Source organism: Nycticebus coucang, chromosome 12 (assembly GCF_027406575.1).
Source record: "Nycticebus coucang isolate mNycCou1 chromosome 12, mNycCou1.pri, whole genome shotgun sequence".
Lineage (NCBI taxonomy): Eukaryota > Metazoa > Chordata > Mammalia > Primates > Lorisidae > Nycticebus > Nycticebus coucang.
The window spans coordinates 99,552,977-99,622,140 of NC_069791.1; the positions used below are offsets into that span (position 1 = coordinate 99,552,977).

The window sequence follows — 69,164 nt, forward strand, 5'->3', positions numbered from 1 at the left end:
ACATGAAAATCAAGAAATTAATATACCATATTCACAGAACAAAGGACAAAAATCACATTATCATCTCCTATGATCCAGAAAAGTTATTTGACAAAATTCAACACCCTTTCATGATAGGAAATCACTCAACCAAGTAAGAATAGAAGGAAACTTCCTCAACATAATAAAGGCCATAGGAGAAAATCCCACAGCTAAAATCATACTCAACAGTGAAAAAGTGATTTGCCTCTCATATCAGGAAAAGACAAGGATGCCCACTTTCATAGTCTGTATTTGACATGTTCTGGAAGTTCTAGCCAGAAAATTTAGGCAATAAAAATAAATAAAACTTATCCAAGTAAGAAAAAGAGAAGTAAAATTACCTCTGTTTGCAGATGACATGGTCTAAAGATTCCATTTAAAACACTATTAGAACTAAGCGACGCCTGTGGCTCAAAGGAGTAGGACGCCGGCCCCATATACCGGAGGTGGCGGGTTCAAACCCACCTCCGGCCCAAAACTGCAAAAACAAAAACAAAAACACTATTAGAACTTAAAAACAAATTCAACAGTTGCAGGACTCAGTATTAACACTCAAAGTCCATTGTATTTCTGTGTGTTAACACTGAACAATCTAAAAGGGAATTTAAGAAAACAATCTCATTTATAATAGCACCAAAAATAAAATAAAATACTTAAGAGCAAAGTTAACGAAGGAGGCAAAAGACTTGTACACTGAAAACTACAAACATTGCCTTCCAATGTTAAAAAGACAAAAGTGAATAAAAAGATCTTGTAGTGGAGAGTTGTGGTGGGTGCATGTAGTCCCACCTACTCAGAAGGCTGAGGCAAGAGGATCAATTGAGCCCAGGAGTTTGAGGCTGCTATGAGCTATGATGCCACAGCACTCCACTAAGGGCTCTGTCTCAATAAATAAATAAATAAATAAATCCTGTGTCCTTGAACTGAAAGACTTAATATTGATGAAATGTCTATACTACCCAAAGCAACCTACAGATTCAATGCAGTATCTCTCAATCTCCCAATGGCATTTTTCAGATAGAAAAAAATTCCTCAAATTCATATGGAATGTCAAAAGACCCCACGTAGACAAAATCATCATAAGAAAAGGCAGTGTCTGTAGCTCAGTGGGTAGGGCACTGGCCACATATACCCAGGCTGGCAGGTCTGAACCTAGCCTGGGACAGCTAAACAACAATGACAATTGCAACAACAAAAAAAATATATGTATACACACACACACACACACACACGGGCAGGTTGTGGCAGGTGCCTGTAATTGCAGCTACTTGGGAGGCTGAAGCAAGAGAATCGCTTAAGCCCAAGAGTTTGAGGTTGCTGTGAGCTGTGATGCTAGGGCACTCTGCCAAGGGTGACATAGTGAGACTCTGTCTCAAAAAAAAAAAATAGAAAAATTAGCCAGGTATAGTGGCTTATGCTTATAGTCCCAGCTAAGACAGGAGGATCATTTGAGCCCAAGAGTTTGAGATTGGAGGGAGCCTTGATGATACCACTGCACTCCAGGCTTGGTGACAGACTGAGAGACTATCTCAAAAAAGCAAAAAACACTATCTCATGTAACATAGCATGGGTGAAACTTGAAGACACTATGCTAAATGAAATAAGTTACTTAGGGAATGGTAAATATACAAAATCCCACTTACAGGAGGTATCTAAAGTAGTCAAACTCAAGAACAGAAAGTAGAATGATGGAGCTGGGCACAGTGGCTCACGCCTATAATCCTCGCACTCTGGGAGGCCAAGGCAGGTGGATCGCCTGAGCTCACAGGTTCAAGACCAGCCTGAGCAAGAGCAAGACCCTGTCTCTAAAAATAGCTGGGTGTTATGGTGGGGCACCTCTAGTCCCAGCTATGGCTAGAGCCCAAGAGTTTGAGGCTGCTGTGAGTGTGGCACCACAGCACTCTACCAAGGGTGATAAAGTGAAACTCTGTCTCAAAAAAAAAAAGAAAAGAAAAGAAAGTAGAATGGTGGTTTCCAAGGGCTGTGGGTACAGAGAAAACAGGGAGCTATTGTCAGTGAATAGTTTCAGAAGATGAAAAAATTCTAGAGATATGTTATACAACAATGTGCATACAGTTAACAATAATGTCCACTTAAAACTTCAGAGGGTAAATTGTGTGTTTTCTACAAAAACAAAAAAAGAGTGAGGCTGAACAGGAAGTGGGCCTAGCAGAGGGTCTGTGCCTCAGTTTCTCAATATGGGGACTTAAATGGGGTAGGAGGATGAGTTTGGGGATTCTTTCCTGCTTCTCCTATGGTTTGAACGTATTACTGAATCAATTGTGGACCTCTCCCTCCAAAACCTCCCATTTCTCAGTAAGAATCCATTTCTTCATTCCATGCCCTCAGGTCTGCTCAGGTTCTCCAGCCCTCGCCATGGCCCCAAACTGCAACAGGAAGAGACCCAGCTCCCTACTGAACAAGGTGTCCAGCCTTCCAGCCACTCCCTCTCCAAGGTTTGGCTCAAGTTCCCCAGGATGGCTGTATGTTCTGAGCATCCACTGTCACCCTCACTAGTCCCTTCAGCCCTCCCGCTCACCCTAACCCTGACCTAGAAGGACACTGCCCACTGGGCCGGCCCCTGCCAAGCCCTGCATGGCAGTTGATCTAGGGGAACAAAAGATCCTGGAGGCTCAGGAAGACAGGAGCTCTTTACAGCATTTACTATGTGCCAGACACTTTTCCAAGCTTTGCATGGTTAACCCAGTTAATCTTCTCAATCAACCTATGAGGTGGGTTTGGTAGATGAGAAAAGCAGGGTAGATGGAGCTTGAGCCCTCCTTGAAGGCCTCAAAGCTGGGGTGGGGGTTGGCATCAAAGCCCAATGCAGAAAGCTGGTCTGGAGTGTGACCCTAAAACATGGACAGAAGTAGTGGGGCCTGAAGCCACCCCCACATTAAGATTCTGGGTCTGGGTTACCACTGGGTCCTCTCCTCTATATCCCTTAGCTTTATCCACACCCTGCTACCCTGCTTAGCCCAGACCCTCACTCCCAAATCCTCAGTGCCAGTGCGTGCTAGACACTGTTCTGCCCATTGGAGAATATTATGGACTGAATGTTTGTGTCCCCTCCAAAACTCATAGGTCGAAGCTCTAACCCCCAATGTGACTGACTATGTTTGTCTTTATGGTTAATTAAGGTTAAATGAGTTCATAAGAGTGGAGCCCTGATCTAATGGGATTAGTGACCTTATAAGAAGTAATGACGGTTTGGGTGGCACCTGTGGCTCAAAGGAGTAGGGCGCCGGCCCCATAAACCATAAACCTGAGGTGGCAGGTTCAAACCCAGCCCCGGCCCAAAAACTGCAAAAAAAAGCAGTAATGACAGTTCAATTTTTTTTCTCTCTCTCCCCTCTTGCACACAAGGAAGAGGCCACGTAAGCCTCAGAAAGTTGGAGGACACCTAGTGATCCAAGAAAACCAGCCTCAGAATGAAGGTTGCTTCCCCTTGATCTTGGACGTCCCAGTCTCTGCATTCATGAGCAACAAGTTTCTGTTGTTTAAGACCCCGAATCTGTGGTACTTTATTACAGTAGCCTGAGTGGACTCATACAGAGACATAGGTACAGACGATGCCTCAGAGTGGAGACAAGCAGATGCAAATCCAGCCTCCTCCAGAACATCTCAAGTCACAACTGTGGTAAGGTTATAGAGGAGGTGACACAGCAGAGGGCTGAGAGACAGGAGGCATTGACTACTCAGAGGGGGACTTAAGAGAGTTCTGGGCAGTGGGCACTGTATGTGAGCCTGAGGGGACTAGAGGGCCCTGGACACAATGCAGGCCTCAGCCCTCCACTAACCTCAAGAGAAGAGCAGCCCCTATCCTCTGTCCCCAGCATCTCCTCTGTCCTAGCCATCCCAAGGAGTGCACTGTTTCCAAAAGCCAAGTCTGCCCTTGACTCTGGTCAAGCAAGTAGTTCCACTAGCTTTGAACCAGGGTCTCCCCACATCCAGCTCCTCCGGACCCGTAATCCTGGAGGGGACTGGCAAGGCTAGGGTCTCTGTGTGGAACCATCTGGCCAGGCCTGGGGCCTGGGGTCAGTGGCCAGCGCTCTGCACAGGGCCAACTGGACAAAACAACAAAATTCAGAAGCCCTAGCAACTAAACACTACCAGGAGCCAGGGTCAAGTTCCGAGATGAGCTGCTAAGGATTCTCCAGAACTTCCTGGCCTGACCACAGGCCCTCCCTGCCTGCCTTGTTCCTCCCACCCTCCTTAGGCCCAGCCTCTGGCTTTCAGTCCTCAACACCTTGGTCCAAGCCAGGTGTCCCTTCCCTGCCACCTTTAAAGCACTGCTCAAAGCACTTCTTTGTTTAAGGCTGGTCAAGTGAAGCCACAGCTCCGCCTTGGCCATGTTAATTACCCTGTCTGGGCCTCACCTCCTCTGGCCCTTTAAGCCCCTGGGCCCTCCCCCAATCCCAGTCAGCAGAGAGGGCTCCAGGCTGTGAGGGTGAGAGCAGGCTGGGGCTGTGGGGTGGGCAGGGAAGCTGCTGGGCATAGAGAGCATGAGGGAAGGGGATGAGGCTCCAGAGCTTCTACCCAAATAGTTCAGGGCAGGGCTGCCTACTTGGCCAGAGGTAGTCACCTGGGGCCTGCATAGAGAAACGTATAGAACCTGGGCCACAGGGATGAGTTCAGGGTCAACCAGTAGCTGAGGGCAGATAGAAGGGCTGTGGGGTTGAGGGGTTTGGGGGAATGGTGCTACTGGGCTAGGATGCTCTACTCTCCTCTCTGCCAGCTCCAGATCAGAGTCCAAGCCCTGGGCAGTGTTATTCTAACCCAGCCCAGCCCTGAAGACAGATGAGGGGGGTTTCCTGCCTCCAGGTCCTGCTCCTGCTGGTGCTGGGTGAGTGGGGGCTGGGGCTGGGGCTGCTGGCCACAGGGACCTGGGCTCTCAGGTCTCCCATCTCACTCCTCTCTGGGTCTGGTTTCCTTAGGGCACCTGGAGGTTTCTAACCTTGATTCCAAAGTTTCTAGTCCTAGCCGAGTGAGGTGGCTCATACCTGTAATCCTAGCACTCTAGGAGGCTGAGATGGGTGGATTGCCTGAGCTCAGGAGTTTGAGACCAGCCTGAGCAAAGCGAGACCCCCTCTCTACTAAAAATAGAAAAACTAGGGCGTTGTGCAGAACCTGTAGTCCCAGCTACTCAGGAGGCTGAGACAAGTGGATTGTTGAGACAAGAGGAACTCTAGAGTTTGAGGTTGCTGTGAGCTATGACACCCCGGCACTCTACCAAGGGCAACAAAGTGACACTCTTGTCACAAACACACAAATAAATAAATAAAGTTCCAGTCATTTCTGCCACTGACTTTGGCTTCTTCAAATCCTGATGTACTAGTCTGTGTAACGATCATGGGGTGTCCCTCCCTAGACACCCCTACACTGCTCTGGGGAGGGTTAAATCTGGTAACAGATTGCAGAAAGCTTGCCATAAGGTCAGAGCAACAAATATGTTGTATCCTCATTCCTACTTTCTGATCTCCTTCCCCAACCCCATTATTTGACACCAATCCATAATCCATGCTCGGCACCCGTGGCTCAGTGGTTAGGGCACCAGCCACATCATACACAGGGGCCTATTAAACAATGACAACTACAACAACAAAAAATAGCAGGGTGGTGCGGCGGGCGCCTGTAGTCTTAGCTACCTGGGAGGCTGAGGGAAGAGAATCGCTTAAGACCAAGAGTTTGAGGTTGCTGTGAGCTGTGATGCCAAGGCATTCTACCGAGGGCCACATAAATGAGAAAAAAAAAAAAATCCATAATCCAGTCCTTTCCCTGCTTCCTCCTCCAGGAGCTGCTGGGACCGCAGGTAAGGAAGCCTCAGAGCCTGCCCAAGGAGCCAGCCCTAGAGGACACTGTCCCTACCCTCCCTGTCCACACCCGCCTCCTACGCCCCCAATCCTCAGCCAACCCTCGCTGCCCCCTCATCCTCTCGCAGCCTGCGGACAGGCCCGCATGTCCAGTCGGATCGTAGGGGGCCGAGATGCCCAGGATGGAGAGTGGCCCTGGCAGGCCAGCATCCAGCACCGCGGGGAGCACGTGTGCGGGGGGTCGCTCATTGCCCCTGAGTGGGTGCTGACAGCGGCGCACTGCTTCCCCAGGTCAGCGCTTACAGAAGGCCCTGCGGGATGCGCGGGGAAAGCAAGGCCAGAGGAGGGGAGGGTGTCACCTGGCCGAGGCGTGGGGCTGTGCGGGCTCCAGCCAGCTGTTGGGGTTAGGGCCAGCTGGGGTCGCTTGGGTACAGTAAATAGTCCCAGATCCTATCCTGCAGGAAGGCACTGAGGTCCGAATACCGCGTGCGCCTGGGAGCGCTGCGTCTGGGCCCCACCTCGCCCCGAGCGCTCTCAGCGACAGTGCGGCGGGTACTGCTGCCCCCAGACTACTCTGAGGACCAGGCCCGTGGAGACCTGGCGCTGCTGCAGCTGAGCCATCCGGTGCCCTTGAGCTCCCGCGTAGAGCCTGTCTGCCTGCCTGCTCCTGGAGCCCGTCCAAGGCCCCGCACACAGTGCTGGGTCACTGGCTGGGGCAGCCTCCGCTCAGGAGGTAAGGCAGGGATGGAGGACCACTCCTCCATCCGACTAGAAATTCCATCCCCCTACTTCCCCAACCCCAGACCCAGAGAGACTTTTAGGCACTCAAGCTTCCTCCCAGGCAGACCAAGGAGTCGGATCCCACAAGTTGGACTGTCATCCTCAGTTTCTCCTATTGACCCCCTGCTTCATGCCTTGCTCTTTCCCGACTTTCTGAAGTTTCCCCTCTTTTCCCAGTGCCGCTCCCGGAGTGGCGACCCCTACAGGGAGTAAGGGTGCCGCTGCTGGACTCACGTACCTGTGACCGCCTCTACCACCTGGGTGCAGACGTGCCCCAGGCCGAGCGCATAGTGCTGCCAGGGAACTTGTGTGCTGGCTACATTGAGGGCCGCAAGGATGCCTGCCAGGTGTACCTCCCCGCCCCCATCCTCCTTATTCCACTCCATTGTGTCCAGCACCCTATTTCCCTAGAATCCAAGACCCAAAAGATACCAACTCAAGGCTCTGTGTCCTGGCCATCAAGCTAGACGTACCACCCCAGGAGTCTAGAGCCTGGAGAACTACTATGAAGTCACGTAGGGCTGGGACCTAATCTTCCTTTCTCTTGCAGGGTGACTCTGGGGGACCCCTGACCTGCCTGCAGTCTGGGCGCTGGGTCCTGGTGGGCGTTGTGAGCTGGGGCAAGGGTTGTGCCCTGCCCAGCCGACCAGGTGTCTACACCAATGTGGCCATGTACACTCCCTGGATTCAGGCTCATCTCAGCCACTAATGCTGGTCAGGGATGTTGACCTAGAGCCAGATGCTGGGGTCCCTCAGCCTCCTGGTCCATCTTGGGACCGCACATGACCCTTTCTTCTGATTTGAGGCTGAGATCCCCAATAAAGCTAAAGGACCATCACCCATCTGTCCATCCCTCTGCTTTCTCTTCTCATCGGGGCTCACCAAATCTGACTTTACCAACCTTCATCCAGGGATCTCCTGTGTGTCCTGGGGGATTACACACCCTCCTTACCCTCTTGGCTTGTATTTACCTTCCTTAGCCCTAGCCAGGCCTGGGCACAAGGTACCTAGAGATGGACAAGTCAGCTGGTGCACCATCCATCTGGCCTACAGGCCCCTCTTTTTCTGGAGGGAGTTCGATAGATGTAAGCATGAGAGGCATTTGATTCCAGGGAAATTCTCTATTGCTGGTTATGAAGATGGAGGGGTCATAAACTGTGAGCAACCTCTTAGATCTAAGAGCAGCCCCCAACTGACAGCCATCAGGGAAACTGAAACTTCAGACCTACAACCCTAAGGACCTGAATTCTGCCAGCACTCCTAAGGAACTTGGAAGTGAATTCTTCTTCCACCTCCAGATAAGAGGCCACCCAGCCAATCCTTTGATTTCAAACTGGTGAGACCCTAAACAGAGAAGCTACATGAGCCACTGGACTTATGATCTATAGAATTGTGATTTAATAAATGTGTGTTGTTTAAGCTGCTACATTTGTGGTAATGTTACACAGCAATAAAAATGAATATAGATTTTTGTCCCATTGTGATGGTGGTGTCCCAGTGGGAAGGGTGGACTAGTCACCATGGCTAGCCAAGAGGCTCAGGAGTCTGGGCACTTGGTGTCACACCCTCAGCCGAGGAGGAATCAGGTGCAGGCCCAGCCACAGCTTCTGTCCTCATTGTCTCTGACCACCATTCCCACCTAGGGTGAGCCTGGGGCCCCAGCCCTTCCCCACACAAGTGTATCTGGATGACAACCTAGCCCCTGTTCAGCTCCTTGCCCACCCTTGTGTTCCATTTCCAGGCTGGGGCCTCGCTGCCTTGTCCTTGTCTGCAGACCCAGGACAACCCATTGCTAACAGATAGAGGTCAATTTCTACGGCTGCAGAAGGAATAGGAAACCAAACAAAACTGCAAAATCCAAACCCTCCTCTTTGGAGCTGAAGGGGGCAGTAAGGGAAAACAGGAGAAGGCAAACATCAAAGGTGCAACCCCTTTCAGGCCCCAACACAGGCCTGAGCCTCACCCATTCTCCTCTTTTCTCCCAGGGGACCCAGGGAAATGGATTTGTACTAGATAGTCACGACTGGGCCAAGCCTGGTTGCACAGGGTGAGGGCTCAAGCCTACTCTCTCCCAGGTTGAGAGAAGTCCACTGTGCAGTAGAGCTTGGCCACCCCTTGGTGGGGTCACCAGGGACCAGGGTGCCTAGGACAGGACATGGCCATGGTAGGCCAGCCTACAAAAGGCTGTGGGTATCCTGCCCAGGAGAGTACCATGGGCCTTGGCCTCAGAAAGCTGCTACCCATGAAGTTTTATTTACATAACAAGACTACCTTCATGGTCTCCTACTGTGCTATTAGAATTAAACACACCATTAAAAATTCTATTTGTCAGTGGCCAGATGACATTAAGATGGATCTTTTAAATTTGACTCCTAAGTATGTATATATATTAGAGATTTTTTATTCTAAATAATTACCTTATTTGAACTTACAGGAAGTCCAAATTTTTTTTTTTTTTTTTTTGTAGAGACAGAGTTTCACTTTATGGCCCTAGGTAGAGTGCCATGGCATCACACAGCTCACAGCAACCTCCAACTCCTGGGCTTAAGCGATTCTCTTGCCTTAGCCTCCCCAGTAGCTGGGACTACAAGCGCCAGCCACAACACCCGGCTATTTTTTTGTTGCAGTTCGGCTGGGGCCGGGTTTGAACCCGCCACCCTCGGTATATGGGGCCAGCGCCTTACCAACTAAGCCACAGGTACCGCCCCAGGAAGTCCAAATTTTAAAATATGCTTAATAGTGTCATGACTAGCCTTAAAAATTTTTCTTTGTAACAGGAGAAATGGCCTTAAAAAAAGGGTAAAAATTTTGTTTTGTCTCTTTAAAACCTCCTGTACTCTTTAGGAATTAAAATCTGTACCCCTGCTTCAGTTCAGGAGTCAGGAGGAGCAGGGGAATGTCCTTTGTACCACAGGAGATGGGATGATCAGAACCATCAGCTGTGGTTAAACAATACTCTAAAGCTGAAAACCTTCCTTTTAAAGGCTCTGTATTTCTGCTTATGATTAGGATGATGGCATTTTAGATGGGCATCTGGATCCTCCTCATTTGCCAGCAAATTAATAAACTCCCCTTTCCTTCTTCTCAAACCACTTGTTTTTGTTCTTCTGATGCAGCCTTGAAAACAAGCTTTTGTAATATCTCAAGAAAATTAAAGAGCAAAACTCTGACCAAAATACAAAATAAAATTCTTTGTATGCTGACCCTCTAGGAACAACTGCTCCTGTGGAAATAATAGCAAAGGGCAGTCCATCCTACGGCCTAGTAGTTAATGACAGGTCTGGCCTCTTGTCCTGGTTCTTTGGCTCCTTGCTTGGAAGAATCAAAAGTGGGGCCTGTGTGATGAAGTGATCATAAACAGAAAGCAATTCCACACAAACAGCTTTTATTGCAGAAAAGAAGAAAGATATATAAAGTGAAAATACATTCCAGAGACAGGAACAGGTCAGTCTCCACAAGTGGAGAAAGACTAAGAACTCCCAGGTTGTTTTCTTTTACTGGCATGGCCCAGGGGAAGGGTTATGGGAGGTGTGGGTGGTACCAGATGATTAACAGGAGTTAAGCATTTTCCTGCAGACCCTTGCCTGATTGCTCCCTGGCTTCACTGTCCCCAGGAACTACCCCCCTGGCCTGTATCTTCCACTTGCAGATCTGATCCCTCCCTAACAGTTAAGATTCTGTCCTTCACTGTTGTGACATGGATTTGATTCCTGGTTAGAGAACTGGTCCCTTTTCGTTTGACATTTATGTGATTTTAACTTTTTTTTTTTGAGACAGAGTCTTACTATGTCGCCCTCAATAGAATGCCTTGCCATCACAGCTCATAGCAACCTCAAACTCTTGGGCTTAAACAAATTCTCTTGCCTCAGCCTCCCAAGTACCTGGGACTACAGGCACCTCCAACAATGCCTGGCTATTTTTTTTTGTTGCAGTTGCTGTTGTTGTTTAGCAGACCCAGGCTGTGTTCGAACCGCCAGCCCCAGTGTATGTGGCCAGCGCCCTAACCACTGAGCTATGGGTGCTGAGCTGACTTTTGACTTTTTGAGGTACTCACTTATTATTGATCCTTTTCTCTTCCTTAGACAGCTTTGATTTTCTGTTTTCTTCCATTTGTGGGGGTACATGTTTGGGGTTTGGGGCCTTTGTATGTATATGGTCATCTGAGACCCTAAAAATATAAAAAACATATATAACTGGCTCAGCACCTATAGCTTAGCAGCTAGGATATCAGCCACATACACCGGAGCTGGAAGGTTTGAACCCAGCCCTGGCCTGTCAAACAACAACAATTACAATTAAAAAATATCCGGGTGTTGTGGCAGGTGCCTGTAGTCCCACCTACTTGGGAAGCTAAGGCAAGAGAATCACTTAAGCTTGAGAGTTTGAGGTTGTTGTAAGCTGTGACGCCAGGGGACTTTGGGAGGCTGAGGTGGGAGGATCACTTAAGACTAGGAGTTCTAGACTAGCCTGGGCAAGAGTGAGACCTCATCTCTACAAAACAAAAAAAGAAAAGAAATATTAACCAGGCATAGCGGTACACACTTGTAGTCCCAGTTACTCAGGAGGCAAGGTATGAGGATCCCTGAACCCCAGGAGTTTGAGGTTGCAGTACCCCAGGTGACAGAGCGAAACCCTGTCTTTCTTTTTGAGACCAGAGTCTATGTCACCCTCAGTAGAGTGCTGTGGTGTCACAGCTCACAGCAACCCCCAACTCTTGGGCTTAAGTGATTCTCTTACCTCAGCCTCCTAAGCAGCTGGGACTATGGGCACCTGCCACAACACCCAGCTATTTTTTTTTTTATAGTTGTCATTGTTGTTTAGCAGGCACGAGCTGGGTTCAAACTTGCCAGCCCTGGTGTATATGGCCGGCGCCCTAACCACTAAGCTACAGGCACCAAGCCGAGACCCAATCTGGCTCTGACTTGTATTCCTAACACTCAGGAAGGTAGAGTTGGTAAGATCACTTGAGCTCAGGAATTCAAGACCAGCCTGAACAAGACTCTATCTCTACTAAAAATAAAAAAAATAGGCCAGGCGTGGTGGCTTGTGCCTGTAATCATAGCACTCTGGGAGGCTGAGGTGGGTGGATTGCCTGAGCTCACAGTTTCGAGACCAACCTGAGCCAGTGCAAGACCCCACCTCTAAAAAGAGCTGGGTGTTGTAGCGGGTGCCTGTAGTCCCAGCTACTCGGGAGGCTGAGGGAAGAGAATTGGTTGACCCAAGAGTTAGAGGTTGCTGTGAGCTGTGACACCACAGCACTCTACTGAGGGTGACAAAGTTAGACTCTGTCTTAAAAAAAGAAATTAACCAGGCATTGTGGCAGGCTGAGGCAAGAGGATTGCTTGAGCCCAGGAGTTTGAGGCTGTGAGCTATGATGCAATGGGACTCTAACCTGGGCAACAGAGTGATACTCTGTCTCAAAAAACAAAAACAAGGCACCTATAATCCCAGCTACTCATGAGGCTGAGGCAAGAGAATCGCTTAAATCCAAGAATTTGAGGTTGCTGTGAGCTGTGACACCAGGGCACTCTACTAAGGGCAATATAGTGAGACTCTGTCTCGAAAAAGAAAAAAAAGAAAGAATAAATGCCTTTGTAATGAGGCATAACACAGGAAATGGTCTGAAAAAGGGTAAAAAATGTTTTCTGCCTTTTTAAAACCCCACAGTCCTCTGGGGAATTAAAACCTGCATCCCCGCCTGAGGCTAACAGTCAGGAAGGGCAGGGGAGTATTCTTTGTTCTTTGTACCACAGGAGATAGCTCAACGGAATTGTCCAAGTGGAGGTCCAGGAGATGAGAGGTCTGGGCTGGAGAAGATGGGGTCCACGGGGCCATCAACTATAGTTAAAACAGCCTGAAGCTGAAAACTCCCCTTTAAAAGCTCTGTATTTCAGCTTAGGCTAGGTACTTTAAGACAGAATCCTACTATTCTGCAAATTAATAAATTCCTCTTTGGGGTGGCTCAGTGAGTAGGGTGCTAGCTCCATATACTGAGGGTGGCCAGTTCGAACCCGGCCCCGGCCAAACTGCAACAAAAAGGTAAGACGGGTGCTGTGGCAGGTGCCTGTAGTCCCAGCTACTCGGGAGGCTGAGGCAAGAGAATTGCCTAAGCCCGAGAGCTAGAGGTTGCTGTGAGCTGTGATGCCATGGCATTCTACCAGGGGTGACTAAGTGAGACTCTGTCTCTAAAAAATAAATAAATAAATTCCTCTTTGATTTTTGAGGCTCATGGCGCAGAACTTGCTGTCTTGTGCGAGTGTAGCTCTGGAGAGGTGCCCACTGTCCCAGGCAGCACAAACCTCACCAGAGTTCAGAGCATTGCCTTTTCCCTGAGAGTCCTTGCATCCCTTCAGCACTGAGTGATCTGATTGATACCATAGAAGTTTATCCTGAGCCTCTCCTGGGAAGCTGGGGAGAAGTGTAACCAGCTACCACAATCTGGATCATCCTACTCAGAAAGTGTTGTATAAGCACAGACTGACAGCATGAGACACCAGGAGTGGAAATGCTAAGAAGAGAGGGAAGCCAGCATGAGGAGCAGGTGAAGCCAGCACCAGGGAGCCTGGTGACCCATGGGCAGAGCATGCATGTGGAATCACTGGGAAACAGGACCTGGGAACCCACGGAGCTGACAGGTGCACTAACATCAGCCCTTTTGCGGAGGGCCAGAGAGCAAGCAGTCTGTACCGCAGCATCTTTGGGACGGAGCTTCTAACATGCAGCCAGGCACTTCCCTCACAGACTGCAGGCAGGTTTGGGCATGGGGTTGAGTGAGCAGGAATCCTCATGGCCTAACAGGATTGAAGAGATGCAGCCCACCACCACAATTTGGCAAGACACAGGGGCGGTACAGAGATCTCTGAAGCCCTGAGTCTGCTGACACCCATGTGAGCCCCATACTGCACAGTTTCCCAGGGGCTCTGAGGCCCTATGAGTTTGGGTAGCCATCTTTGGCCTGATTCCATAGCTCCACCAATTGGGAGGTACTGCAATCCCTATGGTTCCCCTTTCAATATCTGGGTCCCATTTATATCACTAAAGCACAATCCCCGCTCAAGCAAAGACACCTAACCCCCAACCAGTCCCAGAACTAAGTTATGACACTTTTTTTTTTTGAGACAGAGTCGAAAGCTGTTGCCCTGGGTAGAGTATCATGGCATCATAGCTCATAGCAACCTCCAAATCTTGGGCTCAAGTGATCCTCTTGCTTCAGTTTTTCTATGTTTAGTGGAGAAGGGGTCTTGCCTTTTACTCAGGCTAGTTTCAAACTCATGATCTCAAGCAATCCACCCACCTCGGCCTCCCAAAGTGCTAGGATTACAAGCGTGAGTCACCGAGCACTTGACCAATTATGACACTCTTGAATGTCCAGCATACCCCCTAGGCCTGTGGTACCATCTCATGGATCTTCAATAATAGAAACAGGAAGCTCAGCCCTGATCTCCTTGACAACCAGTTGATGATCACCAGGCATTCCAAAATCCAGACATGTAGACACGAATACTCTGATTTCTCTTCAGATGGTACAAATCTTTCACCTTTACCAAAATCCAAACACAGATCGTCAGGTTCAGAAATGGCTGTCTCTGATGATACCGGAGTGCCACCTAGTGTTCCAGCTAAAAAACATTTTTTAACTGTCCTGGATACCTAAGAGGTCACTTTAACCTCAAAGCCCAGAGCTATAGAAGGACAAAAGGAAGAAGGAAAAGAGAGAAGAAAGTAGGGCAAAGAAATAAAGAAACAACAGATGAGGAAAAACCAGCAAAAAATCTCTGGGTACATGAAAAACAATAACAAATCAACTCCCCCAAGGGATCACAATGGAGCTACTTCAGAAGATTCCAACTATAAAGAAAATGTGGAAATGACAGAAATGGAATTCAGCTTATGAATGACACAATTGACTTTAAAGCTACAAAAGCAAAGAAAGACAAAGACACTATATACTGGTCAAAGGAACAATCCAACAAGAAGACATTTCAATCCTAAGTATGTATGCACCCAACTTAAACACTCCCAGATTTATAAAGCAAACTCTACTTGGTCTGAACAATATGATAAACAAGAACAACAAAATAGCCAGTGACCCCACTGACAGGACTGGACGAATCCTCCAAGCAGAAACTAAGCAGATAAATAATGGACTTAAATACAACTCTAGAACAAACAGACATATACAACACATTTCACCCCATACTACTGAGTATACATTCTTCTCTTATGGGTTATTCTCCAATATCAGTCATATCCTAGGTCACAAATCAAACCTCAATAAATTAAGAAAATATAAATTAGGCCAGGTGCAGTGGCTCATGCCTGTAATCCCAGCACTTTGGGAGGCTGAGGCAGGTGGATTGCCTGAGCTCAGCTGTTTGAGACCAGCCTGAGCAAGAATGAAACTCTGTTTTGTTTTGTTTTGTTTTGAGACAGAGTCTCAAGCTGTCACCCTGGGTAGAGTGCTACGGCATCACAGCTCACAGCAACCTCAAACTCTTGGGCTTAAGCGATTCTCTTGCCTCAGCCTCCCAAGTAGCTGGAACTACAGGCACCCACCACAATGCCTGGCTATTTTTTGGTTGTAGTTGTCATTGTTGTTTGGCAGGCCCAAGCTGGATTTGAACACCAAGCCGTGACCCTGTCTCTTTAAAAAATATATATATATATCCCTTTCTTGGTGTGGGCAAGTTGGTTCCATTTGTTTTGTGCTGGTTTGTTACAATTCCAGGAGCAGCTGGCCTTCATGTGGAACTTTGGAGATATCCCAATCCCTGCAGACTAGCCAGGCCCCTGGATCCAGTCTTGGCCTGAGCTCATCTCGGCCCTGAGAGTTTAAATTTATCTTCTGGAATTTCAGAACTTCAGCACCCTACAGGGACATTGCGACCCGGCAGCAGACCTTGAACCTAAATTAATCTCAATGAGGAGGCCCAGTGGACAGGAGAACCTGGTGGTAAGGCAAATACTATGTGTGTCTGAACTGCTTAACAATAAAGCAGAGGCAATGAGTTGGAAAAAATAAAAATAGCTAGGCACCTGTAGTCCCAGCTACTCAGGAGACTGAGGCAAGAGGATTGCTTGAGCACAAGAGTTTGAGGTTGCTATGAGTTATAACACCATGACACTCTACCAACGGTGACAAAGTGAAACTCTATCTCAAAAAAATATGTAGAAATGGGTGGCGCCTGTGGCTCAAGGAGTAGGGCGCAGGTCCCATATGCCAGAGGTGGTGGGTTCAAACCTAGCCCTGGCCAAAAACCACAAAAAAAAAAAAAAAAAAGTAGAAATTATACCTTTTCCCAACAATTAAAAAAAATTATACCTTTTGTCTTTACAGACCACAATGAAGTTAAAGTTAAACTCAATTCCAAACAAAACACTCATCCCCACACAAAGTCATGAAAACTAAACAACCTATTAGCTGGGTCAAAGAGGATGTAAAGAAAGAAAGAAATTAAGATTCCTTGAACAAAATGACAATGAAACCACAAGCTGTCAAAACCTGTGGGATAGGCTTGGTGCCCATAGAACAGTGCTGGCCACGTACACCGAAGGTGGCAGGTTCAAACCTGACCCAGGCCAGCTGAACAACTGAAACCAAAAATAAAAAAATAAAAATAGCCAGGTGTTGTGGTGGGCGCCTGTAGTTCCAGCTATTTGGGAGATTAAGGCAAGAGAATTGCTTAAGCCCAAGAGTTTGAGTTTGCTGTGACACCATAAGCACTCTACCTAGGGCAACAGCTTGAGACTCTGTCTCAAAAAAAAAAAAAACCTGTGGGATACTGCAAAAGCAGTCCTAAGAGGAAATTCATCACATTAAATGCCCACATCCAGATCAGAAAGAATGCAAATCAACAATCTAATGAATCATCTCAAGGAACTGGAAAAGAGCAATCCAATCTCAAACTCAGCAGAAGAAATAACCAAAATCAGATCAGAACTAAATGAAATTGAGAACAAAAGAACCATGCAGTAGATTAGCAAAGGCGGTGCAGCACTCTGGGAGGCTGAGGTGGGTGGATTGCTTGAGCTCATGGGTTAGAGACCAGCTTGAGCCAGAGCGAGACCCCATCTCTACTAAAAAAATACAAAAAACTGAGGCAAGAGGATCACTTGAGCCCAAGACTTGGAGGTTGCTGTTAGGTATGATGTAACCATGGCACTCTACCCAGGGCAACAGCTTGAGACTCTGCCTCAAAAAAAATGAAAAGAAGAACCTGGAAAGACTGAAAGAATACATTTTATATCTGGATTTTTACAAATAAAGATGGCTATTATAACGGGAAAAAAAAAGATTAATAAAACAGAAAGTTGGTTCTTTGAAAAGATAGATAAAATCAATAAACCCTTGGCCAGATTAACCAGAAACAGAAAAGATCTCTAGTAAGTTCAACCAGAAACAGAAAGGGGAAATAACAACAGATACCACAGAAATACAAAATATCATCACCAAATACTATAAAAATCTCTATGCCCAGAAATTTGAAAACATGGAGGAAAAGGGCAAATACCTAAAATCACACTACCTCCCAGGCTCAACCAGGAAGAAGTGAAACTCTTGAACAGACCAATGTCAAACACTGAAATTGAAACAATAAAAAGGCTCCCAACAAAAAAAGTCCCAGATCACTTGGGTTTCACACCAGAATTCTTTTTTTTTCTTTTTCTTTTTTTTTTTTTTTGAGACAGAGTCTCACTATGTCACCCTCAGTAGAGTGCTGTAGCATCATCACTCATAGCAACCTCAAACTTTGAGGCTTAAGGGATTCTCTTGCCTTAGCCACAAGTAGCTGGGACTACAGGTGCCTGCCACAACGCCCAGCTATTTTTTTGTTGTTGTTGTAGTTGTCCTTGTTGTTTAGCAGGCCGGGGCCGGGTTCCAACTGTCCAGACCCGGTGTATGTAGCCAACGCCCTAGCCACTGAGCTACAGGTGCCAAACCTCACACCAGACAAACCTAACAAAGAAGAGCTTAATCCTATATTGCAGAATCTATTCCAAAAATTGAGAAGTAAGGAACCCTTCCTAATTCCTTCTATGAAGCAAATACCACCCTGATACCAAAACCAGGAAAGGACACACAACAAAACAAAAACTACAGACCGATATTATTAATGAACACTGGCACAAAAATAAAATCTTAGCAAACAAAATTCAGCTACACATAAAAGAAAATAATAATTCATGGGGCGGCGCCTGTGGCTCAGTGAGTAGGGCACCGGCCCATATACTGAGGGTGGCGGGTTCAAACCCAGCCTGGCCAAATTGCAACAAAAAAAATAGCCGGGTGTTGGCAGTGGGTGCTTATAGTCCCAGCTACTCAGGAGGCTGAGGCAAGAGAATTGCCTAAGCCCAAGAGCTGGAGGTTGCTGTGAGCTATGACGCCACAGCATGCTATGAAGGGCAACAGAGTGAGACCCTGTCTCTAAAAAAAAAAAAAAAAAAATTTTGTCATAACAAGGTGAGCTTCATCCCTGGGATATAAGGCTGGCTCAGCATACAAAAATTTATAATCGGGCTTGGTGCCCATAGCACAGTGGTTACGATGCCAGCCACATACACCAAGGCTGGCAGGTTCGAATCCAGCCCAGGCCAGCTACAACAAAAATGACAACTGCAACAACAACAACAACAAAATAGCCAGGCATTGTGGCGGGCGCCTATAGTCCCAGCTACTGGGAGGCTGAGGCAAGAGAATCACTGAAGCCCAAGAGTTGGAGGTTACTGTGAGCTGTGACACCACAGCATTCTAAGGAGGGCAATGTAGTGATAATTTGTCTCGGAAAAAAAAAAAAATTATGAAAAGAAAAAAAGAAAAAAAATTTTTATAATCATAACTCACCACAAAAACAGAAGTAAGGGCTTGGGCCTGGTTCCTAGCGACATGGCTAAATGCACCAAGGTTAGGATCGTTGGTAAATACAGGACCCACTATGATGCCTCCTTCCGGAAAATGGTGAAGAAGATTGAAATCAGCCAGCATGCCAAGTTCACTTGCTCCTTCTGTGGCAAAACCAAGATGAAGAGACGAGCTGTGGGGAACTGGCACTGTGGTTCCTGCATGAAAACAGTAGCTGGTGGTAGCTGGACCTACAACACCACTTCGCAGTAAAGTCTGCGATTAGAAGACTGAAGGAACTGAAAGACCAATAGAAGCTCTACCTTTTCAGACAACACAAGCCACTAATAAACGGGTTAATTTATGTAAAAAAAATTAAAATAAAATCAAAGACCATATGATCCTCTCAACAGACACAGAAAAAACATTTGACAAAATTCAGCATCCTTTTTTGATAAGAATATTTTTTGACATAAATGGGATATGATAGAAGCCATCTATGATAAACCCATAGTCAACATCATATTGAATGGAGAAAAACTGAAAGCATTCCCACTTAGAACTGGAACCAGTCTCAGTGCCTGTAGCTCAGTGGGTAAGGCGCCAGCCACATACACCAGAGCTGGGGGGTTCAAATCTAGCTCGGGCCTGCCTAATAATGACAACTACAACCAAAAAATAGCCAGGTGTTGCGGCGGGCGCCTGTAGTTCCAGCCACTTGGCACTTGGGAGGCTAAGATGGGAGAATCACTTAAGCCCAAGAGTTTGAGATTGCTGTGAGCTGTGATGCCATAGCACTCTACCCAGGGTGACAGCTTGAGACTCCGTCTTAAAAAAAAAAAAAGGGAACTGGGGGTGGCGCCTGTGGCTCAGTGAGCAGGGCGCTGGCCCCATATGCCGAGGGTGGCGGGTTCAAACCCAGCCCCGGCCAAACTGCAAGAAAAAAATAGCCGGGCGTTGTGGTGGGCGCCTGTAGTCCCAGCTACTTGGGAGGCTGAGGCAGGAGAATTGCCTAAGCCCAGGAGTTGGAGGTTGCTGTGAGCTGTGTGACGCCACGGCACTCTACAGAAGGCAATAAAGTGAAACTCTGTCTCTACAAAAAAAAAAAAAAAAAAAGGGAACTGGAACCAAACAAGGATATGTACTATCACCACTACTATTCAACATAGTGCTAGAAATCCTAGCCAGTGCAATCAGACAAGAGACAGGCATGGGTGCATATCTGTAGTCGCAGCTACTCTGAAGGCTGAGGCAAGAGGATCTCTTGAACCCACGGGGGGTTTGAGGCTGTCATGAACTATGATGATACCACTGTACTCCAACCTGGGCAACAAAGTGAGACCCTATCTCTAAACAAAATAAAAATAAACATTAAATGTTCCAGCAAAGCCAATTTTTAAAAGTATATTGGCCAATAATTAATCTTGCTGCATTTAGTCTTGAGTATAAGACTAAAATTTATCAATTGCAATCAGTGTAACCTGGCTTATTGTACCCTCAATGAATCCCCAACAATAAAAAAAAAAAATTAATTAAAAAAAAGACTTAAATTTATTTAACAAATAAATTACTCCTACTATGATTTGTCTTTAATAGAAATGGAAACCTGGGGAGAGAAAAATTGTTTTAGAAAAAACTAGAACATGGGCGGCGCCTGTGGCTCAGTGAGTAGGGCGCCGGCCCCATATGCCGAGGGTGGGGGGTTCAAGCCCAGCCCCGGCCAAACTGCAACAAAAAAAATAGCCGGGCGTTGTGACGGGTGCCTGTAGTCCCAGCTGCTCGGGAGGCTGAGGCAAGAGAATCACGTAAGCCCAAGAGCTAGAGGTTGCTGTGAGCCATGTGACGCCACGGCACTCTACCTGAGGGCGGTACAGTGAGACTCTGTCTCTACAAAAAAAAAAAGAAAAAACTAGAACATATCTGTTACTAGATTCTAGCCTTGCTCATTGTTTTTGTGGGTTTTTCTTTTTTTTTTTTTGCAGTTTTTGGCCAGGGCTGGGCTTGAACCTGTCACCTCCAGCATATGGGGCCGGCATCCTACTCCTTTGAGCCACAGGTGCCCCTCTTTCTGTTTTTATTATTTACCTCCCATCTGGCATTAGTTCTTTCCTAATTTTTTTTTTTTTTTTGAGACAGAGTCTCAAGCTGTTGCCCTGGGTAGTACGGTAGCTTCATAGCTCACAGCAACCTCCAACTTAGGCTCAAGTGATCCTCTTGCCTCAGTTTTTTCTATTTTTAGTAGAGATGGGGTCTCGCTTTTGCTCAGGCTGAACTTGAATTCATGAGCTCAAGCAATCCTAGAGTACTAGGATTACAGGCATGAGCCCCCTTGCCCAGTCCTGATTTAACTTCTATGTGTGATACATGTACTCCTAATAATGAGCCTTCCTAGTAGTTTGGGATTAGTTGAAAATACAAACCACAAACTCATTATCTTTTGCAATGCTTTCTATAAAAGATTTATAGAAGTGTGAGGAATGTAAAAGAAAATAAAAGTATCAGGATCCCACCAACTCCTTATGCAAAAGGGAAGGTCAAACCTTAGAGGCACAGTCATGTAGCACCCTCTTTCAAATTAATAGCTTTTACAAACATACATAGTCAGATCCCCATGGAAAGGCCTCAGGCATCTACCAAGGTGTACCTGAACAGATGATTCTTTAACAAAATTCTTTGCTGGCCTTCCATAAACAAGGACTGCCTATTGTAACTTCAGGTCTGCAGTCTAAGTCTAGTTCCTAAAACTAAAGTCTGTTCTATACCACACTGATACTGCTGATTACAAGTTTATTTTCCCAAATACAGAACACAAACAAGATCAATCATTCTTCCACCTACACAAAGACTGTATTAATTCATTCTTTTAAATCTCTTTTCACCTTATCTTACATGGTATTTTTTTTTTTTTTGGCCAGGGCTGGGTTTGAACCCACAACCTCCGGCATATGGGGCTGGCACCCTACCCCCTGAGCCACAGGCACCGCCACCTTATCTTATATGAACTGTAGATTTTCTGGGCACTAATTAAAGTCTCACTAGAAAATGTAACCATTTGTTTTATTACCTACATGCCCCGCCCCCACTTTAAGGAAACAAAAATACTAAACCTCTGGTCAACAGAAAAGAACTCAAACTCTACAAAGTAACTGAAAGAGATTTATTCTGAATCAAGTAAGTGTGAGAATGGCCCAGAAAGCCCAAGAAGATTTAGAAAATGGTCTTGCCATGGTTGGGTTTCAGTTTGGTTTTACCCATTTCAGGGACACAAGAGTTACACTTTAGTTATAAATCAATACATGTAAGGTGTACATTGGTGGGGGGAGGGGGACAGCTTAAAATGGGGCATTACAAGTTATATGTGGGTTTAAAGATTCTTTGATTTTAGGCTAGGTGCTGTGGCTCACACCTTTAATCCTAGCACTCTGGGAGGTTGTGGAGGGTGGATCACTTGAGCTCAGGAGTTCAAGACCAGTCTGGGCAATAGTGAGAACCGGTTTCTAAAAAATAGCTGGCGTTGTGGCAGACACCTATAGTCCCAGCTACTTGGGAGGCTGAGGCAAGACAATTGCTTGAGCCCAACAGTTTGAGGTTGCTGTGAGCTAGGCTGACACCACCTACCCTACCCACGGCTGTCTTTAAAAGAAAAAAACAAATCTCTTTGGAAAAACAATGCAGATGAGTCCGTGTGGCTTTAGTCTTCCTGAACTCTCTCTAAAGCTGGTTTAATGGCTTGGCGCCCGTAGCTCAGTGGTTAGGGCCCCAGCCACATGCACCTAGACTAGCGGGCTCCAGCCTGCCCAGGCCTGCTAAACAACTGCAACAACAACAAAAAAACAACCGGGCGTTGTGGCGGGCACCTGTAGTCCCAGCTACTTAGGAGGCTGAGGCAGGACAATCGCTTAAGCCCAAGAGTTTGAGGTTGCTGTGAGCTGTGATGCTACAGCTCTCTACCCTAGGTGACATAGTGAGATTCTGTCTCAGGCGCCTGTGGCTCAATGAGCAGGGCGCCGGCCCCAAATACCTAGGGTGGTGGGTTCAAACCCGGCCCCGGCCAAACTGCAACAACAACAACAACAACAACAACAACAAATAGCCGGGCGTTGTGTCGGGTGCCTGTGGTCGCAGCTACTCGGGAGGCTGAGGCAGGAGAATCGCCTGGGCCCTGGAGTTGGAGGTTGCTGTGAGCTGTGTGACGCCATACACTCTACCAAGGGCGATAATATGGTGAGACTCTGTCTCTACAAAAAAAAAAAAAATTAAAATAAAGCTGGTTTAATAAACCTAATCTGATTTGAGATTCTTAGCTCAATCCCCCTCATTTTGGGGGAGGGGGATCGGGACTGGGTTTGAACCCGCCACCTCCAGCATATGGGGCCAACGCCCTACTCCTTAGAACCACCGGCACCGCCCGAATCCCCCTCATTTTTAGTTGTCACGTGTTTCCCCCATGGCCCAGACACACGTCATTCATTCACTCTCCCTGGGATTTAGAGTATTCTGTCAGCGACTAGGACCTACTGGACCGTATCAACGTGGCGACCTCGCCTTTGCCACTTCCAACACGGAACCACCACCTTTCGCGTCCCTCCTGAGTTTGAGCACTACAACAACTGCACAACAAGCACCACAGCACCAAGATGGCGACCACACACCAACCAAGGCCACCCGCTTCCGGCGTACTTCAAATGGCTGCGGTGGGGCTTAGCTGGGAGGGATAAAGGGGCGGGGCCTCGCTCGAGGAGCATGTCGGGTTGCGCGCGCGGACTGCCGGGAACGGGGCGGAGCGCGTCCGCGCCGGCGCGTCGAGGGAAGAGGCAGCCGCCGCGATGGTGAGCGGGCGCGGGGGGAGGGGCAGCGGGCCGGGCCGGGCCGGGGGCGGCGGCGGGGGGCGGTGGGCCGCGCGGGGGGGCCTGGGCTCCGCGCTCACGCCCGCTCGCCGTCCACAGGACGTGTTCCTCATGATCCGGCGCCACAAGACCACCATCTTCACGGACGCCAAGGAATCGAGCACAGTGTTTGAGCTGAAGCGCATCGTCGAGGGCATCCTCAAGCGGCCGCCCGAGGAGCAGCGACTGTACAAGGTGCGGCCCCCGCGGTCGGGCCCGGGCGGTGGCGGGGCTGAGAGGAACCCCGATGTCAGTGTCATCGATGTAAACAGTGGCAGGCCAGCCGACGCCTGCTCCCGGTCCCAGCCGCGTAGGTGGGGCATCCGTTGTGCGAATGGGGCACGAGCGGCGCACTTACACGAGAGGTCCGGGCCAAGGGGAGTTTTTAAATCACATGCCCAGTACTGGACGCCAAGGAGCACAGCGGCATCCAGCCCCTACAAAGGTCCTGCCCGCGCCCTGCTGGCTCTGGACAGCCCTGCTCTGCAGTTGGGGAGGTCACTGGCTATTTGACCCTGGAGGCCCTTAATCCCCATCTCACTCCGTAGGACCATCAGAATCACTCTGCAGCCCCAGACACCCTGGGGACTGGGGAACGGGCCACCCACTTAACGCAGAGAAATGGAGGGTGTGGGGACAAGTCAGGTCTCACTAGTTTTTCACAAGCAACTGTTTGTTATCACCCACCCTCCTGCTGATGTTCTAGAAGCCTTCCTTTCCCCTTTGCTGTGAGCTGTGAGGCCACTGCACTCTACCAAGGGCAATAAAGTGAGACTGTGCCTCTAAAATACAAAACAAAACAAACTGTGATTATTCAGTAACAGTGCCTTGGGGTTTGGGGTCTTCATTGGGTGTAAGATGCATCAACCCTTGATTTAGATGCACCAGAAGCATGAAGTTCAACCTAAGTGCGTTGATCTGATTGTAGATCTGGAGCTGGGAAACTGACCTTTTGCTCTAGGCTGGGAGCCTCAGCTTCCAAGATGGGGCTCCACATAGTGTGCTTGGTGGCTTCTGTATTTCTCTAGTTCATTGAAACCTCCTGACCTGCCTGTGATTTGGGAATTTCAGTGATTCCCATTTCACAGATGAGGAAACTTTGCATCAAAATGTTCACTTTAAGCTAGGCACAGTGGCTCACATCTGTAATCCTCACCCTTTGGGAAGCCTAGGCAGGAGGATTGCTTGAGCTCAGGAGTTTAAGGTTGCAGTGAGCTATGATAACACCGCTGCACTCTACCCAAGGTGACAGAGCAGCTGTCTCAAAAACAAAACCAACAACAAAAAATTTTGTCCAAGGTGGCAGAGCTGGAATTGAAACCTAGGTCTGCCTATCTGCAGACTAGCTCAGTGGCTAATATTAGATTTTCATGGAAAATTTGGAACAAACATTATTTATTTGTTCAATTATGTATTTATTTTTGTGACAGTCTCACTGTGTTGCCCCAGGTTAGAGTGCTGTGATGTCACAGCTTACAGCAACTTCAAACATCTGGGCTTAAGTGATCCTCTTGCTTTTAGCCTCCTGAGTAGCTGGGACTACAGGTGCCCACCACAACACCCAGTTAGTTTTTCTATTTTTTTAGTAGAGACAGGGGGTCTCTTGCTCAGGCTGGTCTTGAACTCATGAACTCAAGCAATCCACCCACCTCAGCCTCTCAGAGTGCTAGGATTATAGGGGTGACCACTGCACCTGGCCGGAAAACACATCTTAAACATCCACCACAAGAAGTCCTGACTTGGAAATTCTTGGCTGTTACCCTGGATTTGCATGTTTGATAATACACTGGGGTGGTCTTTCTTTCCTTCTCTGACTTTCAGTACAGTTGCTGGCTAGAGAAGTCTTTGGGATTTGGACCTCCTGGACCCTCTCCCAAGACCTTGCCTCTCTCTTTAGGATGATCAGCTCCTGGATGATGGCAAGACACTGGGCGAGTGTGGCTTCACCAGCCAAACAGCACGGCCACAGGCCCCTGCCACAGTAGGGCTGGCCTTCAGGGCAGGTGAGAGGGACCTGGATGGGGTGACAGCAAGGCAAGGTGGGAATAGCCAAAGAAGAGGGTTTTCAGGGAACCTGTGGTTGCTCCTTTAAACCTACAGAGCAGTGTCTTTCCTGTATACAAAGGGCAGGCAGTATCCTTGACAGTATGTGTTTGTTTCCCCATGAAAAGAGAGATAAGGAAACATGCTGTGGAAACTGAAGCCTCTTTCCCAGAGAATATGAAGATCCCTAATCATGATACCAGCTCACATTTACTGATAGCTTATTGAGCTCCTGGCCCTATACTCTGCACGTCACTTCCGTTGTCCCATTTCTTCCTCTAAGTATCCCTGGGAGGTCTGCTGTATTGTCCCATTTTATAATCAGAGACACTGAGGCTTGCTGGCAGTTACATGGAGACCCACAGTTGAGATGCTGGCTGCTGGCCCTTTACTGGAGCTGGACACCAGGCCCTTTTTTTGCAGTACTTTACTAATCCCCCAGCGCCTGTGTGTGGCTGACACTTAGATTGTGTCAGTTTTAAGGATGAGTAAAGTCAGCCTGGAAATGTTAGGTCACTTACTAGATCTGCCAAATCTAGAATTCAGATCCAGAGACTGTGCTGTCATTAAGCACATTCCACCCCTGCCCAAGCTTCAGAAACCCAGAGGGTGGGGACATGTCTCCCTTCCCCCAAGAAAAAGGGAGGGGAGAATTTTAAGTTTTATTTTTTGTCTCTAGGAACTTAAACAGACATTATAGAGTTATGTGGACCCACAGGCAGAGTGAATGGCTGGGGAAACTTGGATAAAGTTAGAAATTATTTTTCTGCCTTGACAGAAAGTGTGGCAAAGGCTGACAAGGAAGAGTACAGTTGTGGCTATACTATTCTGTTCTCTGGGTTAGGAACTGTGTCCTGGCACTGGCTTATTTGCACTCCCACACGCTGTGGACCTAGAGTTTCCATCTCCATAAAGGGTGAGGCAGTGTGAGTCCTATGTACCCAGGCCTGGCCTGCAGCGAGTGATCAGCAGATGGGATATGTAGGAACGAAAGTGGGTTCCTTTTGCCCACACTAGGCATCAAGGGCAGGACTGTACAAATGTACAGTTCATGCCCTGTGCGTGGGTGTCCTGAAGAGGGCAAGTGAGGATCAAGAGCACATCTGGTCTGCTTCCTAATTCAAGGCTGAGTTATATTCATTTAGAATATTCTTTTCTCTAATTTGTTTTTGTTTTGAGACGGAGTCTTACTTTGTCACCCTTGGTAGAGTGCTGTGGTGTCACAGTTCACAGCAACCTCAAACTCTTGGGCTTAAGCGATTTTCTTGCCTCAGCCTCCCAAGTAGCTGGGATTACAGGTGCCTGCCACAATGCTTGCCTGTTTTTTGTTACAGTTGTCGTTGTTCAGCTGGCCCAGGCCAGGTTTGAACCTGCCACCCTCAATGTATGTGGCTATGGACGCCAAGCCTTTTTTGGGGTGTGGGCGTGGAGGTTGCAGTTGTTTAGCAGGCCTGGCCTGGGCTCGAACCCACCAGCTTTGGTGTATGTGGCCTGCACCCTACTCACTGAGCTATAGGCACTGAGCCTATTTATTTATTTGTTTGTTTGTTTTTTTGAGACAGAGTCTCAAGCAGTCACCCTGGGTAGAGTGCCATAGTGTCACAGCTCACAACCTCAAACTCCTGGGCTTAAGCGATTCTCTTGCCTCAGCCTCCCAAGTAGCTGGGACTACAGGCGCCCGCCACAACGCCCGGGTGTTTTTTTTGTTGCAGTTGTCATTGTTGCCTTACCTGGCCTGGGCTGGGTTCAAACCTGCCAGCCTTGGAGTATGTGGCCAGCACCCTACCCACTGAGCTACGGGCACTGCCCCTGGCTATTTTTTTAAAGAAATGGGTCTTGCTCTTGCTCAGGCTGGTCTCAAACCTGTGAGCTCAGGCAGTCCACCCACGTTGGCATCCCAAGTGCTGGGATTATAGCATAAGCCATGGCACCCGGCCCTTTTCTCTAATTTGAAAAGAGGTACCCTTAGAGGTTTTCTGTGACATGGAAGATGTTGACAGACCCATTTTGCAAGTGAGAAAATTGAGTTAAAGGAGGTGACTTGTTTTTCCCAACACTCAGTATGGCATTGAACATGGTGGACACCAGGTCGCATCATCCCTTAGGCACATGGTGGCTGTCTTGATTGGGGTTACAGTGTGGGCTGGCAGGTCTGTCTACCCATGGACTACTTTGCAAAACTCATTTCCAGGTGCAGCTGAAGCAGTCAGCACATAGATTCCCAGGCATTAGCTAGACCACCTCCGTGCCCATGCAGATGACACAGGTCTCTCCTTGTCAGCCAAACTAACTGCTCAGGGAGAGGAGATGAATGTGTTGAAATTCAGTGTTAAAGGGCATTGTCCAGACTAATCTACAGAAAATAAGAGAAGTAGCGAAGGCAAAGAATTGTCACTGCATGGTAATGGCTGGGAAAGTTCATTAGATTAAGCTAGGTCAACACTATTAACATTTTAGGCTAGGTAATTCTGTGTGGCATTGTCTCATCGTTGTAGTATGTGTAGCAGCCCTCTAGATACCAGTAACAACCAAAATTGTCTCCAAACATGCCAGCTCTCCCTGGGGGTGGGGGATGGGGGTCTAATCAGTTGAGAACCTTCAGCCAGGTAGAAGCAAGCATAGGAGAAAAGTTGTGAAGTGGGGTTCATTTGCTCTGTGCTGGGGTGACAGTGGGAACGTCCTTGGAGCCACTGTTCTAATGGGGAAAGGAGCCAGTCAGAAGAAAAACCGTGATTTTTATCCAGTGGTAAGTGCCCCCAAGGCAGTGTCCAGGGTGTTGGAATATACTAACTGCTGGGGGGTGGTGGTGGTGCTGGGGAATGTTTCTCTGAGGAAACCTTTTTGTGTTCAACACTGAATGCCAGGAAATCAGCCAGCCATTCTGAATGGCAGCTGTTGGGACCAGCCAAATGCAAAGGCCCCAACACAGAAAAGAGTTTGGTGTGGAAACACAGGGAGCAAGAATCTAAGAGCAGAGGAGGTGGTTTGGAAACATAATGGCAAGGACTTGAGATACTGCTCAGAGTATGATGGGAAGCCATTGTTAGGTTTTAAGCAGGAGGAGTAAGTCTAGTTCGATTTTAAAATTAAGTAAGAGATGTGAAGGAACAAGGAGACGGGGACATTCTGAATGATGGTGGCTGTGGAGACAGAAGTAGGTGGATGCAGGTGCAGGTGGTTACCCCACAGGCTCACTGGTAGACATGGAGGAGGAAGAAAAAGGCCTTGGGCAAGTGAGGTGTGGTCATAGTCAGGCTGGGTTTACAAGGGTGGGAGATACTCCAGTAGGGTCACTTGAGTCTGACAGCTGGGTGTAGGGAGGTCAGAGCTGAAGGGGAGAGTAACTTTGCATGGAGGTCCCCCACACTACAGATGATCACAGGTGAACACCAAGTCCCCAGTCCAGCTCTGTCCTTTGTCTTGCAGATGATGCCTTCGAGGCCCTACGCATTGAGCCCTTCTCCAGCCCACCAGAGCTACCCGATGTGATGAAGCCCCAGGACTCAGGAAGCAGCGCCAATGAACAGGCTGTACAGTGAGGGCCCCTGGCCTGCCCCCAAAAGGCCCATCTCCCCCCTCCCCCCCCAATAAAAGAGATTTGGGTGTCTGCCTGGTTGCTGCCTCTTTCTCCTCACCCTCTCCTGACTCCAGGCATCACCCTCCCTGGGATGGGTCATGCTGCCCCCAGAGGCTTCTGTTTGGGCTCTTCCTACCTGGAACCCTGGCTGAGAATTTGGCCCAGCCTGCCACTCAAAGGCATCAGAGTGACCTGGACTGCCTTGAAGGCTGAGCCACTTCCAGCAGCCAGCCCAGGGAGAGAATTGGGAGGAACAAGAACCCTGGGCCAGGCTTTTCCGGTAGGGATAAGTTTCAGATCATACTCCTTCAAGCTCCTCAACCCTGTAATACCCACTCCTAGGGGCCTCTAGAGGGCCTCTAGAGGAGCCTTCGTGGCAAAGGCTGGAGCAAGGTTATAGCCAGGGGTTTTGTTTGAGAGCATGTTTAAAGTGAGGAAGCACAGCCTAGAACATTCTCACACAGGTTTCGCAAAGCTATTAGGAGACCCCACACACAGAGCTGCCTACCTTGGAAGCTTGCAGTGAGGGGGTAGGAAGCTTGCAGTGAGGGGGGAGCTTGGCTCATTTGTTCCCACCACACCTAATAATAAACAGTCTGTAGACCCAATTCCTGCATTTATCATTTTTATTTGACAGAAAAAGTTGCTCTTGCTGTACAGATTTTAAAAAACCAAAATGCCTTTAAGAAACATGAAGAAAAGTTGGCGGGAAGGGGCCACACATCTCATGGGGGATAGTAGGGACCAACTAACTTCAACTCCTGCCCCTTCCAAGAACACTTTACACAACTTCCCAAGTCCCAGACCATCACCCCCTAGGAACTTGGGGATGCAAAGGGGACCCATGCCTCCCAGGGCCTTTCTCACTCCAGCTGGGGTGTCCTAAACTGTATCCTCCCCTCCCCAACTCCCATCTGCATTCCCTCCCACCCCAAAACACATGAACCAGGAAAAACTCACAAGAGATTAACATTTCACAGGAACAAAGAAAAAAGGGAAAGAAGGAAGCCCTTCCTTCCAAGGGCTGCCAAGGTTCAGGAGGGGGCAAACAAGGGCCCCTCCCACTGCTCTGCTGGGGAATAAGAGGGCATTCCCTGTGGGTCCAGAGCATGGGGTGTGGTGCAGTCCCCCAAAGATGATTTACGGAGACCTGCAACAGAGAAGATTGCAATCAGTGCTCTGAGGTTCCACTGCAGCCCTCAAGCCTACTTTTCCTAAGCCACTCCCAGAATGGGGCCACAACCCAGTACCACCAGAACCAGCTTCCAGAAGGGGACCTCAGCCTTCCAGGGCAACACACCTAGAGGAGCGGTGTCGCATGGGTTGAGGGCTAGGTGTCTCCCTCCTGCGCTTGTGGCCTGGGGAATGGCTGTCCCCACGCTGGCCTCTCCGGGAACCCCGCTCACTGCTGCTACTGCAAGACAGACATCAGACAACAAGGTAGAAACAACCTTAAGCACCACTGAGCCTCAAAACGTTTTGGCAGTCAGTGGTCAGACCAGGCTGGATGCGGCCACTTCATGTTTGGCCCTACCTCTGCTGGTCTCGTGGCGAAGGCTGGGGTGAGGGATGGCAGCGCTCCACAGGTGAGTAACTGAGGGACCGAGAGTCCCGAAGGGAGTCTATTGGCTTCCGGGGACTGCGGGACCTGGGGAACAGAGTACAACCCCATAGCACCACATACTTCCAAAAACACCAACCAGTACTCAGGACCACCCGCCCAGGTCCTGACCACCAAACCTCACACCACGCAGGGCCAGCCTCAGACCCACCTTTGTCCGCTCACTCACCCATCCGCCCGCACACCATCCACCGAATGCCCACAATGGGCAGAGCACAGGGTACAGCGGGGGAGGGATGCAAAGATAAAGACAGTCCCTGCCCTTGAAGGAGCTCAGAGGTGAAGGAAGGCACACATGGCCCCATGTATGGGAAGAAGCACCGCAGGGTTGGATGTGTGTGGGTCTGGGGATCCCAAGGACAAGAACATGGGGCGGGGTAGGGCAGGGGCAGGGCAGTCTTCTTGAAGGTGCTGTTTGAGCGGAGTCTTGCAGAACCAGGAGTTCACCAGGCGGACAAGGAAATTCCAGGCAGAAGGAACAGCATGTCCAAAGGCATGGGCTCTCCTTAGACTGCAAGGCGCTGGGTATGGCTGGAGCACAGGGCATGTGTGGGGGCAGGCAGGAGAGGAGAACACAGGCAGGCAAGGCCAGTTGGTGAAGAGCCTCACACGCCATTCCCGCAGAGGTGGGGCTTTATCCTGCAGGCCACAGGACATCCCAGGAAGGATTTGTGGAATGGAGGGAAGTAACCAGATGTGCATTTTAGAAAGATCCCTCTGGCTACATGTGGAAGCGAAGGGCATGAAGGCAAGGAGACAGGGAGGAGGCTGTGGACAGAGTTGGGAGAAGATGATGGTGGCCAGACCAGAGCCCTGGCAGCAGCAATGGGGAGATTTAAAACCTAGAAACCTTAGGACCAGGATGTATGTCAGGGGGAGGGAAAAGAAGAAACCTAGAACTCCCCAATCCTGGCTTGAGCACCCACTTGGATGGTGCGACCCTCTGCCAGAACAGGGCACAAGAGAACAGGGAAGAGGAGTGCACCTGACTCCTCCATACAACCAAACACCAAAGTCCACATGAGACATCCCCAGGGTCCCTTCTCTAGACACATTACCCGCCTCTTTTCCATCTCAGGAAAGGCACCACTCACCTCCGCTCGCCAGGGGGTGGCTTCTTAGGGCTTGCAGGTTTGGGCAAGGCCTGAGGACCAGGCTTAGCAGGGGAGGGGGAGGAAGAGGAAGAGGAAGAGGAAGAAGAGGAGGAGGAGGAGGAGGAGGATGAGGAGGAGGAGGAGGAAGAGGAAGAGGAAGAAGAGGAAGATGATGATGAAGAGCTAGAACTGGAACTGCTAGAGCGCCTCTTCCGTTTGGCTGGGGTTGGCTCCTGAGGACGTCCCTCTCGCACAGCCTCCTTTGGGGCTGGGGTAGGGCTGGGGACCCTGTGGGAGGAGAGGAGTGTCACAAGGAGACAAGCTGCCCCAGCCCCAACCCTACCTTCCTTGGCCTGGAGGAATGGCAGTGGGGGAGGGGTGCCTGAAAAAGGCCCTGGGAGCTCTCCCAGCCACACGAGCCAGTGATCACAATCTCTGGAGTTCAGTGGCCCGAGCTGACCCAACCTCTGCTAACACAAGCAACAGGCTGGGGCCCGTAGCACAAGGGATCAAGGTTAAACCTCAAGAATGTCCCTGATGGAGGAATAAGGCCTCTGGGCTCAGGTGTGGAAGCTGAAGCTGGGTGGTCTCCTTCCTCGGAGAGCCGCAGCTTGGGGAGGCCCCCTGTGAGTGCAGGTAGGTTGGGGAAGGGGCCGTCCTGCCTGGAGGCAGGGAGAGGGATGGGATGACCTCTGAAGATCCTTCCAGCCCAGGGAGTTCCTCTTGAGGTCTAACTGCCATCCCTCCTGCTGTAAAATTAAGTCCATTTCCTCTAGTTCTGTCCTCTGTAGAGACGGAAAACTTATCATTATCCTCTAAAGAATTAACCTTCCGTGTCTTTTATCTGTCCCATTCTTCCCCCCTACCACAGCCCCCACCCCAGCATTCTCTTCTACCCCCAGTTGAGCATCAAGGTCCCCATACCTTCTCAAAGAGCCAAGAACCTTTGTGACATGGTTTCTCCCTCCCTACTCCCCCAAGCATCCCCAATGCCTTTTCCCTAGGATATTTCTGTAAGTCAAATTCCCTCACCTCTTCAGTGCCACCTCTGGTTGAGCTGGAAGGCTAGAGCCCTCCGAATCACTAGAACTGGAGCCAGAGGAGGAAGAGGACGACGATGATGATGATGAAGAGGAGGAGGAGCTAGAGGACGATGAGGAGGAGGAGGAACTCCGCCGCTCCTTTGCTGGCTGCAGAGCAGCCAATGCTTCAGAAGGCTGCTGGGCCCCAGTAGAGGCAGGTGGTTCCCCACCCTCAGAATGGGACACCCCAGGGGCAGCAACAGAAAGCATGCCATTGTGGTCACTAGCAGAGGATGTGGTCTTTGCCACTACCCCAGAGGAAAGGGACTGAGACCCTGCTATGCTTGTGGTTGGGGTAATCAAAGAACGGGATTGATCTGAAAAAGCAGATGGCACAGGGGACCTAGGCCTCTCCTGTGCTGGAGGAAGCAGAGACTGTGAAGGAGCCTGGCCCATTCTTGAGGCAGGGGAGGGAGCCCGCTCAGAGGTGATTCTAGACTGGTTTGGGGCAGATGGTGGTGTTCTGGACCTGGCTCGGTCAAGGAGTGGTGGGGAAGTTCTGCCACTGACACGCTCATAGGCAGAGATGGGTACCCTGGGGCTGGTGAGGTTTGCACCAGACAACGCTGGAGCCATCCTAGCACTGGTGAGGCTTGCTGGAGCCAAGGCAGCAGGGGTTCTGGAGCTGGCAATATTGACAGGAGCTGTGGCATGTGCAGACCGAGGACCCACCAGGTTTGCAGAGGTTGGAGCCTGGGGTGTTCTAGAACTAGGATAATTTGCAGCAGCTGGCGGGGTACCAGAGCCTGTGAGACTCAAAGCTGCCAAGGCAGCTGGGGTTCTGGCTCCTGCCAGGTTCACAGCTGGGGCTGTGGGGGTGCGAGGGTCAGCAAGGTTCACAGCTGAAGGTGCTACCGCTGTTCTGGGGCTGGCTAAGTTCATGGCTGCTGCTGCAGCTGGTGTTCGTGAATCAGCCAGATTCACTGCTGTTGGGATGGCAGGTGTCCTGGCACTGGCCAGGTTCATAGCTGCTGCAGAGGCTGCAGGAATTCTACTAGCAAGGTTGGCTGCTGGGGCTGTTCTGAGACTCATGAGAGGCACCGGAGCTGGAACCTGGGACATTCTTGCAGCAAGACCAGCAGCAGACATGGACGGAGGCGGCCGAGCAGTGCCAAGACTGATAGCTGTCAGGGCAAGGGCAATTCTAGATTGAGCATGATTTTCCGGCACAGACGCTCTCTGGTGATCAGGTATTCGGGGACCTGGACCATCCATCATGGAGCCACCACCTTGCTGCAGGACAGACATGGGTGTTCTAGAACTGCCGAGGGGTTCAAGCATTCCAGGTGATCTACAGCGGTCAAGGGGAGTTGGTGACATGCTAGGACGACTGAAGCAACTCACTCTGGAGCTATTGAGTGCTGCTGGAGGTGTCCGAGAACCAGAATGGTTCCTTGTTGCTGGAGGAGTAGCAGAACGTGAACGATCAGAACTACTTCCAGAAGACCGCCTGCGGATAGCTGGAGGAGATCTTGTTAAGGATCGTTTGCCCCGAGCCGTTCGTGGAGTACGAGATCTAGAACGGCGGCGGATAGCAAGAGGTGAGCGACTTCGAGAACGTTTGCGTGGCAGCAGTGGCGTTCGGGACCTAGAGCGGCGCCGAATAGCTGGAGGTGTTCGGGACCTAGAGCGGCGGCGTGTCACTGGAGAGGTTCGAGAGCGGGACCTTCTTCGAGTTATTGGAGAAGTGCGAGATCGGGATCTCCTTCGGGTGACTGGAGATGTTCTGGATCTTGATCTTCTACGAGTGATGGGCGATGTTCTGCTTCGAGACCGCCTCCTGGTTACAGGAGGAGTCCTAGATCTGGATCTTCTGCGAGTCACTGGAGGAGTTCTGGAACGGGAGCGCCGGCGCGCTGTCGGTGTTCTGGACCTTGAACGACGGCGGGTTACTGGTGGTGTTCTGGACCTAGATCGCCTTCGACTCACAGGGGATGCTCTAGACCGAGATCTTCGTCGAGTCACTGATGTTCTGGACCTTGAGCGCCTCCGACTGACTGGTGAGGTTCGAGACCTGGACCTACGTCGGCTTATCAGGGGTGTTCTGGACCTGGATCGCCGGTGAGTGGCTGGAGAGGCTCGAGATCTGGAGCGTTTCCATGGGGCTGGTGATGTGCGTGAACGAGAACGCTTCCGACTGGTTGGAGGTGTCCGAGAGCGGCCTCTTCTGCGACGAGAAGAGGTTCGGGAACTCTCCTGCCGGGCAGGTGACCTTGAGCGGTAACCAGAGCCTCCCCTCCGACGACGAGTAACCCGAGACCTCGACCGGCTCCGCTGTCTTCTCCGAGATGTTGACTGAGAAGACCCAGACCTCTCTCGTCGGCGGGTTGTTCTGGTTTTCTCCCTCCTTGAGCGGGAACGGGACCTCTGGAGTCCACGAGGCTTTGGTGAAGGAGAACGGCCTCTCCTGGAAGTTGTCTTAGTACGTGGAGATGAAGCTGAGCGACGCCGGCGTGAAGACCTCGACTTTTCAGCTGGCTCTGGGGAAGACACAGATGGACTTCTTCGGCGTCTTGGAGGAGTTCTGGAGCGGGTTTCTGGTGAGGATGAAGCAGAGCGGCTTCTACGGGAAACTCTGGCCTTCCTTGTTAGCTCAGGAGATGAACGAGAGCTACGACGTCGAGGTGGTGTGCGAGACTTGGTCTTGGGCTCTGGTGATGACCTGGAGCCTCTTCGAGTAGTCTTGGATTTAGGTGGGTGTTCTGGAGAGGACTCGCTACTGCTACTTCCTTCAGGAGAAGGACCTCTGCCTTTGCTTGATGAACCTGATCTACTTCGTCTAGGAAGGGCCCGGGGGGCAGGAGGTTTGGGTTCAGGAGAGGAATCAGAACCACTCTGTACCCTGGGTGCCACTCTCGGCTTATCTTTCAATTCAGGGGAAGAGCCAGACCTACTGCACCGAGGAGAAGGTCGGGATTTGCTGTCAACCTCTGGAGATGATCCAGAGCGACTCCTCTGCCTAAGTGGGGTTCGTGTCTTGGCTTTAGAATCTGGAGAAGAGTCTGACTCACTTCTTTCCTGTGGGGATGCACCAGGTTTCCCATCAAGTTCTTGAGAAGATCCAGACCTACTTCTCTGCCCAAGTGGAGTCCTAGCCCCAGTTTTCTGTTCAACTGATGATTCTGACCCACTTCTCTCTCTCTGCGGGGTAAGACACTTGTTGTTGAGCTCTGGGGATGATGGAGAATGACTTCTAGGCCTGGGAGTCTGAGGCAAAGCTTTTGGTTCTGGAGAAGAATCACATTCACTTCTGCCCCTAGATGGTGTTCTAGGTATATCTTTCATTCCAGGAGAGGATCCAGACAGGCTGTGCCTTGAGGGAGTCCCAGACCCATCTCTTAGTCTTGGAGAAGACCCAGATCTGCTTCTCCGTGATGGAGTTCTAGGTAAACCATCTTTCAGTTCAGGAGAAGATACAGAGCTACTTCTTTCTCTCGAGGGTGTTCTGGGTATAGCATCAAGTACAGGTGAAGCAACACTCTGATTTGAAGACATTCCTCCCTTTTCCACTGCATCTGGGGATAACTCAGAACTGCTGCGTCTGGAGGATCTTGTCGATTGTTCTCTCATGTCTAGAGATGGATCTGTCTCCAACTGATTAAGGAAAGGTCCATTCAAGTCTTCTTTAACCTCAGAAGAAAATCCAGTATTCATTTCATTACCAACAGGACCTGAGCTTCTAAATTCTAAAGGTGATCCAAAGCTATTCTCCCTAGGGGAAGAGATAGACAGTTCTTTATGTTCTGGAGAAAAATGTGCCCCACCCCAAGATGTGGGCACTGTAGCAACTTCTGCTGCTTCCATAGCAGCCTGTGATTGGTTTTGGTCAAGAGTCAAAGGTATGACAGGCCTTTCTTCTATTTCAGGAGATGACTCAAAGTTACTTCCAGCCATTTCTTTAAGTTCTGGAGACAAATGAGGCAGGACATGGCTGGAGGGTTCTTCAGATTTCTCTACCACCTCCATTAACTCTTCATCTTGGCAGGACTTAGCTAATGTGCTACTTTGGTCTCTTGTATCTGGAGATGACTCAGCACCACCTCTTTCTCTCAATGGGGTTCTAGGTATGTCTTTCAGTACTGGTGAAGACTCGGGCCTACCCTGCACTAGAGGACTAAATTTGTCTGCTGGTCTAGGAGATGATGCAGTAACATCCTCCTGACAGGGTAAGACCATTTTCTCTTTTGACTCAAGAGAAGGCTCTGATCTACTCTGCCCCAGAAAAGATTCAGAGTCCACTGTAGGATATAAAGAGTCAGATTGGGACCTGCTCTGCTCAGGAGACATTCCAGATTTCAAACAAGGACTTGATGAAAATTCACTTCTATCCTGCCTCACTGGAGATCTGGCTGCCAAGTCAGTGACTGGAGATGAGGGCCTGGACTGACTGCCCTTAGGAGGGGTTTGAGATTTGCTCTGCAGAGATGGAGATTCTGAGTGACTCTGTCTCACTTCTGGACTTGAAGTACCCGATCCAGGATCTGGTGAAATTTGAGATTGGCCTCTCGGTTGCAGAGATGAAGAGCCAAAATAGCTCTCTTCTGGTGGTGTACTAGATTTTACTCCTGGACAGAGAGGGAAAGATCCAAGAGAACTTTGTGCTGGTGAGTCTTTAGACTTCTCTTGGACACTCCTTGGAGACTTTGATCCAGAAAGACTTAGCCCTGGTGGAGTTAGGGGGTTAACTTTGGGGTATGGCGAAGTAGAACCTGAGTGAGTTTCTCTTGGTGGTGTTCCAGATTTCACTTTGGTATCTGGTGAGGAGGACCTAGAATGGCTGTGTCTTGGCAACAACCTGGATTCTACAGTGGAGCGGGGAGACACTGATCTGCTTTGCCTTGGAGGTGTTCTAGATGCCACCCTACCAGGACTCGAAGAAGAAGAACCAGAATGGCTTCGTCGTCGTGGTGACGTTACAGCCTTCACTTGGGGTTGTGGAGATGATGACCTAGATGGGCTCTGTCTTGGAGGTGTACTAGATTTCACTCTAGGAGGAGAGGACCCAGGGCAGCTATGTCTCAAAGGGGTCCCAGATTTCAACTCATGGTCAGGTGATGATTCAGAACGGCTCTGTCTTTGTGGTGTTGCCGACTGTTCATTGGCCTGAGAACTTGCTACCGACCCTTGTCTTGGTGGTGTTCCAGATTTCACTTTAGAGGGAGGAGATAAACTAGAATGACTCTGTCTTGATGTTTTAGCTTTCTGCTTAGGTGGTGAAGACCCAGAACGACTGCGCCTGGGTGGTGTTCTAGATTTACCTTTATGTTGGGATGATCCGGAGCGACTACGCCTAGGTGGTGTTTGTGATTTTTGTTTAGGGCATGGAGAGGATCCTGAAAGACTTCGCCTCAAAGACAAGCGAGACTTAACTTTGGATCTTGGTGAAGAGACAGACCTGCTCCGCCTTGAAGAAACACGAGATTTTTTAGTTTCTGGGCTCGAATTGGACCTACTCCTTCTCTGAGATGTTCTGGATTTATTCTTCCTCTCTGATGATGAGCCAGACCTGCCTCTTCTTTGTGGTGTTCTAGAGTGAGATCTTCCTCGTCTAACTAGACTTCTACTGCGGGATCTTCCTCGTCTTGGTGTCCTAGACCGAGATCTCCCTCTCCTGGCTGGTGTTCTAGAACGCGAGCGGCCACTGCGTCTGGCTGGGGTTCTGGAACGTGAGCGACCACTGCGTCTGGCTGGAGTTCTAGAGCGTGAGCGACCACTGCGTCTGGCTGGGGTTCTAGAGCGTGATCGGCCACTTCTCCTAGCTGGAGATCTACTACGAGATCTTCGTCGCACCGGTGATCGGGTCCTGGATCTGCGCCTAGCAGGTGTCCTAGACCGAGACCTGGCCCTCCGCACTGGTGTTCTAGACCGAGACCTGCGCCTGGTGGGTGTTCTAGATCGTGATCGCCGCCTGGCAGGTGTTCTAGAACGAGACCTGCCCCGCCGAGCTGGTGTTCTAGAACGGGATCTGCCCCTAGTGGCTGGGGATCTAGAGTGTGATCTGCCTCGCCTTGCTGATCGAGACCTGCCTCGTCTCTGGGTATTTCTGCTCCTGGACCAGCCTGGTCGCTGAGGAGACCTAGAGCGGCCTCGGCGCTGTGGGCTTCCAGATCTTCCCCACCTCTGTGCAGACCTAGACCTACGCCACTGAGGAGACCGGGACCGAGAATGACCTCTCTTAGTAGGGGTTCGAGACCGAGATCGCCTCTTAGTAGGTACAGGGCTACGAGACCTCCCCATCCTATGTGAAGGGGTATGAGAATGTGATTTATCCCGTTTTGCTCGGCCATGTGATCGATTCTTGGATGTGGGAGAAGAAGAAATCTCTCGGTGGGCCCCAGGAGCTAAAGCAGCTTTAGGACTTTCTGGGGAAGAGCTGGCATGCCGAGAAACTTTGGTAGGTTGAGGGGATGGGGGGCTGCTCTCAGAGGAAGAAGATTGGGGAGGTTTCTCAGGAGACTTAGGTGGTGACCGGCCCCGAGCTGGAGAGGCCTCAGATGGGGGGTTCACTGGCTCCTGACTTAAGGAAGTTGTTGCAAGGGGTTGTGGGGAGCCGCCATGTTGCTCAGCAAGGAGCGGAGTGGGAGCAGGTGGTTCTGGGCCTGTGCTGCTCCTTTCCGGAGAGGGACTAAGTCGAGCTGTAGATTTCTATAGTGGAAGAAAGAGTAGGGATAGGGATACATAAGCACCAAAACTTCACATCACCCTTAAGATCCCAATACCCTTCCCAATGAAACTTTTCTTCTGTACACTCCATTACATCGATTTGTTTTTTTGCTCACCATAGACAATCACATTCATTCAATAACAAAGAATCATATAATATAATGTACAATGCAGAAAACCCTATGATATAGATTATCTGTGATCTCAAGAATCTCCTAACTATAAAACAGACAAAATGCAAATAACACATGCACTACGTTTAACAATAAATACCGTTACAATATGCTGTGAGAACAGACAAAAATATTTTTTAGAAGATGAGGTTTCAGAAAGTAAGTGGCAATTAACTTCATCCTTGAGGAGTAACTACATTAAATGAAAAAACAGCACAAATGAAAGGCCAAGGTTTGAGAACATGATTTATGAAGGATAAAAATGTAGAGCAAGAATGGTGAAGTGCAAAAAAGAAGAAAAACAATTATAAAAGCCTGTAGATACAATTCAAAAGCAATATAGATATAGCATAATTAAGTTTCTGAAGTGACCCAACTTGTAATTTGGAAAGGTAACCCTGGATGACGTGAAAAATAGATGAGAGAGGTAAGAATTTATACTGTAATAGTTGAAGAAAGAAGAAACGATGAGGGCTGAAATTAGAAGAGAAGCTATTAAAATAGTAGGAACTGCTAAAAAAAAAAAAAAAAAAAAAAAAAAAACCATTCCATTCATACTGCTGGCACTAATCTAGTGGACTGAAAATTTTTATGCTGGGTGTCATGGCTCACACCTGTAATCCTAGCAGCACTTGGGAGGCAAAGCAGGTGGATCACCTGAGCTCACAGGTTCAAGATCAGCCTGACCCAAAAAGGAGACCTCATCTCTAAAAGTAACTGTAGTCCCAGTTACTTGGAAGGCAAGAGAATCACTAGAGCCCAAGAATTTGAGGTCACTGTGAGCTGTAATACCACAGCACTCTACTGGGGGCTACAAAGTGAAACTCTTGTCTCCAAAAAGAAAAAAATAAATAAATAAATTAGGCTTAGGCCCTGTAGCTCAGTGAGTAGAGCGCTGGCCACATACACCAAGGCTGGCGGGTTCAAGCCTGGCCCACGCCTTCTAAACAATGACAACTGCAACCAAAACAACGACAACTGCAACCAAAACAACCGGGCGTTGTGGCAGGTGCCAGTAGTCCCAGCTACTCGGGAGGCTAAGGCAAGAGAATCGCTTAAGCCCAAAGAGTTTGAGGTTGCTGGGAGCTGTGGCTCCACAGCACTCTACCAAGGGCAACATAGTAACACTGTTTCAAAAAAAAAAGAAAAATTTTAGTGAGCCATGACAAGTATCTCATGAATTTTATTGTAAGTAGTAAAGCTTAATGTAGTTTAAAACATTTGTTCTAGTTTTATCTATAAATGTACATAAACAGTATAGTGATATAAAACCTATTAATATCAGCTAGCATGGGTGGTTCATGCCTATAATCCTAGCATTCTGAGAGGTCGAGGTGGGTGGATTGCCTGAGGTCACAGGTTCAAAACCAACCTGAGCAAGTATGAGATCCCATCTCTAAAAATTAGCTGGGCGTTGTGGCAAGCACCTACAGTCCCAGCTACTAGGGAGGCTGAGACAAGAGAATCGCTTGAGCCCAAAACTTAGAGGTTGCTAGTGAGCTATGAAGCCACAACCCTCTACCAAGGGTGACAAAGTGAAATTCTGTCTCCAAAAACAAAACCCCAGCCCCCCCAAAAAAACCCTATTAGTATCAAATGCAGTTTAATTCTCAAAGCCACAATACTGAAGCATCTGCAGATACAGAAGAGAACTTGATAACTGGGAAAGGAATGTAGAAAACAGAATTGAACTGATTTCTTAATAAGCTATATTACCTCCCCACTTCACGTCATACAGCTGTCCCAAATCCATACCCTTGCAATCCAACAAAATTGACAACTTGGCAACAGACCTCCTTCTTGTCTTTGTCTTCGTAAGGGCTGCTAGGCTGCTTTGTGGAGGGCTCTGGGCTGCAAGGCTGTTGTATGTTGGTGGTACCTGGTTCAGTGGAAGGTGCATCTCCCTCCCCTCTATGCCCTGAAGCCGGGGAAGGACTTCGCCCAGTCAAGGCAGTTGTATGGGTTTTAACTGCAGCACTTCGAGACCTGAGGGAGTTAATTGAGGATGGGGAAAAGGAAGTAAATCAGCTCAAAGGAAGAACAGAAAACCCCCTCCCTGGCACCCATCCACATTTCCTAACTGTATAACCCTCTTCCAAAAAACCTTCTTAGTCGCATGATAAAAACCATTCAATGAAATGCATTCAGTCCACTTTGGTCCTTCTCTTCCCAACATAATCCCAAAAAATGTTCTCCCTCTACCCCTTTACTCACCTCCCAAACATCCCCAAACCATCCACCCAACCCATTCCCTACCCACTTCATTTACAACTCACCTCTGAGCCCACCTCCTTCAGGAAGCCTTCCCCGATTAAGGAAGCCAGGGTAAGGATTCCTTCCTCCCCCAGACACCACGAACAAACCACCACCCCCCCTATTCTGGCAGTCCATATACATCAGAACGAAACAAAAAATAACAAAAAAAAAACAAATAAAAACAAAAAAAAAAAGAGAAGGGGAAATGTATATGTCTGTCCATCCTGTTGCTTTAGCCTGTCAGCTCCTACAGGGCAGGGACCGTGTCTTCCGAATGGTCTGTGCAGCGCCTAGCACACCGTGGGCGCTCAATAAATATTAAATTGATTAACCCACCATTCCCTCTCCCTCCCTTCCTCCTGGACTACCCCTTACCGACTGCGGGATGTATCAGAGGAGGAAGCAGAGTCAGCAGAAGTTGAACGGTGGGCCCGGCGGCTCTTGGGGGCTGGTGTTGTACTTCGAGAGCTAGAAGATGACCAAGACCACAAATAAGGGTGCTGCCACACCTATACTGGATTCTCTTTACCAGTCCCTTAACCCTTTACCAGTCTAAGACATCAGTGAATCTGTCCTCTCCCTTCTTAGGTGGGATCTATCTACTTACTAAGCGAATTCCCTATATATTCACTCACCGTTTTCGCTTCTTGTCCTTAGATTTGCGTTTGCTCTTTGGAGTGGGAGACCTAGAATGTAAGGCAAAGTTGTCAAAAATAACAAATTTTTCATCTTTTTTAAATTTTAACAGAGTCTCACTTTGTTGCCCTCAGTAGGGTGCTGTGGTGTCATAGCTCACAGCAACCTCAAACTCTTGGGCTCAAGCGATTCTCTTCCCTCAAGCCTCCCGAGTAGCTGGAGCTATAGGAGCCCGCCACAAAGCCCGGCTATTTTTTGAGATGGGGTCTCGCTCTGGCTCAGTTTGGTCTTAAACCCATGATCAGGTAATTTGCCCACCTCGGCCTCCCAGAGTGCTAAGATTACAGGGGTAGCCATGGCGCCTGACCTTGAGAAGTATTATTAAGAAATTGAGCTTTACTACAAGAAAGAGAAACTTTGCAGAAGCCCAGAACAAGCAAGGCCCATCAAGCAATAACTCATCACTCCCACATCAGACTATGTCTCCTACAAGACAAAGAGCTCTTTCTTACCTATGCTTACGTTTCTTGGACTCAGATTCAGACCTGTTGGGAAAAAAAAAAAGAAAAAAACATAAAAGCATCTGTGCCTAAACTCAGCAAGCCTTCTTCAGTCACTCCAAGGATTCCCAGCTCATACCTGTGCTTCTTCTTCTTTGAGCTCTTCTTTCTCTCCCGTCGAGGAGAACTGCTCTCTGACCTGCTAAAGATGAGTTCAGAAGCAAGATCATTCTGCTTAGCTTCTTCCCTGGCCTTCCTCCTTACAATCCACCCACTGAAAAGGTTTCTAAAACCTGAACATCTCAACAGCATCAGTGCCCTAGACCCATTTCTTTACTCTTAATAAAAGTACAGGTAACCGTAAATCAACAAACCTCAAGATCAAAAACAAAATTCCAGAAATGGAGAAGGCTGCTGACCAGTTCTTAATTGGTAGAACTGCAAACTTAACCCATCTCCACTGACAAACACATAACAACCTCTGTCCCAACTGAGACCTAAATGGTAACTCTCTCCTCCCTGATAGCTACCTCTTGCTTTCTAGAAGCAAAAATTCTCAGTTCCTAAAGTGGAAGTACACCACAAAGTTGGTCCTCTGGCTACTAGAGTAACTTTCCAACCAACTTACCGCCCTCTATCTTTCTTCTTCTTCTTCTTCTTTTGCTTTGGTGTTGGTGATCGAGAACTGCTGGACTCCCGAACAAGGCTGGGGAAGGAGAAAAAGTGGAGACAGGTGCTAAGACAAACTTTCTTAGACATTACAACTTCAGAACAAAAATCTGGAGAGTTTGAGAAAAAACAACAACAACAACAGAGAGCACAAGGATGCTTAGAATCAGAAAAAGAAGCCTAAAGTGGTATTCTTGATCGTGTGTACCTATAAGGTTTGGGAGGCTCAGGAGCTGGCTGTTTAGCTTCTCGAGCACGACGCTGAGGATCAAAAGAACTGCCATCCACGTAAGAATCACTGATGCCAAAGGCAGCACGGAGTCGCTCATTCTTCTTCTCATTTAATTCTGCCAACTGGTGAGTCTCAGTTACCCTGGAGGAAAAAAAAGAGCAAAAGTCTGAAGGAATCCAGGAGCAAAGGGACTAGCCATAATCAGAATACGATTATAAGCAGGAGCCAAATAAGGCATGGGGAAAGACGACGAGGCAGGGAGGAAGTTCCAGGTAAGGAGAAAGGACAGCAGCAGCAGCAGCAGAGTCCCAAGGAACCAAGGGAGAGTTCAACACTCACGCTGGCCTCTGCCCTGGGGTGTCCTCCTTGCCCCCAGGGTTAACATCCTTCTCCAGCAACATGAGTCGAAAGGTCGCCACTTTTTCCTGAATTTGCTGTTCCTCGTACCTGAAGAACAAATCCCTTCAGGGTTAGAGCTTAGCAGGACACTTTCCCAGACCCAGGTAAACATTCCCCTCATTCCCAACGGGGTCTCTTCCCTCTCCATGCACACATAGAACTTTTCACTCACTGTCACCCAAAAGTCCCTTCTCTTCAGTCCTTCTGATCCTTTCTTAAATCATTTTCCTTCTACTTACTACACCCTCTAGAACAGTGGATTTTAAACATGCTACACTTCAGGGGCCAAAAGAAGAAAGTTAAGCAGGCAGAGTTCCAAGTACTTTCCCCCAACTTCAACAAGAACAGGTCTTTTACTTCCTAGGATTCCAAAGTAAGGTATATTGTTATTTTGTAAGAGTTACCGATGCTGAAGTTTGAAAACCACTGCTCTAAAAGGTTTTCTGCCTGATGTGCTCCTTCTCCAAAAATCTCACATCCCTAACCAGCCCATGACTACCTCTTATTCAAGTATTATCCCAATTCCTGGCTTCCTGCCTTTGCTATTTTCCAAGGCCTCAAACCTTAAATCCATTTACCTTCTCTTCTACCAATGACAACACCTGTTTACTATGCAGCTCTTCTACCTGGTCTCTGCTTTCTGTTTCTCCCTGAAAACACGTTTTTGTCCCTCAATGGGCCCCCTTCCCTATGTGCCTTCATCTGAGTAATTCAGTCCCTCAGGCTCCCAACTACGCCCCAGACACAGTTTCCTCATCTCCCATTTTGCACTGTCCTTTAACTCTATCCAATTCTCTAGCTCATTTACCTCCTCCCCTATCACAACTCCTCTCCAGGCCTCTTTGAACCAGACCTAAGCTAAAATCCCCACCTAACACCCCCAGCTTTGCACTCGCTCAGTGCTTAGCTCTTCCCCAGCCCTCCCCTCACCCCTGCTCTTCCATCATCTCCTCCAGCTCGAGGCATCGCAGCTCCACGCGCCGCTTGCGCTCGTGGTCCAGGATGTCAGGATTAGGCCGCTTCACCAGGGCAGCCTCCAGGCGCCGCAGTTCCTCCTCTCCCTTGTAGTCAGGCCGCTCACCCCGGCGGCCCCGCACCAGGGACAGGTTGCGCTGGACGTAGCCGTTGGTGCCGCTGCCCCGGGGCGTCGGCAGCCCGATCCCGTTGTACATGGCCCCGTGCCCGGGGGAGGGGGCACCACCGCTCCTGAGGGGGAGCGGGGAGACAAGGGTCAGGCCCCTGGCCCCAAACTAACCACTTAACCACCACCCAAGTCCTTGCTCTTTCATCCCTATTTCAACAATTATCTTCACACTAAATCTCCTTTGACTAAATAATGCTCCATCATCCTCCTGCTTGCCCAACAGAACCCCTTCTTCGTCCTTCCTACACTGCTTCCTTTCCACCAAATCACACTCCAGTTCTTACTGCCTTTTTCTTTTGCACGGTTCCTTAATACTCTCACACAGAATTCTAAATCACTTCTCCTTGCACCTAGGTTTTTTCCTTTTTCATCTTAGGCAAACAACGATCCTGCTTCTATCAAATCTCTCCACAATGTCCCTTTATTCTCCTCTGGCCCCAAAATGCACAAGTGGTATCTTTACCAACTACTCTAATTCCTAACCTCTGATCACCAACTAAGGCCTGCAAACAGGGCACAAAAAGCACCAGACATAGATCTGTGGCACCCAAGGGCCTGTAATCCATGTTCACATTCTTCCAAGAACTTAAGAAACGTTAAGGATTTCAGACTGCTCTATACCAATGCAAAATGAACTTAAACATCCCCTTACTATCTAAACAGGTGGACCAGTTGGTTAAGATAAATCAAAACTGTCCTGTGCAGCCTCACATCCACACTAAAGGCCAGCATACACATCAGAAACACATATGAACCTTGGACATATAATCTTCTTAAACTTTACTTCCCAGGTAAGGAGCCATTCCCTTGATTCTATATATTGAAAGATCCTATCTGTTCCTTCAATTTCCTTCCCAATAAGATTTACAACATTATCGCCCAAGTCTTGCTAGCTCCTGTTAAATATTACCTGTTTTCAACTCAATGTTCTATTTAAGCACATCAAACCAGTCTCCTCTTTTCAACTGTTCCCATATCTTTTCTACATACTTTGCCATAAACTTATCTATGAAGACCCTCACCACATCTCACCATTAATTGGTTGGCTATCCCTACCCTCAGCTTTGCCTTACCCCTGTCCTATGTAAACCCCAGGACTCCTACTATGTTCTAGCCTCTCAACTTGTCCCAACCCCAGCATGACTCTGAAAAACACTCAAGCTCCTGTTTTTCTAGTTAAATTCCTTCACTACACATATTCTATTCCTTTCTCCTACAATACATATTCTATTTATGTCTTCAATCCATCCTCTCCAAGATAGTTTCAGAGCATCAATAAATGTGTGAGGAAAAAATACCTAGGAAAAACCCCAAGGAAGAGGTAAAGTGAAGGAATCAAAGCAAATAGAAAAGACAAGACTTCGATAGAAGGGAAGGCCACATCTAGAAAATTCCAGAGTAATTATGCTAATCCCTGGGAAAAAGTGCTAACGTGCACCAAAAAAGAAAAAAAGTTAAGAGAGAAAGTATGAGAGCTGGAATGGAAAAGAGTTAGGCTAGATCCAGAACAGTTTACACCTCTCAACTCTTCTCACCCCAGTCTAAGAATGGGCTTCTGCCCAACCCCAGTAGCAGACTCAAGAGAGAATTGAAGAAAAGATTATACCAGGGTGACAGATGAAGCTAAGTCTAAGAAAAGCAAGTGGAAATTTAAAAACTTCCTTATAGCTCAAGAGATCAGTTTCTCTATCTTCCAACGCTGACTTTCATTTTCTGTCAACCTTCCCCACACTAAATCTAGGTCCTTCTTTGCCTTTCCACACCCCACCTAATTTTTGCTTCTCTTGCAGAATGTTTCTGACCTGCAATTTACTCTTCAGCTTAATCACTCACCCACACTTCCACACCACCTCACACAAAAATCCTCCCACTAAGGAAGGAAAATCAGTAGCTGCTAAGCAAAGGATATTTAAGTCACAACGTTTTGAAGAACATTTAGCAAACAAGCTGAAAGGGAAACAAAAGACACCACAGCATCTAAGAGAGTGCTCAAGACACTAAAAGGAAAAACTAACATTAACACACTAACAATCAAAATCAGCCTTTATAAACATGAATTCTTAAAGTGGGGTCCGGAGACTAGATATGCAAGTTACCCAAAGTAAAAGCAAAAATAAGTAAGCTGCAAAGGAAAACAAAAGACAATTTTTCTCGCTGGAAAATTGTAACAATGCCAACTTATTTAGTAAGGCGATAAAATTATCTTGAAATTTAGTATTAAGACACTCAGAAGATGAAAGAGCACCAAAAAGGAGAAAAAGGTTATCCAGGAAAATGAACAGAAGCTTAACACTGGAGCACTGTAGAGAGTAGACACACGGAACACAGAAAGCAAATATTAGCTCTCGAAAAGCCCTAAACCCACACACTTAGAAAGGAAGATAACAAAACTGTGAATTTTTGATCAAGACAAACGTAAAAGAAGCTAAGAGGAATCCAGGCTCAAAACCGTTGTTTACCAAATAATGCCTTAAATAGAAATCCAGAACAATTAAACAGAGTCCAGGATCTCTTTCCAAACGACGGCCTCCAAAAGACTCCCTTGCTTTTAACATAAATTGTGGGGAGATGTTGAAAAAGTGGAAGAATAAAAGAACACACAGTCTACTTTACATCCATAACCTAAATGCTAAATTCTTTTTTAACCTCTGAAAATCAGGGCTCCCCCCCTCATAACCTCGCGGCTAATACAAGGAGCCCAAACTGTTAGATGCGGGCCATTTAGTTCAAGGCCCTGGAAGAACCACGAAGGCCTATTTTTGGCCTTGAGGGATGGGGGAGGGGGCTGCGCGGCGCCCCGCGGTCTGGGAAGCCCAACGCCGGGGAGACTCGCAGGGAAAAGGAATCAGGCACCGGGGGAAAGATCCGGAAGCAGGCCGCTTACTAGCGCCCCGTCCTCGCTACTTAAAGGGCAAAAGAAGACAGCTGAGGAAGGACCACTTCGACCGCATGTGTGTGGGGAGACCAGAAAGGGAGTCGCTCGCAGCCCAGTCTCCAAGGCCACGCATGAACCCGAGAGCAAGCGGCTGCGCTCGCCGTTGCCATGGGGGAGGGGCGGGGGGAGGCGAAGACCGCGCGCCACAGGAACGGCGAGAAGGGGGAGGGGAGGCAGGCAAGCGAGGGCGTCCGCGCCAGCAAAGGGCGGCGAGCGCGCGTGCGCGCGGAGGCCTAGGCCGTTCTCCGCGCGCTTTGGCCTCGCGCCGGGGCCGCCGCCCCTCCCCCACCCGGCTCGCTCGCTCCCTCACCCTCTCACCCGCCGCTGCCGCCTCTGCCCGCCGCTGCCGAGGGGTAGAGGTCTTGCCGGTGCCGGTACTCGAACTCCCAAGTCCCTCGGGGCCTGGAGCCGCCGCCTCGCCGGTCCGCCTGCCTCAGTCGACGCCGACGCCTCCTCGCTTCCTCAGGGGCCGCAGCAGGCTCCTACTGCGCCACTCGCAACCAGCCTGGGCCGCGTTGCACGTCAGCACGACTGAGTGCGTCAGCACGCAGCCGCCCGCGTCGCAGGGCCCGCCGGGAACGGTAGTACGCCCCGTGACTTTATGCGCAGGCGCAAAAGCCTCTCCGAAAAGTATAGTTTCTTACGGCTCAAGGGAGGATCTGCTCCGTTGCCCGAAGGACTAAGAGTCCCGTCGGCCAGTGCGAAGAAGGGCGAGGGAGCGGTCCGAATTCACAACGTATTTGTGAGGCCTTCCGCTGGGGATGGAGTGGGGAATGGCCTACCACGGCCTTCAGCGGCGCGCGACCGCCTCTCGCCCTGCCGTCTTCGACTAGAGCGTTCTGGGAGTTGTAGTTCTGGCGCGTTGTGGAGTCTGTGATTATGGCCCAGGGCGCGGCAGCCATTTTGTCTCCCCATGTTAGCCAGCGGTGGCGTAAATGCCGAGGTGCTGTCACTTGTGTGGGCTTCCGGGGCGCGCCTGTGGCCGCACACAACAATCGGCTTAACTTACAGAGGAGAAGGCTCAGCCCCTATAGCTCAAGCGGCTAAGGCGCCACCCAAATACAGAAGAGCTGGCGGGTTCGAATGCGGCCCGGGCCGGCCAAACAGTGACAACTACAACCAAAAAATAGCGGGGCGTTGTGGCGGGCGCCTGTAGTCCCAACTGCTTGGGAAGCTGAGGCAAGAGAATCGCTTAAGCCCAGGAGTTGGAGGTTGCTGTGAGCTGTGACGCTACGGCACTCTACCTAGGGCGATAGCTTGAGGCTGTTTCAAAAAAAAAAAAAAAATACCGGGAGAAACCAGGACCTCTGGAGCCTCAGAGTCCTGCTGGCTTCAGACTCAGAGCCTGAAGCAAAGGCCGAACCAGCAGCCCATGACCGTTGCCGTTTTCACCCGCTGTAGACGGAGTGAGGCAGAAGGCTTGACCCTGGGAAGGTCCTTTACCTTCGGGTAGGGCGACCAGGAGCAGCTCTCCCGCCTAGTGATGGACTTGTATCTTTGTCCACCAGTGCTGGGCACCATAAGACACTGAGTGGAATATTAAGATGCCTCTGGAAGCTTCCTGATATATAGTTGTATTATTGGACTTAGGCAGTGACTGGTCCTGCAGCAAATAAAGAAATAAAAAATATATATATTAGGAGTCCCGTATTTCACAGGGTCCTATCAATAGCAACAGGTCCAAAATGTAAGGTGTCATCTTCCTCCCTAAATGTGCTCATCCTGTCATTCCCTGCTGGATACATTGTACCACCATCCACACTATGGGGTACAATGTGCTGGTTTTATATACAATTTGAAATATTTTCATCAAACTGATTAACATAGCCTTCACCTCATTTTCTTAGTTACTGTGCCATTTATAGTCTACTCGGGGCAGCCCCTCCTTATTGGTCCAGACCCTACAACTTCTCCCTCCTGGTGCCCTCTGTCTCTCTCAGTTGCTGTTGCCCAAACCCATCCCTAGACCAATACCACAACGTTCTCCCCAGCCTCTTGTCCTCTGGGCTTCACTTCCAGGCTTCACATGGCCTCCAGTATGATTTTTAAATTTCCCTTTGAAACTGTATTTGTATTACACAGTGTAGTGGGTAAAATAGTGGTGCCCCCAAACTTCCATGTCCACCGGACTTTAAGAAGATGACCTTACGGATAGCGTGGTGGCTCATGCCTGTAATCCTAGCATTCTGGAAGGCAGAGGCAGGTGGATCGCCTGAGCTCAGGAGTTGGAGACCAGCCTGAGCAAGGCGAGACGTCTCTTAAAAAAAAAAAAAAAAGGTGGGCGGCGCCTTTGGCTCAGTGAGTAAGGCGCCAGCCCGTATACTGGGGGTGGCAGGTTTGAACGCGGCCCGGCCAAACTGCAACAAAAACAACAAAAAAAATAGCCGGGCACTGTGGCGGGCGCCTGCAGGCTGAGGCAAGAGAATCACCTAAGCCCAAGAGCTGGAGGTTGCTGTGAGCTGTGATGCCAAGGCACTCTACCAAGGGCAACAAAGTGAGACTATGTCTCTAAAAAATAAAAAAAGCTCGGCGCCTGTAGCACAATGGTTATGGCGCCAGCCACACACACACCAAGAGTGGCAGGTTCAAACCCAGCCCAGGCCAGCTGAGCAACAATGACAACTGCAACAAAAAATAGCTGGGCATTGTAGTAGGCGCCGTTGTCCCAGCTACTTGGGAAGCTGAGGCAAGAGAATCGCTTATGCCCAAGAGTCTGAGGTTGCTGTGAACTGTGATATCATGGCACTCTACTAAGGGCAACATAATGAGATGCTGTCTCAAAAAAAAAAAAAAAATAGCTTGGCCTTATGGTGAAGCGCCTGTTATCCCAGTTACTCAGAAAGCTGAGGCAAGAGGATCTCAAGCCCAAGAGTTTGAGGTTGCTGTGAGCTATGATGTTTGGCCTGCCAGAGTGCTAGGATTATAGGTGTGAGCCACCACGACCAGCCCAGAATTGGGCCTTTCTGTAGTGTCTTTTCCCTCCACTCTGTAGAATTAATGACATGCATACTTGCCTGTGCTTATTCCCTAGGGTCTGGCCTTTCCACTTTCAATTCCATGGCCTCATAGAGGAAAGAGACTCTTGGTGGAAGCATTCCCCTTAGACCAGTGATGTTGCTAGGGGACCTATGGGGTAAAGGTGAGTGCAGCCACTTCCATGTCTATCCTTGATTTGTAGAGCTTAAGTTACAAATAATTAGGTAATTACCATTCACAATGGGTGCTAGGGAGGGAGTGAACAGAGGGATGGGGGCAGGGGATATCTAGAAAAGTTTCCCATCCTTCCAAAAAGAGATTAGACCCCTGGCAGAAAGGACAGCACCCAAGCCAAGCCTGAAGCCATAGCCCACCCCTGAGCCACCTGTGAGTGTTTAGCCTTACTGTTATGGTTTATCTTTGACCCCAGATCCATCCAGCTCCCTTCTGCAGAGCTTCGAGCATGATCTGTGAGAGGCCTTCTGTCTTCTGGGCCCTGTGTGTCCTCCCAGCCCACTGGGCACAACAGCATGGTGGGACCCAGAGCAAGCAGAGGTTTGCCTGCATATCCTCTGTGCATTACTCTGAATCCAAAGAAACTTGGCTCTGAGCCCCTGGGAGCTGCCCTGATCCTGTGGCAGGGACAGGAAGATGTGAAACCTTGAAAGATCCTGAGGAGGAAAGGCGCTATTTTCAGCCACCCATTTCTTCTTTGGGGGGGGACATTGTCTGTGATCTGGGAATTTGAAGAGCTTTTAAAGCACTAATTTTATTTTCTGTTTTTTTCTTTTTTTTTTTTTGAGACAGAGCCTCAAGCTGTCGCCCTGGGTAGAGTGCTGTGGCATCATAGCTCACGGCAACCTCCAACTCCTGGGCTTAAGCGATTCTCTTGCCTCAGCCTCCCAAGTAGCTGGGACCACAGGTGCCTGCCACAATGCCTGGCCATCTACTCACGGCAGCAGCTTGAGGCTCTGTCTCCAGAAAAAAAAAAAAAAAAATTTTTTTCAAACAAATCATGATTGCTAAGCTTGGCATTTTTTTCTTTTTGAGACAGAGTCTCACTTTTTCAACTTCAGTAGAGTGCTATGGCATCAGAGCTCACAGAAACCTCAAACTCTTGGACTCAAACAATTCTTTTGCCTCGGGCAGCGCCTGTGGCTCAAAGGAGTAGGATGCTGGCCCCATATACCAGAGGTGGTGGGTTCAAACCCAGCCCTGGGGGGCAGCACCTGTGGCTCAGTTGGTAAGGCGCTGGCCCCATATACCGAGGGTGGCGGGTTCAAACCCGCCCCGGCTGAACTGCAAACAAAAAATAGCCGGGTGTTGTGGGAGGCACCTGTAGTCCCAGCTACTCGGGAGGCTGAGGCAAGAGAATCGCTTAAGCCCAGGAGTTGGAGGTTGCTGTGAGCTGTGTGATGCCATGGCACTCTACCTAGGGCCATAAAGTGAAACTCTGTCTCTACAAAAACAAACAAACAAACAAACCCAGCCCCGGTCAAAAACTGCAAAAAAAAAAAAAAGAAAGAAAGAAAAGAAAAAAATTATTTTGCCTCAACCCACCCACCCCCACCCCCAGTAGCTGGGACTACAGGCACCTGACACAATACCCAGCTATTCTTAGAAATGGGGTCTCGCTCTGGCTCGGGCAGGTCTTGAACCCGTGAGCTCAGGCAATCCACCCACTGCAGCCTCCCAGAGTGCTTAGGATTACAGGCGTTGAGCCACCTCGCCCAGCTAAGCTTGGCATTTTTTTATTTAAAAATACTTTCTTCTGGCAGCGCCTGTGGCTCAGTCGATAAGGCGCCGGCCCCATATACCGAGGGTGGCGGGTTCAAACCCGGCCCCGGCCACACTGCAACCAAAAAATAGCCGGGCGTTGTGGCGGGCGCCTGTAGTCCCAGCTACTCGGGAGGCTGAGGCAAGAGAATCGCTTAAACCCAGGAGTTGGAGGTTGCTGTGAGCTGTGTGAGGCCACGGCACTCTACTGAGGGTGATAAAGTGAAACTCTGTCTCTACAAAAAAAAAAAAAAAAAAGAAAAATACTTTCTTCGCCTGTAGTCCCAGCTACTCGGGAGGCTGAGGCAAGAGAATCGCTTAAGCCCAGGAGTTGGAGGTTGCTGTGAGCTGTGTGAGGCCACGGCACTCTGCCAAGGGCCATAAAGTGAGACTCTGTCTCTACAAAAAAAAATACTTTCTTGGAGGCCAAGGCGGATGGATTGCCTGAGCTCACAGGCTGGAGACCAGCCTAAACAAGAGCAAGACCCATCTCTAAAAATAGCTGGCACTGTGGCAAGTGCCTGTGGTCCCAGCTACATGGGAGGCTGAGGCAAGAGAATTGCTTGAGCCCAAGAGTTTAAGGTTGCTGTGAGCTGTAGCGCCACAGCATTCAACCGAGGGCAACAAAGTAAGACTGTCTGAAAAGAAAGAAAATAAAATTAAAAATAAATAAAAATACTTTATTTGTCTGGGCATGGTGACACGTCTATAATCCTAGCACTCTGGGAAGCCCAGGTAGGTAGATTGCTTTAGCTCAGGAGTTCAGAATCCGTCTGAGCAAGATTAAGACTCCATCTGTACTAAAAATAGAAAAAAAAAAAAAAAAAAGCTAGCCGGGAATGGTGACACATACTTGTAGTCCCAGCTACTCGGGAGGCTGAGGTGAGAGATCACTTGAGTTCAAGAGACTAAGGTTGCTGTGAGCTATAATGATTCCATGGCACGCGACCCAGGATGATAGAGTGAGACTCTGTCTCAAAAAACATAAAAATAAAAATAATTTATTTAAAAAATTCTGAAAAAGCACATAAAAGATTCATTGGACAAAACCCATAGATAGTAAATTATAGAGTAGTAGGCTGGGTGTGGTGGCTCATACTTGTAATCCTAGCACTTGGGAAGCCAAAGCAGGAGGTTCGTTTGAGCTCAGGACTTTGAGACTGCCCTGAACAAGAGTGAGATCCCGGGCGCCGCCTGTGGCTCAGTGAGTAGGGCGCCGGCCCCATATGCCGAGGGTGGAGGGTTCAAACCCAGCCCCGGCCAAACTGCAACAAAAAAATAGCCGGGCGTTGTGGCGGGCGCCTGTAGTCCCAGCTGCTTGGGAGGCTGAGGCAGGAGAATCGCGTAAGCCCAAGAGTTAGAGGTTGCTGTGAGCCGTGTGACGCCACGGCTCTCTACCGGAGGGCAGTACAGTGAGACTCTGTCTCTACAAAAAAAAAAAAAAGAGTGAGATCCCATCACTACCAAAAAGAGAAAACATTAGCCCTCTGTGGTGGCAGGTGCCTGTAATCCCAGCTACTGAGCAGGTTGAGGCAGGAAACACTGGAACATAGGCGTTTGAGCTGTGATGATGCCACTGCACTCTGGCCCAAGAGACAGACCAAGACCCTGTTTCAAAAAAATAGAGAGAGATGGGTGGCGCTTGTGGCTCAAGGAGTAGGGTGCCAGTCCCATATGCTGGAGGTGGCTGGGTTCAAACCCAGCCCCGACCCAAAAAAAAAAAAAAAAAAAAAAACACAAAAAAATAGAGAGAGAGTAATAAAAATCTAAAATATGGAGTGAAACTCCCCAGACAGACACACATCTCAGCCTGGCAGGGTAGTGTCCCTGGGGTGACAATAGAAGCAGCTTCAGAGGAGGCCTCCAAAGAGTGAGGCTGCAGGGCTGAGGGACCCACCACACCATTGCGCAACTTCATGATACAAAACAAAAAGGAAAAACCTAAATGCCCATCTATAGAAAATGAGTTGAGTTAATTATGAAATCAGGCCTACCTGCATGAATTTAACCAATGAATTACTGAATAAAAAGAAACTGTATTCTGGTTTCTCTGGTGTCAGGCAGGCTGCCTTGTCATTAGAGATGGGGGCATGGATGACAGATGGGTTCAGCCGGGACTCAGGTGTCCTGACCTTATCCCCACTCTTGCTCCAGCAGCCTGTCACCCACACTCACTCAGTGCTGCACTGTAACGTGGTTGAAACCTTTTAAGACCCATGTTGGTTCATAGAGCAGGTCAATTCACTGCCCTGGAGTGTGGGCAGTGCTTGGCACAGCATGTGCCCTGAAACAGCCACACATCTCATTATCTTTGCATGGGTTAGAAGGCTACAGGCTTAGCTCTCTGTGGGCAGGTCTGTCTCCAGTCAGAGCTGTTGGTCCCAATATACAAATACCCATATATGGATATGTCAGAGCCCAGGGTTGGGCCCCAGGTGCCTCCTGCACCCATCGCCTTGGGACAGAGTCCTCACTCACTGGGCCTATGTGTTGCTCTTTGTGATGCTGGGTGCCCAGGTGTGTGAGGCCAGAGAGGAAAGTCCCCAAGTGCAATTTGGTCCTGCACAGTGTGCTGCACTCCAAGCGCTGGGCAAGGCCATGGGAGCAAAAGTGGATGTGATTCCTCAGCAGCTCTGGAGAGGGGAGCTATTCATAACTAGGGGTGTACATACAACAGAGGGAGAGGGAAGTGTGCTCAGTTGGGTAGGGGAAGGAAATAGGCCACTGCCATACAGAGGGGTGAAGATGCAATTCCTCCCTGCAGGGGCCTCAGTGAGCCCTGCACACTGATCAGCTCCTTCTTCCCCAGTGTTGCCCAAGCTCTGACCAATGAGGTCTCCTGTGCTTGAAACTCTGCATGCCAGTGCCAGGCTTGCCCCATAACCCAATAGGCCTGGGTCAGCCATGGGGGGTTCCACCCTCCTCCAGGGCCAGGCAGCCCTGGCCCAGCCCCAGCTTCCATCTGGGTCAATGGAGCTAATTTTATCCATTCAGGAATTCCCACCCTATGCCCTGCCTGTGCTGAGGAGGGGCCCTGAGCTCCTGAGTGGCCCAATCTGCTGCCTCCAGGGAGGGCCAGCCCCCCACCATCATTCAGTTACAGACCAATCTCTGTTTTACTAAGTGGGAAATGTGGGCCTGGCATCGTGGCGGGCACCCATAGTTCCAGCACTCTAGGAGACTGAGGTAGGAGGATTGTTTGAGCCAGGAGTTCAACGTTGCAGTGAGGGGCAGCACCTGTGGCTCAAGGAGTAGGGTGCCGGCCCCATATACTGGAGCTGGCAGGTTCAAACCTGGCCCCGTCCAAAAACTGCAAAAAAAAAAAAAAAGTTGCAGTGAGTTATGATAACACCACTGCACTTCAGCCTGGGGGCAGAACAAGACCCTGTCACATGCAAAAAGGAAACAGAAAGAAAATGTTCAAATGGAATGTGTAATTATTCCAAATGGTTTAAAGGTACAGAATATGTAGAAAAAAGTCTGGCTGCATCCACTTCTCCCTCCCCACTTTGCGCTCCTCCCCACCAGTACCATCAGGTCAACGGTGAATAGTTTCTTCCTTGTTTTCTCCTCAGACAGAAACAACTCTTTTTTTTTTTTTTTTTTGTAGAGACAGAGTCTCACTTTATGGCCCTCAGTAGAGTGCCGTGGCCTCACACGGCTCACAGCAACCTCCAACTCCTGGGCTCAAGCGATTCTCTTGCCTCAGCCTCCCGAGCAGCTGGGACTACAGGCGCCCGCCATAACGCCCAGCTATTTTTTGGTTGCAGTTTGGCCGGGGCCGGGTTTGAACCCGCCACCCTCGGTATATGGGGCCGGCGCCTTACTGACTGAGCCACAGGCGGACAGAAACAACTCTTACAGCAGAGGTAGAGTGTGGTGCCCAGAGCATGCTGTGGTGCCCTGGCCAAGAACTGACTTCTTGGTCAGAGCCTCAGTGGACCTGTGGCATGGCTGATGCATTATGTTACCTTGCTGGCCACTAATTGTATGCCCACCTGAGGTGGCCGAATGCCTGCTCAACAGGTCACTGCTGCTAGAGTATGTTGGCTTTTTGCCTCTCTGAATGGTAACAAATGGTTCTATGTGGGATTCCAGTTTGCATTTCCCCACTGTAAGTGGAGCTGAGCATCCTTTGTATACGAAGTGTCATTTTAATTTCCTTTTCTCTGAATTGTCTGTTCAGGCCCTATATGAGTTTCTGATCACTGTCACACATTATCACAAACTAAGAGGCTTAAAACAACACAAACTTCTTATTGTACAAGCTCTGGAGGTCATAAGACCAATGTGGGTCACTCAGGCAGGTAACTCCTGCTTCTTAGAGGCTCCACACTGGAATTTATCTCCTTGCCCCTCCCAGCTTCAGGAGCTGCCTGTGTGCCTCAGCCCATGGCTCCTTCTGTCCTCATGGCCTGCAGGGGTTGGGTGGGCCATCCCTACCTTGCACTGCCCTGCCCTGACCCTCCTGCTCCCTGTTGCAGACTCAAGGACCCTGCTACATTGGGTCCCTGGATGACCCAGGACACTCTCCCCAGTGGAAAGTCAGCACATTAGCAGCCTCAGTTCAGTCTGCTGCCTCAACTCACCTTTGCAGGTGGACTCTGCACTCATAATGAATTAGGATGGAGACATCTTTGGGGACCATGGTTCTGCCTGCCTCACATCCTTTCACTCATTCCCTTCATATCAGGGAAACCAGGTCTGTAATGTGACCTGTATATGTTGCTCTCCCGTTGACAGCATATCTTTGCACTTTACCAATGGTGTTTGTTATTTTTCTTGTAGATTTAAATTTGGGTGTAGTGAGATGATCATTCTGTCATTTGTGACTTTTGACTTTGAGTCATGCTTGGGAAGCCTTCCCCAGCCCAAGCCTTGACAGGAATTTATCCAGATCTTCCCCCGGCATCTTTCTGGTCTCTTTGTTTACTCTCAATCTTTGATCTATTGGGTAGTGCCCTACTAAAGTATGAAGAATGGGACCAGGGTTTTCCAAATACTGCCTGGCTATCCCATCACCTGGCAGAGCTTCTGGCTGCTCATGGGATTACCGTAGGCTTTAATGATGGAGGAGTCAGAGTGAGAGCTTGGGAAGGCGTCCCCTGGAAAGGCTGACTTCCATATCAGGGAAGTCAGGGTCAAGAGGAGGGAGCAGATTGAAGACCCTCAGGATGGTGGCCCCATAGGAGTCCTCCAAAGGACAGATCATGGTCTAGACACCCAGAGTCCTGGGGCTGAGGTACCCTTGCTTGGTACTCCCTGCTTGGTACACCTTAGCCCCTGCAGATATGCTGATGACAGAATCCTGAAGCCCCAGCAGAGGGCCCAGTTGTCCTGTGAGGCATCACCACAGCCTGACCTGGAGAAGCAGAGCCTCTTCTAGGATTGAATTGACTGGAAAACTTTTTAGGAAGTTTAATATTTCCTAAGTAAGCTATACTATTATAATTAAATCATTTCCTCCCTCCTAAAAAAGCCGTCCCATCCCTCCCAAGTGTTGGTACCAAAAAGCTCTTGAATGAGAATGAATCGCCAACAAAGACAAAGTCTTAGTACCCGGTGTCATAGCTCACAGCAACCTCCAGCTCTTGGACTTAGGCGATTCTTCTCTTGCTTCAGCCTCCTGAGTAGCTGGGACTATAGGCGCCCACCACAATGCCCGACTACAAAGACAAAGTCTTACTTCCACTCTCATGGGAAAGACCTCTCAGGACCCCTCAGCCTCCATTACCCTGCTGGGGTCCCTGGCCTGCCAGGAGCCATGTTGGGGACTCAGGGGGATCCCAACCCCCAGAGTCTGAAGCCCCCTCTGCAGCATAGCAGCTGTCACCGTGAATACTTCCATGATAGTCCTGCTCTGAGTGCCTGTGCATGCCCACCAGGTTCTCCCCAACAGCCTAGGGGTAGAAGGTACCTCCCAGTGGTCTGTGGGAGGCAGTGCTCAGAGGGGCTGAGTGCCAGGTCAGCCTGGTTTGAGAGCCAACATTCGTTGCACGAGCTTAAGACATAGAGTCTGAGAATGCTTGGAGAAAGGTATACATTATCTCACATCCCAAGTGGCAGACTGGGACAATGAAGCAATTCTCTGGCTTCTTCGGAAGGCTTTTATTGATTTCTAGCAAAAGCACATATGCAAAATGCAAAAATGCTAAAAGATAGGGTAAAAAGAATCCCAAATCCTGGCTCAGCGCCTGTAGCTCAAGTGGCTGGGGCGCCAGCCACATACACCAGAGCTGGTAGGTTCCAGTCCAGCCTGGGCCTGCCAGGTGGCAAGGATAACTACAACCAGGAAATGGCTGGGCATTGTGGTGGGCGCCTGTAGTCTTGGCTACTTGGGAGGCTGAGGCAAGAGAATCTCTTAAGCCCAGCAGTTGGAGGTTGCTGTGAGCTGTGATGCCACAGGGCTCTATCCAGGGTGACAGCTTGAGGCCCTGTCTCAAAAAAAAAAAAAAAAAAGAATCCCAAATCCTCAATAAGACTGGATAGAGAAAAAGGCTGGGTAAGCCAGAATATAGAGTAGGGGTTGCTAACAAACAGCTTATAGTGTATTTAGAAAGAGGGAGGGGAAACCCAGTTTCACCCCTGCAGGGGAAGTAAACTAGGTTCTCTAATCTAACTGTAGATCAGGAGTTCAAAGGATTCGGCTTTGCTAAAAGGCTCAGTCCTGCCCCACCTGGTTCCCCCCCCCCACTCCGTGTTTTTTTTTTTTTTTTTTTTTAAACAGAGTCTCCCTTTGTTGTGCTAGAGTGCCTTAGTGTCATAGCTCACAGCAACCTCAGACTCCTGGGCTCAAGCGATTGATTCACTTGCCTCAGCCTCCCAAGCAGCTGGGATTACAGGCACCTGCCAAAATGCCAGCTATTTTCTTGGTTGTTTTTTTTTTCAAAATTCCAGGTATTTTACAGGGTCTCGCTCTTGCTCAGGCTGGTCTCAAACCTATAAGCTCAGGCAATCCACCACCTCCTAGAGTGCTAGGTTTACAGGCATGAGCCACCATGGCCTCTGCCCCACCTGTTGACTCTCAGAACAAAGGGATAGTTCCTTCTATGGGGACACCTCAGGGTTCTTTTCATCTTTGGTCTTGATGAGCCCCCAGGGGTTGCCCTGCAGGCTTTCCCCTGCATATCCCTGGATTGAGGCAGGGCAACTTGCTGAGATGTCAACCTGTCTACATCCTAAGGCCACCAGCTGGTCACTGCAGAGGGCACAGAGGGTTGGGGTCAAGGACCCATCTCAAGGGTCCTTTCCTCCCCATCTCGTATCTGTCCAGCTCTGGGCCACATGGGCCCCAACCCAATGGCATCTTTGTAAGAATTAGATTATGGTACCCCCCAACCCCAGCCATCCTGGCCCCTGGCTAAGGCCCACAAGAGAACCCCTCGGGCCTGGTCTAGACCTGCACCTACCAGGCCCAGGCCTGGTATCCTCCTGGGCTGGACATTCCTCCCTGATGTCTGCCTCCTTGGTCTGAGTATTCTGCACATTCACTGTCTGCCTTAGGTCAGGCCAGGAAGGTGGAGGCCAATGTCTCCAGGCAGCTAAAATGTCTCTGTTTTGACACAACAGCCCCAGGGTTTATGGCCTGACTTGTTGTGTGAGTGTTGCAGGAAGACAAGCCCAATGGAAAGAAAGAAGATCCAAATACCATGTTTATAAGAGGAAGGACTTTATAGTGTTGATGAAAGCTGGAGGTCCTCTTAAAACTCCAGCCAGTGGAGCAAACCGCATAGAAGAATTTGAAACAGCCGTTCTTTGACTGGCTTGGTCTTTCCCTTTTTATCTCTAGTCAAAAAGTTCTAACTGGCTCAGCGCCCATAGCTCAGTGATTAGGGCGCTGGCTACATGCACTGGGGCTAGTGGGTTCCAACCCAGCCTGGACCTGCTAAAAAAACAAACAAAAAAAAGTAGCCGGGCGTTGTGGTGGGTGCTTGTAGTCCCAGCTACCTGGGAGGCTGAGGCCAAAGAATTGCTTGAGCCCAAGAGTTTGAGGTTACTGTGAGTTTTGACACCGTGGCACTCTACTGGGGGGGGGAGGGGAAGCGGGGAGGGGCGGTGACAACGTGAGACTCTGTCTCAAAAAAAGTTCCAACCCACAGGTACCTTTCTCATTGGTCAGTTTGAATCAAGCAGGAGATGCTGTTCCAGCCCCCACAGAACTACAGGATTTCACAAAAGTAGAAATTTCCAGTTTCCAGGAAGTTAAGTTTACTAATTCCTAAGAGGTAAGTCCATGGAGAGGACCCTGCAGGTGTATTCTTGTGGTCTACTTGAGAAGACCTCTGTTCTCCTAGACCTCACCCTTCCCGGGTATCCTCTCCTATGAGAGGTGGCTACTGGGTCATCTTTTGCTTCCCAAAAGCATCAGCAGGAGGCTGTCTCCACTGTGATGATACTTATATGGTAGAAGCTGTGGTGGCAAGGAGAAAGGTGGCTTTGTCTGAACGCTAAGGCTTGTGGGCTCCTTGTGCCTTACTTTCTTTTTTTCTTTTTTTTTTGAGATAAAGTCTCATTATGTCACCTCGGTAGAGCGCTGTGGCTCGTAGCAACCTCCAAGTCTTGGGCTTAAGTGATTCTCTTGCCTCAGCCTTGGGAGTAGCTGGGACTACAGGCGCCTGCCACAACGCCTGGCTATTTTTTTTTTTTTTATTAGAAATATCACACTTTGGGCAGCGCCTATGGCTCAGTGAGTAGGGCGCCGGCCCCATATGCCGAGGGTGGCGGGTTCAGACCCAGCCCTGGCCAAACTGCAACAACAAAAAAAAAACAGCCGGGCGTTGTGGTGGGCACCTGTGGTCCCAGCTGCTCGGGAGGCTGAGGCAAGAGAATCGCGTAAGCCCAAGAGTTAGAGGTTGCTGTGAGCCGTGTGATGCCATGGCACTCTACCCGAGGGCGGTCAGTGAGACTCTGTCTCTACAAAAAAATAAAGAAATATCACACTTGGGCGGCGCCTGTGGCTCAGTCGGTGGGGCGCCGGCCCCATATACCGAGGGTGGCGGGTTCAGACCCAGCCCCGGCCAAACTGCAACCAAAAAAATAGCCGGACGTTGTGGCGGGCGCCTGTAGTCCCAGCTACTCGGGAGGCTGAGGCAAGAGAATCGCTTAAGCCCAGGAGTTGGAGGTTGCTGTGAGCTGTGTGAGGCCACGGCACTCTACCCATGGCCATAAAGTGAGACTCTGTCTCTACAAAAAAAAAAGAAAAAAAAAAAAAAAAAAGAAATATCACACTTTATTGAACCTTAAAGCAGCTAATCTACCCCTCCCCTGATGACCAATGACAATAGAATGGAAGAAACTATATGAAGCTTAAATTAAGAGTAAATACCACTATGCCTGGCTATTTTTTTCTTGCAGTTTAGCTGGAGCTGGGTTTGAACCTGCCACCCTCGGTATATAGGGCCGGCACCCTACCCACTGAGCCACAGGTGCCACCCACGCCCAACTATTTTTTGGTTGTAGTTGTCATTGTTGTTTGGCAGGCCCAGGCTGGGTTCGAACCTGCTAGATCCAGTGAATGTGGCTGGTGCCCTAGCCGCTAAGCTATAGACGCCAGGCCTGTGCCAGAGCTTGTCTTGGTTTGGCCAAGTCTTATCCTTGGGCCTCTGAATATCCAGCCTGGACACCAGTTGAGGTTCCTAAGATTTTCCCTTCCTGCTACTCTTGGCCTGAAAGGGAGCAGTGGGACCCCCAGCCCTGAGCCCTGGGAAGCCAGACCCTGACCCCTTCTGCTGGTCCCCTGTAGGGTCTGTCCCAGGATGCCCCACAGTCGCTGCCTCCCTGGAACAAATCTCACCTCCTTCATCCAGGAAGCCTCCCAGCACTGGTGGCCCAGACCCTGAGCTCCCAGGGAACAGCTCTTCTGCCAAAAATGACAGCTTCAGGGAATATAATGAGTCTGGGGAGAGTGCTGCAGACCCTGTGGCAGTGATGGGATTCAGGGGATGAGCCTGAAGCAGTGCTGATGCAAGGGGGAGGTCCTCTTAAAACTCCTGAGAGGCAAGGCCGGGCTCGGTGGCTCACGCCTGTAATCCTAGCACTCTGGGAGGCCAAGACAAGACCAACCTGAGCAAGAGTGAGACCCTGTCTCTCCTAAAAATGAAAAATTGAGGCAAGAGGATCGCTTGAGCCCAAAGTTGCTGTGAGCTGTGACGCCTTGGCACTCTACCAAGACGGAGAAAGTGAGACTGTCTCAAAACAATAAAAACAACAAAAAAACTCCTGAGCAGTGACACTGTAGCTGCACTTGCTCCTGCAATACTGGGCTCCACGTAGTTTCTTCCTCCCCATCCTGGAGCTAGTTTTCCCTCTCAGCCTCAGTTGCCCCAAGTTCTTTTTTTTTTTTTTTTGTAGAGACAGAGTCTCACTTTATGGCCCTCAGTAGAGTGCTATGGCATCACACAGCTCATAGCAACCTCCAACTCCTGGGCTTAAGTGATTCTCTTGCCTCAGCCTCCCGAGTAGCTGGGACTACAGGCGCCCGCCACAACGCCCGGCTATTTTTTTTTTTTTTTGGTTGCAGTTCAGCCGGGGTCGGGCTTGAACCTGCCACCCTCGGTATATGGGGCTGGCGCCTTACCAACTGAGCCACAGGCGCTGCCCACCCCAAGTTCTTAATTATCTCAGAAACCAGTAGTATTTTTTTTTTTTTTGAGACAGAGTCTCACTCTGTAGCCCTTAGTAGAGTGCTGTAGCATCACAACTGACAGCAACCTCCAACTCTTGGGCTTAAGGGATTCTCTTGCCTTAGCCTCCCAAGTAGCTGGGACTACAGGTGTCCGCCACAATGCCCGGCTATTTTTGTTGCAGTTGCCACTGCTGTTTTAGCTGACCAGGGCAGGGTTCAAACCTGCCACCCTCAATATATGGGACCAGCACCCTACCCACTGAGCCACAGGCATCACCCATAGAAACCAGTAGTACTCATAACTGCTTTTATCTCAAAACAGGTGAAAAATAAATAAAATGAAATTAATCCTGGCTCCATGCCCATAACTCAGTGGTTAGGGCGCTGGCCACATACACTGAGGCTAGTGGGTTCGAACCCAGCCAGGGCCTGCTAAACAACAATAACAACTACAATAACAACAACAACAAAAGTAGCTGTGTGTTGTGGCCAGTGCCTGTAGTCCCAGCTACTTGGGAGGCTGAGGCAAGAGACTCACTTAAAGTCCAAGAGTTTGAAGTTGCTGTTGTGAGGTGTGATGCCATGGCACTCTACCAAGGGCAACGTAGTGAGATTCTGTCTCTAAAAAAAAAAAAAAAGAAAGAAATTAATCCTGATCCTGGGCTCAGCGCCTGTAGCTCAGGAGCTAGGGTGCCAGCCACGTACACCAGAGCTGGTGTGTTTGAATCCAGCCTGTGCCTGCCAAACAACAATGACAACTACAACCAAAAAATAGCTGAGCATTGTGGTAGGAGCCAGTAATCCCAGCTGCTTGGGAGGCTGAGGCAAGAGAATTGCTTAAGCCCAAGAGTTGGAGGTTGTTGTGAGCTCTGATGCCACGGCACTCTACCCAGGGCAATAGCTTGAGACTCTGTCTGAAATAAACAAACAAACAAATAAATAAATAAATAAAAAATAGTCCTGATCCTGATAACCTCAGAACAAAGTTCAGAGGTAGCTCATATCACGTGCTTTCAGAGAAACCACTGGTTTTCTAAATCTACCCAGTGGGGCGGGGCAGGATGAGGAGGAAAAAGCTGTAAAAAGCTCCCTCCTGCCCTGACACAGCTAGAGACAGAGGGAGCCAGCACCCAAGCTTGACTCCTTTCCCAGGGGAGAACGGGGCAAGGCAGTGCTCCCAGAAGACAGTTTCCCAAGGTGGGCCAGGGCCAGGGAACCCTGAGGGCTGAGAGACCACAGGGGGTGACAATAGGGGAAGTGGCCATCATTGTACAGCTCTAAAGTGGTCCTGGGAGGTGTCCCACCAGGGCTGAAGCTAGAAGGGGATGATATAGGAGCTGGCCCCAGCAGACAGCAGCCACTGGCATAGTGCAGCCGGAGGGGTGGGGGCGACAGGCTGACCTCCCTCCTCTCAGCCAACCTTCTATGGCTGCCTCTCCCATCAGAACCATCCAGAAGCCAAAGGGCCAGGCATAGACCAAGGGTGTGGAGCAGCAGGTAGAGAGAATAGCCTCTGTGACAGACCCTAATGCTTTGCAGCCTGGGGCAGTGAGGAGTCCGGAGGGGCTGGGAAAGTGGCCCTAGGCTGGGCAGGGAACCCCAGAGGCCATAGCACCCAGCACTGTCCTGAGATGACCTTAGAACATTTTCTCCCAGGCCTGTGGAGACAACACCTGACCCTTGGGGAGCTGAGGCCACAGGAAGGCTCCACAGGCATGTGGAGAGCTGGCTGTAGCAGCCATGTGCGCTCCTGGACAATCCGCCTGGGGTCTCATGGGCCCAGGTGACTGCCTTGTGAGACTAGAACCTACCATAGTTTGGGGGATCCCAGGAGCTCTCAGGGAAACCAGATTTGATGAAAGGAATATGACTTGGGCTTTCCTCCGCAGGGTGAGCACTATTCCTGTGACAACATGCAGACACCCAGAGGATCCACCCTTGAGATCGCTGATGCTACAGGTCCGAATCCCACCTTGCAATCATCCAGGCCTAGCCACATCCAGCTGGATGCTCCTGGGGATAGGAGCTGGACGCTGATCACTTGCACAGTTGACAGAGAGAGATCTGGGACAACTAAAGACCGAAGTGCCTAGTGAGGAGGGGTGGGGACTGAGCTGCTTCCCCTTGGACTGAGGTCCCAGGACACCTGAGATGGGGGTGTCCCACACCTAGCCCTAGACAAGCTCAGGGGACCTCTCAGCCTCCATCCTCCTGCTGGGGTCCCTGGCCTGGTGGGGGCCATGTCAGGGACTCAAAGGGACACCGATCCCCAGAGCTGGGAATCCTATGGCATGCCTGGTAGTCATTGTGAGTGCTCCTATGGCCAGTCTTGCTCTGAGCGCCTCTGCGTGCCTACCAGATTCTCCCCAACAGCCCGGGGTGGAGCATGTTCTTGCCATGCCTGGTGGCCCCAGCCTCCTCACGTCCCCAGTCTGGTGGATGGCTCTAAGTCACCAGGGTAACTTGGCTCATTCTTTCCCATCCAGATGGTGTCTCCAGGGCCCCTGAATTTACCACTGAAGGGGAGTGTACCTGTCCTTGTTGCAGGTGTGATTGCTTTGCTATGATTCGCTGGTGCATGGTGAAGAAGCCTCGTGAAGAAGGTCAGGGAGTGGCATTCTGCCTTGCTGGGAAAGCACTGGGGGGCCTGGGCTGGGGGACACGGGGCAAGGGCTGCACCTCAGTCGGGGGAGGCTGTTCTTCCCCTGAGCTGGGTAGGACAAGGCCATCTCGAGGGTCTCAGTGTTTTTCTCTAATCCAGGCCTGTGTCTGGTGGGAACTTAATCTCCACAGGCCTTTCAATATCCCCAATCTGGAGGGTGGGCCCAGGGTTAGTGGGGTCACCTAGCTTGATTTTCCCCCATCTAGATTGTTTGTCTAACGTCTCTGAAGTGTCTGTGAAAGGGAGAATTAGCATACCTGGTGGTCATTTTGTTTCCAGTAGCAATTTTCGGAAGAATCCCCAACTCTCAGGTAAAGAGGGTAAAGGAGCATTTTTTTTCCTGGGAGAGCACCTGGGGAGGGAGCTGCCCCGACTGGCCCAGGCCCAGTCCTTGCCTGCAGGGGACCCTCAGGGGACCCTCACCTTCTTGTGTGGGCACAACCCCTGCTGAGCCAACCCCTGCCTTTACAGACATAGATGCAGACTTGTGGGGACAAGTGAACTCCCAGGAGCCTCTCCCTGACCCTGAGGACGGGAAGGAAGGCTCTACCTGCACAGGAGTGTTGTAGGGTCCCATGTAGAACCTATGTTAAATTTTGAGTATGAACAAAGTAAACTCTTGGGCAGAAAAATAAAAATTCATTCAACACACAATGATTGAGTGCTTACAGCATACCTGACTCTATCACAACTAGGCCATGAATGCAAGGATTCTGAGTCCCTGGAGGCCTGCTTCTGTCCCACCATGCCAGGCACCCTCCACAGAGCTACCTGGCCCAGGCCATCTCTCAGACCAGGGGAACTCTCCTGGGACCTCCAACCCTCAGGACTCACACCTTGGGCCTCTCTGCCTGGGTATCAGCCTGGACACTGGGTGGGGTCCCTGATGCTCCCCTTCTTGCTGCTCTTGGACTGAAATGGGGCTGTGGGACCTCCGCACTGGGCCCCTGGGAAGCTAGAGAAGCCCTGTCTCTTCCTGCAGGGACCTGCAGGACAATTCTCCCAGTTGCCTTGATTCTACTCAGTTCTATCTCCCTCCTGCTTGCAGTTCAGGAGAATAATCATAGAATGTGCAGGAATGAACAAGAACATCCTGAGCTACAAAGTCACTGCATGAAATAGCCCAGGCCTTTTTCCTGTCACTTCTAGGGAATGAAACATCTTGAGTTAAACAGTATCAACCTAAGGAAAGAAACTGGATCTGGCAAGGTGGCTCACACATGCAGTCCCAGCACTTTGGGAGGCCAAAGCAGGAGGAATCTTGAATGCTGGAGTCAGAGGTTGCAGTGAGCTATAATCAGTGAACACCTATGTGTTCTAGTCTGGGCAACAGAACAAGAACCTGTCTCAAAAAAAAAAAAGAGGGGGCGGGGAAGAAACTGAAGCAAAATTCACTTAAGTAAAAAGTTTATTAAGCTCAAGAGCTGGAGGTTGCTGTGAGATGTGACGCCACAGCACTGTACCAAGGGCGACAAAAGTGAGACTCTGTCTCTAAAAAAAAAAAAAGTTTATTTGGGTCAAGATGGGGACAGCTGCCTGGAAGACTCAGATTCAAATTACCTGGGATAGGAACTCCATTCAGCCTTTGTTAAAAGTGGGATTTTGGGTTGGGGAGGGGGTGTTGAGACAGAGTCTCACTCTGTCATCCTGGGTAGGGTGCCATGGCATCATCACAGCTCACAGCAACCTCAAACTTTTTGGCTTGAGCAATCCTCTTGCCTCAGCCTCCCAAGTAGCTGGGACTACAGGCTTTTGCCACTATGCCGAGTTGGTTCAGGTTTTTTCTTTCTTTCTTTTTTTTTTAGAGACAGAGTCTCATTTTGTCACCCTCGGTAGAGTGCCGTGGTGTCACAGCAACCTCCAGCTCTTGGGCTTAGGCAATTCTCTTGCCTCAGCCTCCCGAGTAGCTGGGACTACGGGTGCCCACCACAACACCTAGCTATTTTTTTGTTGCAGTTTAGCTAGGGCCGGGTTCAAACCCACCGCCCTTGGTATATGGGGCCGGCACCCTACTCACTGAGCCACAGGCACCACCCTCATTTTTTCTATTTGTAGTAGAGACGAGGTCTTGCTCTTGCTCAGACTGGTCTTAAACTTTTGAGCTCAAGGAGTCCTCTTGCTTTGGACTTACAGAGTGCTAGGATTCAGGTGTGAACTACTACACCTGACCAAAAGCAGATTTTTAAAGGCAAAAAGGAGAACAAGCACCGTGCTGATGCAAAATTATTGTCAGGCATTCCCATTTGTTTACATCAATGACATTGACTAGTGATAACCTATACATTATTGAACGATAGGGTATGAGTTATGGTTTCCAGCACATGGTGTTTTTAAATAAATTTAGCTACCTGTAGCGAGAGTCAGTACAGAGACCACAAGGCAAACAGCCTCAGGAGATGACTGCTCAGCTTTAGGGAGGAGTGGGGCCAACAGATCCTCTACACTTGCAGGGGTCCTCAAACTACAGCCCGCGAGCCACATGAGGTGGTGTGATTGTATTTATTCCATTTTGTTTTTTTACTTCAAAATAAGATATGTGCAGTGTGCATAGGAATTTGTTCATAGTTTTTTTTTTAAACTATAGTCCGGCCCTCCAACAGTCTGAGGGACAGTGAACTGGCCTCCTGTTTTGTTTTGTTTTTTTTGAATGTGACCTGATTGGCATTTTTTTTTCTTTTTTTTTGTAGAGACAGAGTTTCACTTTATGGCCCTCGGTAGAGTGCCGTGGCCTCACACAGCTCACAGCAACCTCCAACTCCTGGG

The 69,164-nt window shown here is 49.4% G+C and overlaps 4 protein-coding genes across 12 annotated transcripts; 3 read left to right on the forward strand and 1 right to left on the reverse strand.

The window, feature by feature from the left end:
* Positions 1-4,821: 4,821 nt before the first annotated feature.
* On the forward strand, positions 4,822-7,323 carry PRSS33 (serine protease 33). Its single transcript, XM_053556657.1, has 6 exons — positions 4,822-4,867; positions 5,816-5,843; positions 5,958-6,125; positions 6,296-6,567; positions 6,792-6,961; positions 7,165-7,323. Exons 1-6 carry the CDS (start codon positions 4,822-4,824, stop codon positions 7,321-7,323), a joined length of 843 nt encoding a protein of 280 aa, XP_053412632.1.
* An 11,065-nt stretch (positions 7,324-18,388) lies between these two features.
* On the forward strand, positions 18,389-18,726 carry LOC128562447 (60S ribosomal protein L37a-like). Its single transcript, XM_053557397.1, has one exon. The coding sequence runs from the start codon at positions 18,499-18,501 to the stop codon at positions 18,724-18,726; it is 228 nt and encodes a 75-aa protein (XP_053413372.1). The 5' UTR covers positions 18,389-18,498.
* A 4,466-nt stretch (positions 18,727-23,192) lies between these two features.
* On the forward strand, positions 23,193-28,991 carry ELOB (elongin B). Its single transcript, XM_053554227.1, has 4 exons — positions 23,193-23,282; positions 23,400-23,534; positions 25,237-25,342; positions 28,809-28,991. Exons 1-4 carry the CDS (start codon positions 23,280-23,282, stop codon positions 28,919-28,921), a joined length of 357 nt encoding a protein of 118 aa, XP_053410202.1. The 5' UTR covers positions 23,193-23,279; the 3' UTR covers positions 28,922-28,991.
* Positions 28,992-29,567: 576 nt separating this feature from the next.
* On the reverse strand, positions 29,568-49,386 carry SRRM2 (serine/arginine repetitive matrix 2). 9 transcript variants are annotated; one of them, XM_053554221.1, is made up of 15 exons: positions 48,682-49,377; positions 45,215-45,490; positions 44,225-44,332; positions 43,862-44,026; positions 43,613-43,690; positions 43,124-43,183; positions 42,997-43,029; positions 42,484-42,534; positions 42,224-42,316; positions 41,386-41,578; positions 32,707-39,401; positions 31,675-31,962; positions 30,494-30,607; positions 30,260-30,373; positions 29,568-30,109 (listed from the first exon to the last, which is right to left on the reverse strand). In XM_053554221.1, exons 2-15 carry the CDS (start codon positions 45,454-45,456, stop codon positions 30,100-30,102), a joined length of 8,244 nt encoding a protein of 2,747 aa, XP_053410196.1. In that variant the 5' UTR covers positions 45,457-45,490; positions 48,682-49,377; the 3' UTR covers positions 29,568-30,099. The 9 variants fall into 9 exon arrangements, 8 of the variants coding, with proteins under 8 accessions (XP_053410196.1, XP_053410194.1, XP_053410195.1 ...); XM_053554219.1 differs by having other exon boundaries at positions 43,124-43,186; positions 48,682-49,376; XM_053554220.1 differs by having other exon boundaries at positions 43,124-43,186; positions 48,674-49,376.
* Positions 49,387-69,164: the final 19,778 nt, after the last annotated feature.

Excerpts from the sequence above, each read along its gene's own strand:
- PRSS33 (XM_053556657.1), top strand. The coding sequence starts at position 4,822 with ATGAGGGGGGTTTCCTGCCTCCAGGTCCTGCTCCTGCTGGTGCTGG. Across the intron at positions 6,126-6,295 it reads GCGGCGCACTGCTTCCCCAG|GAAGGCACTGAGGTCCGAAT; the intron begins GTCAGCGCTTAC and ends CCTATCCTGCAG. Across the intron at positions 6,962-7,164 it reads GCCGCAAGGATGCCTGCCAG|GGTGACTCTGGGGGACCCCT; the intron begins GTGTACCTCCCC and ends TTTCTCTTGCAG.
- LOC128562447 (XM_053557397.1), top strand. The coding sequence starts at position 18,499 with ATGGCTAAATGCACCAAGGTTAGGATCGTTGGTAAATACAGGACCCAC.
- ELOB (XM_053554227.1), top strand. Across the intron at positions 23,535-25,236 it reads AGGAGCAGCGACTGTACAAG|GATGATCAGCTCCTGGATGA; the intron begins GTGCGGCCCCCG and ends CTCTCTCTTTAG. Across the intron at positions 25,343-28,808 it reads AGGGCTGGCCTTCAGGGCAG|ATGATGCCTTCGAGGCCCTA; the intron begins GTGAGAGGGACC and ends TTTGTCTTGCAG.
- SRRM2 (XM_053554219.1), bottom strand. The coding sequence starts at position 45,456 with ATGTACAACGGGATCGGGCTGCCGACGCCCCGGGGCAGCGGCACCAAC. Across the intron at positions 44,333-45,214 it reads GAGATGATGGAAGAGCAGGG|GTACGAGGAACAGCAAATTC; the intron begins GTGAGGGGAGGG and ends TTTGTTCTTCAG. Across the intron at positions 43,030-43,123 it reads TCAAAGAAGAAGAAGCACAG|GTCTGAATCTGAGTCCAAGA; the intron begins GTATGAGCTGGG and ends TTTTCCCAACAG.